The 51,635-nt window shown below is 36.2% G+C and overlaps 1 long non-coding RNA gene across 1 annotated transcript; it reads right to left on the reverse strand.

Moving 5' to 3' along the window:
- Positions 1 to 19,595: 19,595 nt before the first annotated feature.
- LOC108530053 (uncharacterized) lies at positions 19,596 to 26,644 on the reverse strand. Its single transcript, XR_001885746.1, has 3 exons — positions 26,579 to 26,644; positions 24,261 to 24,409; positions 19,596 to 19,713 (listed from the first exon to the last, which is right to left on the reverse strand). It is a non-coding gene; the product is annotated as an uncharacterized LOC108530053 (long non-coding RNA).
- Positions 26,645 to 51,635: the final 24,991 nt, after the last annotated feature.

Genomic DNA, 51,635 nt, shown 5'->3' on the forward strand with positions numbered 1-51,635 from the left:
TTTTTTTTTTTTTTTTGTAATGTCCTTGTTCCATTTTAGTGAGAGGATTATGGTGGGCTCAGAAAATGAATTACAGAATACCCTTTCCTTTTCCCTTTTCTGAAAGAGCTTGAATGATATTGGTATTATATACACTTAAGTATTTGATGGAATTTGTCAGTGAAGTGATTTAAGCCTGGATTTTTCAGTATAGGGAGGCTTTTATTTAGATTTTTCATTTTTTTAATTCAACTTTTATAAAGGTGTGTTTTTCAAATAATTTGCCTCTTTTAGACGCTATCTGTTATTAGCACACATTTCCTCATAATACTTCCTTATTATTCTTTTTACTTTATATAAAATCTTTCATTCCTGAAATTGGTAATTTATCTTTTCTCTCTTTATTTTAATAATCTATCAGTTAATTTTAATAATATTTAAAAAGACCTAATTTTGACATTTTTGATTTTTCTCTATCAATAATCTGTTATGTTAAATTAAATTCATTTTTTAATTTCCTTTTTCTACTTATTTAGAATTAATTTTCTTATTCTAGCTACTCGTGTTGGAAACTTATATAATAAATATTAAGGTTTTCTTGTTCCATAATATAAAAAAGTAAAGCTATTCATTTCCCTTTGAGAATTGCTTTAGCTACATTCCACAAATTTGGATATATTGTACTTTCGGTATTATCTATTGTCAAATTTTAAAAATTTCCATCATAATTTCTTCTTTGACCTACATGTAATTTAGAAGCATCTTTAAAGATTTTCGAATATTTGAAAATTTTTTGAGATAGTATTGTTATTGATTTCTAATTTAATTTCTCATTGTCAAGATATAACCTTTTTGTGATTTCAGTTATTTTAGTTTATTGATACATATGTTATGGTCCAGCATGTGGTGTATCTTAGCGGATGTTTCATATGCACCTGAAACAAATTAGTATTGTGCAGATGTTGAATTAATATTCTGGAAACACCTATTAAACTAGACTGATAGATGTCTACTATATCTTTACTGAGAGATAATTTTTCTTATTTATTAACTTATGAGAAAGGATTATCAAAATCTTAAACTAAAATTAAAATTTAATTTTGTTAATTTTGTCTTCATGTACTTTCAATTTCTTTTACTAGGTGCCTATGCATTAAGGATTGTTTCATCTTCTTGATGAATTGATCCTTTCATCATTATAAAATGACTCACTTTATTTATGATAATACTGTCTTGAATTCTGTTTTGTATGTTATATAGCTATAACTGTTTTAACAGATTTAGTGGTTTCATAGCATATTGCTTTTTCATCATTCACTTTCACCATGTTTGTTTCTTTGTATTTAAAATTTCCTCTTATAATCAGCTTATAGCTGGTTCTTTCTTAAAAAAAATTCAACTTTTATTTTAGATTCGGGGGTACATGTGCAGGTTTGTTACATGGATATCTTGTGTGGTGTTGAGGATTGGGGTACAAATGATATTTTCAACCAGGTAGTGAGCATAATACCCACTAAGCAGTTTTTCAGTCCTTGCCCCCCTTTCTCTGTGCCCCTCTAGTAGTCCCAGTGTCTGTTGTTTCCATTTTGGTGTCCATGTGTGCACAATCTTCAGGTTCCACTTATAAGTGAGAATATGTGATATGTAGCTCTCTGTTTCTGTGTTAATTCACATAGGCTAATGCCCTCCAGTTGCATACATCTTGCTGCAAGGGACATGTTTTTGTTCTTTTTATGTATGTTTAGTATTTCATGGTGTGTATGTACCACATTTTACTTATCCAGTGTACCATTGATTGGCTCCTCTGTGGATTCTATGCCTTTTCTCTCGCGAATCATGCTGTGATGAGCATATGAGTGCATGTGGCTTTTTAGTAGAAGATTTTATTTTCATTTGGCTACCCAGCAATGGGATCGCTGGGCTGAATGGTTTCTGTTTTAAGTTCTCCCAGAAATCTCCAAACTGCTTTCCCCAATGGCTGAACTAATTTACACTGACATCGACAATGTACAAGCATTCTCTTTCCTCTTCAGCCTCATAATCATCTGTTATTTTTTGACTTTTTAATAATAGTGATTCTGACTGGTGTTAGATGGCATCTCATTGTGGTTTGGATATGCAGTTCTTTGGTGATTGGTGATGTTGAAGATTTTTTTCATGTTTGTTGGCTGCTTGTCTGTCTTCTTTTGAGAAATGTTTACTCATGTGTTTTGTCCATTTTTTAATGCGGTTGTTTTTAGCTTGTTGAATTGATCAAATTCCTTATACATTTTGGATATTAGACCTTTGTTGGATCCAGAATAGTTTGTGAATATTTTCTCCCATTCTGTAGGTGGTCTGTTTACTCCGTTGGTAGTTACTTCTGCTGTCCAGAACCTCTTTATTTTAAGTAGGTCTCACTTGGCAGATTTGATTTTGTTGCAATTGCTTTTGAAGACTTAATCATAAGTTATTTTCCAAGGCCAATCTCCAGAGTGGCATTTCGTAGGTATTCTTCTAGAATTCTTATAGTTTAAGGTCTTATATTTAAATCTTTAATTCATCTAGAGTTAATTTTTGTGTATGGTTAAAGGTAAGGGTCCAGTTCCATTTATCTCCATATGGCTAGCCTGCTATCCTGGTACCATTTATTGCATAGGGAGTCCTTTCCCCATTGCTTATTTTTGTCAACTTTTTTATCAAAGATCAGGTGATTGTAGATGTGAGGTTTTATTTTTAGGATCTCTATTCTGTTCCATTGGTATACATGTCTCTTTTGTATAAAAATCGGTAACACTTCTATACACCAATAACATTCAAGCTGAGAGCCAAATCGAGAATGCAATTCCATTTGCAATGGCCACACACAAAAAAGAAAATACCTAGGAATACATCTAACAAAGGAGGTGAAAGATCTCTACAAGGAAATACAAAACGTTGCTGAAAGAAATCATAGATGACACAAAGAAATAGAAAAACATTCCATGCTCATGGATTGGAAGAATCAATATTGTTAAAATGGCCATACTGCTCAGAGCAATCTACACATTCAAAGCTATTCCTATCAAACTACTGACATTTTTTACAGAATTTGAAAAAAAAAAAAAAACCCTATTTTTAAATTCATATGGAATCAAAAAAAGACCCTGAATAGACAAAATAATCTTAAGCAAAAAGAACTAAGCCAGAGGCATCATATTTCTCCACTCCAAACTAAGCTATAAGGCTACAGTAACAAAAACGGCATAATACTAGTACAAAAACAGACATACGGATTTATAGTTGCTTCTTGACTTTATTATCTACTCTGATAATCTAGTCTGATAATCTCTGAATCTCTGCCTGTTTACAGAGTTAATAGGAGTGTTTATTCCATTTGCATTTAGTGTAATTATTGATATTGCTCATAATATTTGTCTTTGGTTTTCTGTTTTTTTATCTTTCTCTTTATTTTCTTCCAATTACTGTGCTCCTATTCTTCATTATCTTTTCCTTTTTTTTTCTTTTTTTTTTTTTTTTTTTTTTTAATTTGGATTGAGTATTAGCTATTTTGCAATGCTTCCTTGTTTTTCATTTTCCCAAATAGGTGCTTTAAGGATTAAGATATTCATCCTTTAGTTTTCAGCTTTATTTTAATAAATATCAGGATATTTTATATATAATGTAAGGACCCTATAACAGAATAATTGGACCTAAATTTTCTCTCAGCCTTTGTACTATTATTGCCATATATTTTACTTCTACATATAAGTCCTGCTATATGATTTTTATTTTTTTTCTTTAAACATTCAAGTGACTTTTAGAGATTTTTTAAAAAATGAAAGATAAAACATTCTCTATATTTACCCAAGTTTTGCATGACTGGTGTTCTCACTCCTTCTTGACGATTCAGATTCCAAGATTGTATTATTTCCTTTTCAGCATAAGAAATTTCTTTAGCTTTACTTATAGTGTGGATTGCTTGATGATACATTTTCTCCAATTTTGTTTATCTGAAATTATATTTTCTTTAACTCAACATTTTACTGGATAAAATATTTGGTTGAAAGTTGTGGGGCTTTTGTTGCTGGTTTTGTTCTGTTTTCTTTTTTCAGCAATTTAAAACTTTTATAGTTTTATTATATCTGTCTCTTTCTTAATCATTGCTTCTCTTTAGGTAAAGTTTCTTCTTTTTGACTCTTTTACTATTTTTAAATTTCTCTAGTTTTAAGCAGTTTCAAAGTGATGTGTTTAGGCCTAGTTTTCTCACTGTTTATTGCTTTTGGAATTCATTGAGATTCTTGGATATGTAAATTACTGTTTTTGATGAACTTTGGAAAGTCTTTGGCTAGTATCTCTGTTAATATATATATTTTTTATTCTGTTATCTCTCTCTTCTCTCTATGGGTCACCAATTACAAATATGTTATGGTTTGATAATGACACATACTTTATTGTGGCTTTGCTAATTTTTTTCTCTCCCCTGATTCACTTATATTAACCTTTCTTATAGAATGTGTATTTGGCTTAACATGAATCTCCTAATATGCTCTTTTAAAAAATTTATTATACTCATTGTTTTGTGGATTGTTAAACAAATTTATAATTATATTTCCATTTTTTTCTACCAATTCTTGATAACATGTAATTTTTATTTTATTCATTTTTTTGTGACTGTGACTCACTTTCCTATTTCTTCACATGTCTAGTAAATTTCTTTAAACATTGTGATATTGTGAATGACACGAAGAAGTTCTGAATTCTGCTATTTCCTTTGGAAGGATGTTGATTTTATGCTCTGGGGCATTTAAAATGTTAACATACTACCTTACATTTGTGGAGGCTTTTATTGATTTGTTTACTTATTTTAGAGCAGGTCTAGTTCCATTCTGGTCTCAGTCCTAGGGTAAACCATTTAGTCTTGGATGTAGATTGTACTTCTAATATGTGGTCTTTTTAGGCGTCAATGAAAAACCCAATGCATTTGCCAAGGAAGTCACTCTTCCTATGTGGGACTGCACTATAATTTCTGTCTCCCTGTAATGCGCAGCCGCTGAAATCTCTGCTCATCCATTGTAGCATTGTACCAGTTGCTTGCACTTTGGGCTTCTTGGAGTCTCGCCCATACATGCATAGTTCAGGTGTAAGTTAAAATTTGAAGAACTTTCTCCTCTTTTACTCGTTTTGGGGCTCATTTCTTGGATTTCCTACTGAATGTCTAGTCACTGTAGCATTCTCAAACCCAACTTATGACTCTTTAGCCAATAAGACTGCAGCTTTCTGTTTGAGCTCTGGTTGCTACATGTTATATAGACTAGTCAGTGTCCTCAGTAGGAAAAGCATGTCACTTTGGTTAGCACTCAATTCATTCCTTTGTCTTCAAGGGTCAAATATATTCTGGGTTTCCCTATTTTTATTTATTTTCCGTGTCCATAAGCAGTTTTTAAAAATGTATTTCACCTGGAGTTTGCAATTATTACCTGCAGGGAGGTTGGAAAATTCAAGCTACTTAATATTACAGGAAGCCATAAACAGTTATTTTATTTTTAGAAAATATTTTTAAAGAAATGACTATGTCCCAGGCTTTGGTCTAAGTACTAGAAGCACATCCGAAAACTGTAGATGAACATAGAGTGGTGGGAATGGTGAAAGTCAGATCTAGACATATTTTGAAGGTAGTCGTTAAAAGATTTATAACAGATAGATTGGATATGGGGGCCTAAGATAAGAGAGAGAGCTTTAGTTTTGTACACGTTCCATTTGGGATGTCTACTAGACTTCTAAATGGAGAGGAGTAGACATTTGTATAAACATATATAGCTTTCAGAGGAATGTTTTAACGTGAGATATTAACGTGGTAACTGTCAGTGTATAAGTGGAATGCAAAGTTCTTAAGTGGAATAAGCTCACCAAGAGAATTAATGTAGATAGAGAAGACCAAAGACTACAAATTGGGGAGCTAATGTTAAGAGATTGAAGAGAATGTGAAATAGGCAATGAGGGAAAATGAATATCCATAAAACAGGGTATCCTGGAGACCAAATAAAGAAAGGAAGATGAAGTGCCACACTGTATCAAACAGTGCTTATAGTTTAATAAAAGTCAAAGAGTGAGAAGTGGCAACTGGATTTAGCAATGTGGAGGTCATTAATGACCTCAATTGGAAACATTTTTTGTAACATAATAGAGAAAAAGAAATCTTTGTTGGGTACGGTTAAGAGAAAAGAGAAAAATTAGAGATAGTGAGTACATATAGATCTTTATAGGGTTGTTTTCTCTAATGAAGAGAATACTAATGACATAATAATCTGGGGATGTGTGATTAAGGGAATGTTAATTTATCAAAGTAACATCTATACAGCATTTCTCCTTCCATCTATATTTACGTCTGCATACACAAATATACCCACTCTCATGTTTAAGCATGTTTACATTTATAAATTGGAGAAAAAAATCTATGCTAAATGAGAAAATCTAGTAAGGAGAGGATGATTGATGATGAGGGAAAGAAAGGGGAGGAATGTTGTTTCTACATCAATTACCTTGAATAGGTAAGAAGAGATGAAGCCTGCTACTCAAATAACACTTTTGCCATACAAAGAAGTTTTGATTTTTCTTTCATAACAACAGAAGTAAAGGGAGGGAATATGGAACAGAAGCAGGTATGTAGGTAGACATAGTGACAGGCACTGTGGAAATTCTCATCTAATTGCTTAGAATTTTATCTGCAGTGCTGGATACAAAATCAAAAACTGCATGTGAAGATGAAAAGGTATGTTCTGAAGTTTCGAAAAGAGAATAAAAACATATCATTAGTCATTTAAGTGTATAGAAGAGTGCATGGGATAGAACAATATAGGAGGTTTACATGACATCATCATGAACTTATCTGAGACATGTTAACATGGGCTTAAAATGCATCATATTGGCATGAATGTTTGGTTTCAGCCATGTTTAGCTGCTTCAGAGGAGAAAAAATGTACACAGGGAATTATAGTTTATTAGATTTAGTGCTTAGCCATACAATAAAAGGATAAAAGAGAGTGAAAGTGAGAATAATGTTAATCCATGGCATTTAGCCTCCTAGAGAAGATTTTGAGAATGTACAGAAGGATGGAAATATGTAAAATATAGTTAAATATGTAATGTTTATGATGTAATGTAATGTTAAATATGATGTAAATATAGTTAAATATAGTTAAATATAGTTAAATCATTAAATTTTAAGTTGCACTATGGCTGAAGAATTGGTAGAATCTGAGTACTAGAGAGAGTGAACTGAAACTTAGCAGATGGTAGCAATAAAACGAGTGATTTTGAGATTATGGAAGGTTTACAGTTAATGGTACTAATGCAGTTAGAATATGGCCAATACCAGAGGAAAAGAGTTTGGGACCTGACATGTCAAGTTGCCAGAAGAATCACTTACTGTGTATTGAAATCATCTAGAATCAATAAAGGCATAGATTTAAAAGAAGATTCAAAGTCAAGGGTGGCAACTTAAGAAGGTGGATGACAAGGGGTTGATCTAAAAGACATTAAGGAGAAAGAAGGACACTTATCCCAACTCTAACCCAAGACATACACTGGGATGAAATTTGGGTACGGATTGTTTTTATGTGAAGTGGTCTCAAAAGCACAAGGAAGTGAGTGGGGAATGTCAGATAGGAAAAGAGAAAAGCCTCAGATTTTGCAACAATAAATGGAATACTGCTATTCACTCTTGCTGGGGATCCCTTAAAGAACTATGTAGAATTTGCCTGACAGTTACTGCACCAACAGGTGAGAAAATTCGGGCATTTATCAGCTGGTTAAATTATCCGCTGGTTAAATTATCATTTGGTTGAAGGTTAGACCTTTTCTTACGGGTAGAGCAAACCTTCAGACAGCGTGGCAGTGAGATGCAGTCACTCGAGATGGAAAGTGGTCAGAATCCCAGAAAATGTCCACCAAAGCAATGATTCAAGCCAGATTTGGGCTGATGGTTTCAATCTGGAAATATTCTGGATCAGAGAGCAAATTTTTTTTAAAAAATCTCACAGCTTACACCAAACTGACCTATTCATGCCACATATTGGATCCACTCTGTTGACTTGATGCTCCAAGATAAAGGTCCTCCACAATCTCTTAAAAAGACCTAAAATGTGAGGATAAATGGAATAAACTGCTGTTTCAGATACTTCATTCCCAAGACCAAAATTGATCTTCATCAATTTCCTTTTCTGTCACTCAATATGATTTTCTCTTTTATCTTTATATTGATTAATACAGTGATCCTAAAACTTATCCATAGAGGGTTATATCCCTGATTAGTTTACACTAGTCATGCTATTGTCCACTTACTGCTGGAATGCACCAATAGGCATGAAAGTACTGAAAGAAACCCTAGCAAATCACCCATGTTTCAAACATGTTGCTCCCTGCTCCCATTTCAGAGAACCAAACCACATCCTCATGATAACTGGAACAGTTACCCCCATCTGTATAGCGCCTTTACTAAATTGACAAGGAATGCATTCGTGGTGGCTCACTGGCTGTGCTGAGAAACCTGATTAATTGTGGGCTATCCTTTGTAGGACCTGACTCACATAGGAGACCTGTGGTTGGGGCTACTACATGGTGAATTTTATTGTAATATACTAATATCTGCCATTATTCATCTGGGTTTTGCAAGGACCATTTCACTAAATTAAATGAATATGGCATAGGCCCACTTTATATTCTTTAGGTTTTCTAGAGTAGCACTGATTGCTGAAATTTCAGCTGGGATCTTGAATCACTTCTGACTTCCTTTCTTGGCCAGGGGTGGCAGATCATTTCAGGGGCTTCTACTTAGCCTTTTGGAGCATAATAATTTTTATTCCCTAGTTCAGGTGCTAAGTATATCTATCCCAATTATAAACTCAAGGATGGGGAAATTACCACAAGATGAGTTTGTACACCCAATGGAGTCATTGTGATATAGACTGGGATGATGACTTCACTTATTACCTACCCTATACCTACCATGTACCATGATTTTAAAAGAGGACATTTTGAATCCCTTGGTATCACTATCAATTAATAACACAGATTCAATATATCTAGAAATATCTGGATATTTTCATTCACTCAAAAATATAGTTACTCTAGTGTAGCAGGTAGTGATGGGCTGTTAAATGTTTAACAATCACATTTTTGACCAAAAAATAAAATAAAACTTTGATTTATAGCATTTGCTAATTTCCATGGTATAAAAAGTTCCACTCCTGTGGAACATTTATAAAGTTCTAATTAAATCTACCAACATCATGTCGTTAGATATAAAGTTAGGAGGAGATATGCACAATTTGCTCTTGATGCTGGTACAACCAGTTCCAGCACAACACTGGTTATATGTTCCTTTGCAGAAGACATGGGGAATTATATTTATTGCATACATTTGCAGAGTGTCGTAGACTTCTTTATCAAGGTCATTCTATCTTCCTTTCTACTGTTAGCCTCAGACCAAAAACTTAATGTGATCATGATTTTTTCACTGGAGCAGCTGACATAGCTTTGTGATGACCAGCTCTTAACATTTTTTGTTGTTGTTATAAAATCAAGAAATATGTTTGTGAGCTTCTCATTTACATCAGTCCTAGAGACACCAGGATTTACTGGCCATTACCACAAATCTCTGGAGGTTCAAGGCCTTCTGAATGTCAACTTGACCTTACTTCCAATAATCTTTGTCTGGTGGTGCTACAACTTGGTCTTATATTTTCTAAAATTCTACCACCTATTGACACAATGGATTCTACTTCCATTACAGTGTCCCTAGTCAAAAATAGCCTACAGAGTATGCCAACCAAAAATGAAAAATAAAATAGAATTGAGCTTAACAATACTGTTATGATATCACCCCTATAGCATTTTATTTATTTGTTTCTTAAAGGGAGTGCCTTGGGCTCTCTTTGGGTACATAGTCACTCGATGGCTTTTCTATTCTCACCTAATATATTCTAGCTAATATGTTCACTGACATGAGCTTTCTTACTTCTTTCTCAATACTTTTCCTATGTAGTTCTGACATATCCATGTTATTTTCCATAAACTATCAGCATGCCTAAGCATCAATGATCTGTCCTTGCATCATGTTGACTGTTTCTGTCTTGTCAAAGATATTAATTCCTCATCATGGAAAAATACCCATATCAATAAACTCAACTCTCCCTTATCCAGCCTTCTATCCCACATTCAAGATTTACCTTCACATTTTCCCTACATCTTCTCAGTAGATATTAGCCAGGCCCTACTGTTCTTTTTGCACTGAATAATCTATTTCCTCCAATATCTCTTCATATGGGCTATCTTAAGGTATGATTCTAGTTACTAGTAGAGACATAGTGAGAGAAGATGATCAAGTTTTTTGAAGAAAAGTACTATCTTGGCAGAGATCTGTTTTAGGTCATGTCTACGCATGGTCTTAGGCCATGAGAATCTACTCTTCTTTGGCAATGGCAAAGTATTTTTCCATTCTGGAAAATTACTGTTTTCCAATCTGGAAAGTTCAGAAATTTAGAAATTTCACATTCTTAGGGGCATTTACCCAGCTATATGATTTCTAAGTATTTGAGTTTTACTCCTTATGGGGGCACTTAATTAGCATAAGAGACCTAATGGGACTAAATAGTCCGTCTCTTCTGTAGTTGCTTAGAGTAGCTGTATATCTAATATTGGACCTGATTTTCATCATGGTCTGCCATCTGCCTGCTGGAGATAAGCAATTTCATCTTAGTTTCCTCCCTTATTACTTTATTTTAGAAGCATTTTGACTTTTGAGAAAAGCATCAGCCCAACTTCTCTGTTGATAATGAATCGATCTCTTTGGAATTAAAAATACTGTCATGGAGGTCTTTCTGTATTTCATAGGACACCCTGATTTGATAGTGATTAAGCAGGCAGGAATTTGTTTTGTTTTGTTTTTTGTTTTTTTGGCCTTTAGGGCATTTACCAAAATTCCTCCAATTTCAGGACCTTATAATTGCTATCGTCCCCATATCTTTTATGTGCCAGTCCTCATCCTTCATTGGTTAAGGTTTACCACTGGATGCATTACTGTCCTGACATTTCTAAGATGTCCTGGCTGCAGGCTGAGAAAACTCCTGTGGCTCTGGATAAAGGCAGTCAGGAAACCAGAGAGATGCAGCATTTGAGGGAGGAAACAGCATCCTAAAAATTGTCCACCTCAATTGAAGATGAATTTAGTTGAGACAAAGAAAATGACATGGCATGGGTGCATCAACAACTATGTGCAATAAGGATTTAATGAGATAAACTATGTTAAATCTTGGAGGAGTGTCTAGCACCTAATAAATACTTATCACCATCATCAACCTCATCCACATGATTTTTTACTGTTACCTGTGCTTTCACACTTTTACTCCTTTATTTTGACACAGACTCTAGAGTAAAATTTATTTTGTCTTCATCTATGTGTCTGTGAAAATACTTAGCCTAATTTTGGTTTAATGCTCAGTAATCATCATTTGCAAAAGTGAGTGTGTTGAAGGGAGCAGAATGAGGCAAAGACAACCAGGTTCTAGGACAGTTGTAAGTTACAATAGTAACTTTGAGATTCTTAATAGTTTTCAAGAAATAAAGACTGAGAAGTTAAGAAAAAAGGGAGACAAAACTATTAAACAAACATAAATGGAGGAAAATAAGGAAAGTTTGTATATGAAAAGTTAAGTGATACAATTTATTTTTGAGTTATTTATTATCTGTGTCTCAGACAACATCCAGTAAGGATTTAATAATGTTGCTTATAATCAAAATCTCATGTGAAATAAAATTGTTACATTTATTATAGAAAACATTTATTATAGGAAAAATGTAGAAAATAATGCATCCAAAAGGAAGAGAATATGAATATGTGAGAAATCTTAGGTTAATATAATTACTATTGTACAGTTTTGGTACTGGTTATCCAGTGATGTGGTCTGGCTCTGTGTCCCCACCCAAATCTCATCTTCAATTGTAATCCAAATGGTAAGTGAAATTGTAAACCCCACACGCTGGGGGAGAATACTCATGAAAGTTGATCAGATCATGGGAGCAGTTCTCCCATGCTGTTCTGATGGTGAATTCTCGTGAACCACGAGATCAGGTGGTTTTATAAGGGGCCTTTCCCCACTTCCCTCAGCACTTCTTTCTCCTGCTGTCATGTGAAGAAGCACGTGTTTGATTCCCCTTCCGCCATGATTGTAAGTTTCCTGAGGCCTCCCCAGCCATGTGGAATTATGAGTCAATTAAGCCTGTTTCCTTTATAAATTACCCAGTCTTGGGGTATTTCTTCATAGAAAACAAATTAATATAGTAAGTTGGTATCAGGTAGTGGGGCACTGCTATAAAGATATCTGACAATGTGGCAGCGATGTTGGAACTGAGTAATAGGCAGAGGCTGTAACATTTTGGCAAGCTCAGATGAAGACAGGAAAATGTGGGAAAGTTTGGAACCTCTTAGAGACTTGTTGAATGATTTTGACAAAAATGCTGATAGTGATATGGACAATGAAGTCCATGCTGAGGTGGTCTCACATGAACATGAAGAACTTTTAGGGAACTGGAGTAAAGGTCACTCTTGCTATGCTTTAGTGAAGAGACTGGTGGCATTTTCCCTGCCTTAGAGATCTGTGGAACTCAGAACTTGAGAGAGATGATTTAGGGTATCTGGCAGAAGAAATTTCTAAGCAGTAAAGCATTCAACAGGTGACAAAACATAAAAGTTTGGGAAATTTGCAGCCTGGCAATGCGGTAGAAAAGAAAAACCCATTTTCTGGGGAGAAATTCAAGCCAGCTACAGAAATTTGCATAAGTAATGAGGAGCCAAATGTTAATCACCAAGACAATTGGGAAAATGTTCCAGGGCATGTCAGAGACTTTGGCAGCCTCTTCCATCACAGGTTCGAGGCCTAGGAGGAAAAGAGGGTTTGGTTGGCCAGGTGCAGGACCCCTCTGCTGTGTGCAGCCTAGAGACTTGGTTCCTTGCATCCCAGCAACTCTAACCCTGGATAAAAGGGGCCAAGTTATAGCTCAGGCCATGTCCTCATAGGGTGCAAACCCAAAGCCTTGGCAGCTTCCATGTGGTATTGGTCTCACAGGTGTGCAGAAGACAAGAATTGAGATTTGGGAACCTCTGCCTAGATTTCAGAGAATGTATGGAAACACCTGGAGGTCCAGGCAGAGGTGTGCTTAAGGGGTGGAACCCTCATAGAGAACCTCTGCTAGGGCAATGCATAAAGGAAATGTGGGGTTGGAGCCTTCCCCACAGAGTCCCCACTGGGGCACTGCTTTGTAGAGGTGTGAGAAGAGGGCCGCCATCCTCCAGACCCCAGAATGGGAGATCCACTGACAGCTTGCACCGTGTGCCTGAAAAAAGCTACAGACACTCAACACCAGCCTGTGAAAGCAGGCAGGCAGGAGGGGGCTGTACCCTGCAAGGCCACAAGGAAAGAGTTGCCCAAGGCTATGGGAGGCCACCTGTCTTGTATCAGCATGACCTGGATCTGAGACATGGAATCAAAGGAGATCATTTTGGAACTTTAAGAATTAATGACTGCCCTATTGGATTTCAGGCTTTCATGAGGTCTCTAGCCCCTTTGTTTTGGACTATTTTTTCCATCTGGATTTTGTGCATTTATCCAATGCCTGTAGCTCCATTTTATCTTGAAAGTAACTAACTTGCTTTCTATTTTACAGGCTCCTACACAGAAAGGACTTGCCTTGTCTCAGATGAGACTATGGACTTGGACTTTGGGGTTGATACTGAAATGAGTTAAGACTTTGGGGAATAGTCAGGAAGTCATAATTGTGTTGGAAAGGTGAGAAAGATGAGATTTGGGAGGGTCCAGGGGTGGAATGATACGGTCTGGCTCTGTGTCCCCACTCAAATCTCATCTTGAACTGTAATCTGAATTGTTATCTCCATGTGTTGAGGAAAGGACCTTGTGGGAGGGGATTAGATCATGCTGTTCTAATTAGCTCTATGCTGTTCTCTTGATAATGAGTGAGTTGTCACGAGATCTGATAGTTTTAAATGACCTTTCTCCACTTCGCTCTGCACTTCTTTCTCCTACCTCTGTGTGAAGAAGGATGTATTTGCTTTCCCTCCTGTAATGATTGTAAGTTTCCTGAGGCCTCCCCAGACATGCAGAACGGTGAGTTAATTAGACCTCTTTTCTTTATAAATTACCCAGTCTTGGGTATTTCTTCATAGCAGCGTGAAAACAAACTAATACATCCAGTGACCAGGAAAACTAGGTATTGACTAGATGCGATAGCAAGCTATTATCAAAAGAATCAAACTATTGGGGGATCTTGGTTTGAGACCTAGGTTTCCATTGGTAAAAATTGAGCTATTGGGTAAGTCACTGTGTCTCATCCAGCCTCATTTTTTCTTTTTTTTTTTTTTTTTTTTTTTGAGACTGAGTCTCGCTCTGTCGCCCAGGCTGGAGTGCAGTGGCCGGATCTCAGCTCACTGCAAGTTCCGCCTCCCGGGTTCACGCCATTCTCCTGCCTCAGCCTCCCGAGTAGCTGGGAGTACAGGCGCCCGCCAGGTCGCCCGGCTAGTTTTTTTTTTTTTTGTATTTTTAGTAGAGACGGGGTTTCACCATGTTAGCCAGGATGGTCTTGATCTCCTGACCTCGTGATCCGCCCATCTCGGCCTCCCAAAGTGCTGGGATTACAGACTTGAGCCACCGCGCCCGGCCTCAGCCTCATTTTTTCATCTGTCATGAGGTTATTGGAATGTCGATGAAAAGAGTTAAACTCTAAAATATTTTAAGAGATATTTATTCTGAGCAAAATATGAGTGACAATGGCCCATGACACAGCTTTTAGGAGGTCCTAAGAACATGTGCCCAATGTTGTTGGGGTGCAGCTTGGTTTTATAGATTTTAGGGAGGCATGAGGTATCAATTAAATACATTTAAGGAATACAATGGTTTGTTCCAGAAAGGCAGGACAACTTGAAGCAGGGGTGGGGGGAAGAGGAGGCTTCCAGGCTATAAAACATTTTCTGGTTGACAATTGGTTGAGCTTTTGTCTAAGGATCTGGGATCAATAGAAAGTAAATGTTCAGCTTAAGGTAAAAGATTGTGGAGAGGAAGGTTGTTTTGAAGTCTCATAGCCTCTGCCCTTAGAAACAATAGATGACAAATGTTTCCTATTCAGATCCTTTAAAGGGTGCTAGACTCTTAGTTAATTTATTCAGAATTGGAGGGGCCTGGAAGGAAAAGGTCTGGCTATGTTAATAGGGATTCTTTACATAAGTGAATTTTCTCCCACCAAGTACGGCTTGCAGAGGCATTTCAAAATGTGACAAAAAAACATGTTTTGGAGGTAAGATATTTTGATTTTCTTCCTTGTCTCATAATGTTATGCCAGAGTCAGGTTGAAAAATAAGTCACAATATATAGGGTTAAATAAAACCCATCTGATGAGAATTTATGGTTTGTAGGTCATGACTCCCCAGACCCTTCAGATAGGAATTTGGGCAAGATTGAAAAAAAAAAAAAAATCAGAGTTTAGTCCTAAGGAGTTAGCCATTTTCAATACTTTTTGGTAACTTATCACCCTTATTTCTCTAATAAACTATTAGCTAGATTATAATTTATCAAGGGTAAAGATAGAGCTTGCAAGTTGAAGAGGACATAGGGTCCTTACATCTCTTTTACACGTTGTGATAATCTCAACATCATAGCCAAAGATTCTCAGAATATCATTGGTTTTTACGATATATAATTCCTTCATTAATGATGATAAATAATATATATTTATATATATTTCTCACCATTGAGAAATATGTCCACGGCCAGGCACAGTGGCTCACGCCTTTATTCCAACACTTTGGGAAGCCAAGGTGGGTAGATCACTTAGGATCAAGAGTTTGAGGCCATTCTGGCCAACATGCTGAAACCCCATCTGTACCAAAAATACAAAAAAAAATATAGCCGGGCATGGTGGCAGGTGCCTGTAATCCCAGCTACTCAGGAGACTGAAGCAGAAGAATCGCTTGAACCCAGAAGACAGAGGTTGCAGTGAGCTGAGATGGTGCCATTGCACTCCAGTCCAGGTGACAGAACGGGACTCTGTCTTAAAAAAAAAAAAAAAAAAAAAAAAAAAAAAGAGAGAGAGAGAGAAAGAAATATGTCCACAATATGTTATTTATTTATTTATCTTATCAGGAAATCAAGATAATGTGGTGTAAAGCTCAAAACAAATGTCTTAGGTCTTATGCCAAGGGGTAAGTGTACAGCTGTGAAAGAGGCAGACACACTTCTCATATTGTTGTGGCTCACCATAAAGACAAAACATTGGCCAGGTAATTCAAAGTGTGATAAGAGCTAAAAATTATCATGGATGCTCTTTACCATACTTTGTCCAATATAGGCTACAAAAGAAAGATATGTACAATTTTAAGCAGAATAATTTTAAGTTCAGCACTAGTAGCCTTTTTTCCCCATAAGACAAAGCATAATATTTTGTCAGTATAAAACAATTGCCCAGCAGAATTTCTGGAAGTATTCAGGGTGAAAATCAATTCAGGTTAATGCCTACCATAATTAAGTCAAGGTGTTCAGGGGTCAAGTAAGAAGACATGTTTCTATCATTATAATCTTTCCAAAGCCAAGCACCGTCCTTACCAGTTTAGCTCTAATAAACAGCACAGTGCCTGACACATGGTACTTAATAGGTTATATCTGTTTCTGTTTTTGGTTTTCTTTAAATGAATAGTAGTTATTCTGAGAAACTGCAACTAGTGAAAATTAGTATTGATGCAATTAAAAATTATACGAGATAGGAAAAGGAAGTAAAGATAGCATGTTTACACAAATGAGCATATGAAGAGCTCTGAATCTCCAAATCTTTGATGTAAGAAAAGTAAAGAGCTACTAATATACAGTCATGTGATGTGATAGGATTACCAAAGATTTGAGTAACCAGAAATATATATATAGTCATGTACCACATAATGATATTTTGGTCAACAGACAGCGTGTATGACAGTGGCTTCATATGATTATAATGGAGGTGAAAATTCCTGTTACTTAGTGACCTTTTAGACATTTAATGTTGTAGCATAATATATTACTCAAGTGTTTGTGGATATGCCAGAGTAAACAAACCTACTGTACTGTCAGTCATATAAAAGTATAGCACATGTAATTATGTACACTACATAATACTTGATAATGATAATAAAAAACTATGTTACTGGTTTATGTACTTATTATACTATATTGTTATTGTTATTTTAGATTATACTCTTTCTACACACACACACACAGATATGTGCATATATATATACACACACACACATGTATATGTAGTTAACTGTAAACAGCCTCAGTCAGATTCTTTAGGAGGTATTCCAGAAGAAGGCATTGTTATCATAGAAGACATAGGAGATGACAATTCCATCCATGCTATTGCCCCTGAAGACCTTCCAGTGGGACAAGATGTAGAGGTGGGAGAGGGTGATATTGATGATCCTGACCCTATGTAGGCTTAAACTAATGTGTATGGCCATGTCTTGTTTATTTTTGTTGTTGTTGTTGTTTTAAGACAGAGTCTCACTCTGTGAACCAGGTTGGAGTGCAGTGGCATAATCTTGGCTCATTGCAACCTCCGCCTCTCAGGTTCAAGTGATTCTCCTGCCTCAGCCTCCAGAGTAGCTGGGATTACAGGCATGCACCAAAAGGCCCAGATAATTTTTATATTTTTAATTTAAGTAGTGACATGATTTCTCCATGTTGGTCAGGCTGGTCTCGACCTCCTGACCTCAGGTGATCCACCTGCTTTGGCCTCCCAAAGTGCTAAGATTACAGGCGTGAGCCACCATGCCCGATCCATGTCTTAGATTTTAGCAAAAAAGTTTAAAAGTTTTAAAAAAATAAAATTGAAAAAAGCTTATAGAAGGATATAAAGAAAGAAAAAATTATATAGCTGTACAGCATGCTTGTGTTTCAAACTAAATGTTATCATAGAAGAGTCAAAAGTAAAATATAAAAGTTTATGAAGTAAAATATTACAGTAGGCTAAGGTTAATTTATTATTGGAGAAATCTGTTTTATAAGTTTAGTGTATCCTAAGTGTGCCGTGTTTATAAAATCTATAGCAGTGTACAGTAATGTTCTAGGATTTCACATTCACTCATCACTCACTCACAGACTCAGCCAGAGCAAATTCCAGTCCTACAAGCTCCATTCATGATAAGTGCCCTACACAGGTATGCCAGTTTTTAACTTTTATTCTGTATTTCTACTGTACCTTTTCTATGTTTAGATAAACAAATGCTTACCATTGTGTTATAATCGCCTACAATATTCAGCACAATAACATGCTGTACAGGTTTGTGGCCTAGAAGCAATAGGCTATACCATTGAGCCTAGGAGTGTGGTAGGCTATATCCTGTATGAAGACTTCTGCTATACAGATTCTATAGGCTTGTGTTACACCTACTCTAGGCCTGTGTTAAAATCCCCTGACAAATTTTTCAGAAAGTATCCCTGACATTAAGTGATGCATGACTCTGTGTGTGAATTTATAAATATATGCACACACATATATGCATGTATACAGGTATGGTATATATAATATACAGTGTATACACACACACACATATAGTCAAGGAACTCAAGAGTGGCTATACTCACTGTGACATAAACCCCTAAAAATTTTTTTAATATACAGACACAAAATAATAAAAGAGAAAAAAAGGTGTGCACTCATATATAGCTAGATACCCAACTGCACACAGAAAAGCCAGGTATGTGGGCATTCATGACGAAGATGCTGAAGAAGTTTTGCCTCACTAATTTGCCCATTACTTCACAGACATTCATTGAGCACCTATTCCATGTTACACACTGGAAAGGAGTGGAGGTTAAAATAGCAAGTGCCACCATCACCCTATTCTCAGTGCTGCTCTGCTATTAGATGGAACCTTTATCAAGTGTCAGCAAGGGAACCTGGCATTTATCAGGGTGGGTGCTGAGCTCTGCTCTGCTGACAGGGTAGATTCAATACATGTCATCCCCACTGTGCTAAGATGTATTAATGGCTTGCTCTTTCTTCTTTCCATCACCCAGGCAACTTTTTCTTTTCTCTTCAGTCCCTTTACCCCATCCCCCAGTTGTTCCCTTTTCGCATTTTGGGTTCCCTTTTGCACAAGCCGCCTGTTTGTGACTTTGAAGGATTCACTAATTCTCTCTATTTATGCATACCCATCCATGAAATGTGGGAATTGACTAAATTATCTCTGATGTCTTACCCATCTCTTAGTGCTATGCTAGCATTGTAGAATTCTGGTTTGAATTCTTCCTAAATAGCAGAGCTTGAGACACAGGCCTTTGTGGAGGTAGTTTATTTGGGGTCATTTGCTCCTATGGTACATGACGGATGGTCTGAGGAATAAACCAGGGAAGGTTTATTTCCAAGCCACAGGCTCGGAGGATTAGTGAAGTGTAAATGGAGAAAGAAGAAAAGCAGCCAATCCAAGGTTATTGAGCTGATTACAATTACAGAAAAACTGGAGCTTAATCCTGTTTGTGATATTTCAAGAGCTGTATGGAATGTGCCTTAGAAATCTTTGAGATTGGGAAAAAGAGAATACTTACCTACTAGTTCCTGCCCATTGGTAAAGCATTGTTCCAGGAAATGTTAACACCCGATCTGTTCCCAGTGTGTGCAGACACCAGAATGGCTGATCAAGCACTTGCAGTAGATCCATGTGATTGTGGCAGATAAGCCCTGGGAGAAAAAGCAAGAGATATGCAGTGCAGCTGAGATCAGGTGCTATTCGGCTACACCTGAGTACAGCTGGTTTCTATAGCAAAGACCAGAGAAAAATTGGTGGAGTAAGAGAATATGAAAGGAAAATAAACATTCAACAAAGAAGCCATTGCATTCCTCAATGTTGTCTGAGTGCTGATATCAAGAACTTTTGTCAAATCAGCACTGAACACATAGGGACTATGTCAGGAAATTTCGATATCCAACATTTCTACAAATGCACAGAATTGTGGCGGGCATGGGCTCCATGGCCCAGCTTCTTCCCAGTTCCCACCTAGGTTCGTCATAACATTGATAATGATTATTAAAGAACATCTACATTGTGCCAGGCAATGTATTAGGCATTTTAAGTACAATGTCTCTTCTAATCCCTAAATCAGTAGGATCCTATCATCAGGTTAGTACCTATGATCCCATTTTCCCATTTTACAAATGAGGAAACCAAGGCTCGGGAAAGGGAAGTGATTTTCCTCATTTTACATTACCCATGAAGACCTAAATTCAAATCCACATATATATATATGGACCTAAATTCAAATATATATATATGGCTATTTTCAGGAGTTGAAACTATCTCAGTGGGCTCTTGGGTTTAGACTGGGTGTATACCTCAGTTCTAGGTTGATATCTCTCCCTTATCTGATGACTAACCTTGAACTCCAGCTTGATTGGCTACAACCTTGAGATCCTGCTTAGTTATTTGCCAGAGACTCCAGGTGCTTGGACCTCAACCACTAGTCCAGATATATTTTATGCCAAATAATAACCCAAGTTTGAACTGGAAGCTTCATACATTTTTACTTATGCTTTTTCTCACTGGAGGCCAGCCTACAACCAAGTCAATACCCCAAACTAACCCTGGTACATTCCAGTTTCTTGATTTGTACCTTTTCTTCAGTTGTTTCATTTTTCTCTTTATACTTTTTTCTTTTCATAATCCATAATCAATTAGCAGATTAGGGTAAAGCACAGCAGAGAATAACAGGAATGGCTAAACTGGGAGATAAATTTGGCATTATTTAGAATTAATCAGAGATTCAGGGAATTTAATATTTAAAGAGAAGATAGCCCATCTTAGTCTCCTAGCCTATCTTAGTCTATGCAGGTCTCTGTAACAAATATCTTAGACTGCCTAATTTATTAACAATAGATATTTATAGCTCACAATTCTGGAGGCTGAGAAGTTCAAGATCAAGGTGCCAGCAGATTTGGTGTCTGGTGAGGGCTTGTGCTTCATAGATGGTGCTTTCTATGTGTCCTTACATGACAGAAGAATAAAAGAGCCCTGTCAAGTGTCTTTTCTAAGAGCACTAATTCCATTCATGAAAGCAGAACCCTCATGATCTAATCACCTTCTAAAGGCTTCACCTCTTAATCCTACCATAATGGGGATGAGGTTTTTACATGACTTTTGGAAGGACACATTCAAACCACAGCACAGCCTTACTGTGGATTCATTCCCTCCCATAATGTACTTTTTTTTTCCTTCTAAGCTTCTTGACAATAGATCTTTCAGTGCATTGGACAATCATTGCTTATCTACACTCGTATAATATAATGATCTCCTCCCTAGCTGTTGTTGACTGCGTCAAGGATCAGACCCTGATTCTAGCTAAGCTGTTCTTGGTATAGAAACAATGAGGGAAAAGGAAGCGGGAAGAGGGAAGTAGGGGGTATCTGTTTTTCTCGTGACAGGTAGGTGAATGTAGGTGGAGGGTGCAAGCATTTTCTACCCACTATGTAAATGGATAAACAAAGAATGCTGGTCTAATGAGAATGAGGAAGGAAACATGTTTTAATTATTTTTTAAAAAAGTGATAAGTGGAGAAAGATTTCAATCAGCCCTAAATGCTATGCCCAATTATCTTCCTGCACCCTTGACCACCCACGTCCCTGTCCTTTGACTTATTAAAGTTACTGAATTATTTACCTGATCCATTCTCCCTTTTTTAAAAACTGGAATTATTATTATTAAAAGGCATGCCTGCACTATGTTTTCAATGACATAAAATTCTCTGCTTCCTGAATGTCTTTCATTTCCCAGTAGATTCAGTTGTTATAAAGAGCTTCCTTATGTTGAACGTAAAGCAGTTTCCCTGTACTCGTTAACTCCATTTCTGTTCTTGGGAACAAATAAAACCAGTAAAATCCCTTCTTTTTATACCCGCCCATCCAACATCTGAAAGAAAGCATCCCAACTCTTATCCCCATTCCATGAAGAACTTTTTGTTTGCTAGGCTAAATGTTCTCAGATTATCTTATTTTTGTGTGTGTGCCATGGTTTGGAATCCCATGGGTTATGCTGGTCTCTTCTGTCTGGGTTATAATACAAATTGTTAATCTCTCTCTCCATGTCTAGATTTGGCTGGCCCAATATGTAATGATGTGGGCCTGTTACACGCCTGTCTCTAGGGTCTTACTTACATTATAAATAATCACTGCCTTGTGATTCCAACGTCAAGAAGGTACAGTACTACATGGTGGTATTATGTTTGACATCAGACATGGCCCAACAGGGGAGAAGAATATGCTTCAACAGTTAGATGATTATGTTAATACAAACTGGGATTTTTTATTATGTTTGTCTCTTTCAAGACTGAATTTGATGTGATTGCTGCTGCTGATTCAGTACTAGGTAATGGAGGCTGAAATGTATTCCCCAGAAGATCCTCCGGGAGCAGCCACCTGGGATTGACCGAGAGAGTCACTGGGTGTCACTGTTGAGTCATACAAATGCACTGGCCGCTTGCTTATAGAAGTCTGGCTCCTTAAAGAAGCTAGGAGAAGGAGGTTTGGGGTGGCTGTCTGTCTCCTCCTGGTCTGTGTCTCTTCACTAGGGTCAAGACAGAGCATCTCTCTCCCAGATTTTTGCTAAGAAGTATTGAGTCAGATGTGCCCACATCAGTGTGGGCCTTAACTGTTGTTTAATGACCTGATCCATCCTTGATCTGCCTGATGGTGCTTTGTCTGCTTTTATGTATCTATGTAGTAAGTGATCACACCCCCACCCTAGTCAAAGGAGGTCTCCCCCTCACACCCAGGACTTGCTGAACCTTACAGTTCTCTTTGGAGCAGATAAGCCCTTCCAGATTCAGACTGTGCTTTCAGTCTCAGTCAAGGGTCAGTGGCACATTTCAGGGTTTTTCTAATGGGAGTACTGTTTTTGATAGAAATAAAACAGGTGGAATTGTAGGCATTAGCACTTTGAAGGGCAAGGAGAACAATTGATCAAAGGAGAGATGGGCCAAAGGTTGCTAGATCAAAGGTAGACAGATCAAAGGTTACTAAAGATGCCTGAGTGCTCTAATAACCTTCTGCCCAAAAACTGACCCTGTTACTAACCCAGCCTGACCCACACATAGGTCATGAACTTTTGTTACCTCAGTGACTAAATATCCTTTCATGAGATGGTCGCTCAGGTTCATTGGCAGGTGTTCTCAATCCCTTTAGGTGAACGTCATGAAAATGAAAATAGCAAAATAACACATCCCTAAAACATTTTCTGATGTCTGAGGAAAGCCCTAGGCATCAGTATATTTATAAACCCCATGTGTCACTAAGGAATTTCCAAAGCACATTCTTCCAGTAGTGATTGATTGATTCTATGCTTTCTGAAAATTGTACTTCACATTACTTTTTAAAAATTTTTTGCTTCCCCTGGAATTCAGTAGTGAGTTACATCCCGAGCAATCCCTCCAAAACACAAATGTGATTGACACTCTGCTGTCTCCTTTTAAACTCCCCAATGTCTAATCACCACATATAAGTCAAGTATAAAGACAGTGCCCTGTTATTCATGTGCTTCCTCATTGGCCCCTGCTTATTCCAGGACAGAACAGTTTCCACCCACACACTGGTTTAAGCCAGGGGCTCACCACTTGGCTGCACATTGAAACTACCTGTGGAGCTTTTGAAAGCACTGATGTCTGAGTCCCATCCCCAGGACTTCTGCTTTATTGGTAGGGAAAGAAACTCAGGCATCGTGAGCTTTCAAAGCTCCCCAGGTGATTCTAATGGAACACAAAGCTTCAAAATCACTATTCTTTGGTTTTCTCCCTTATAGAACACACACATTTTCTTATCCTCCTTTGACTGAGCCATACATAGCTGCTAATCCTTCTTGACTCAACCCACTTATCATCTCCTTGAAGAAATCAAGTCTGAGCATACTCCTCTAGCCAAGTTAAAGATTTTTCTTTGGGATTCCCTAGTTTCTTGTGCATACTTAGGCTATTGTATCAGAAATATCTATATGTCTATTTTTTACCTCTAGACTATAAGCTTATATTGGGTAAGTGAATTAATAGAACATATTTGTCATTGTGTGCCCAGTGCACAGCACAGAACTTAGCAGCTATTAAGTGCCCAGGAAATATTTTGTAGGCTGGAACTACTGATAATTGAGAATGCGAATGAATGAATAAATGAATAATCAGTGGCAATGAATATAATTTATTAAACTTTACGTGTATATAGCCAGACACAAAGTGTTACAGAGTCATTACCTTATTTTACATTCCCAAAAAGTCCCATTAGAAAGAGTGATCTCCATTTTAACTTAAGAAGCTCAGGTTTAGAGGTGGTAAGTACATGCTGCAGCCATAATTTGAAGGCTGGTCTGTCTGACTTCACTTTTAGTCACTTTACTGATTGCCTGTAAAATAGAAAGGGAAAATATCTAACCTGATTTTCTCATTGGAGTTTTACTGGGTTCTTTTGCCAGGCATCATTTTAGCTCTTTTATACTTTAAGTACTTCACGACAACTCTATAAATTAGTATTATTAGTCCCATTTAGTTGATAAGAAAACCAAGCCTCAGAAAGAAGCAAAGTAATTCAGGCAAGGCCACATGGCAAGGAAGTAACAAATGCTATATGAAATCTTGTGGCTCTGTACTTGTCTGTCTTTAATATCCAGAGTTGCTCACTGTGCTATAATTGCCTTATAATAGACGAGGAAGAGGAAAGAAAAGCAGAGGAGCAAGTAGGAGAGAGAGAACTGACTCCAAACACAGATCAGATACAAAAATGAATTTTTGGGCTGACTTTGATAAGGACAAAATAACTCAAAGACAGAGTTCTTTGTCTCTATTCTTTAGCAATTTTCCCCCAAGAGTCACTGGGACAAAAGAGTGAAACAACTTTTCTTATGAAAAGATTGGTTTCTTATTCTAAGCCTGCCAAAGATATCTGAAGTGTAACCAAATCTTTGTATTTGATGCCCTTGCGATTCCTTCATTTACACAATTAGAGCAGAATCTTAAAGCCCAAGAGCTTTGGTTCATGTGTGTGTGTGTGTGTGTGTGTGTGTGTGTGTGTGTGTGTGTGTGTGTGTTTTAAGTGATGAGCACCTGAGGCTCATAGAGGAAAAGCTTGGCAAAGGTCACCTTCCAGAATAGTGGCCAGAACCTAGTTCTTTTTATTCCCTGTCTAGTGTTTTTTAGCCATGGGTTAACTCAGTGATTAAATATGGTTAAACATGATGAATATTTTAAAAGCTACTTGGAGTTTCTTGGTTCTAAAGTACTCTGAATGCCAAATGCAACATATTTTTATTGCCTATTTCTACCACATACCAAGGCCGTTTGCGCTGTGGGATCTTGGTAATAGGGATAAGTAGGAACAGAGGTACAGATTCTTTTTCCTCACTAATGTTAACAGATGGATTACAATAGGAAGTGGATACTGGCTGCAAAGATGTGTGAACCACTGTCACCCTGTGAATCTTTAAGAAAGAGTAGAGGAGGCATCTGGAAATTCAGTGGTTGAGCCCCGAATAAAAAGACAGGTTAGGCCTCTCAAGACCTGATTAAAGTTGTGGGAAGAACATCAGATTGAGAAGCAAGTTACATCTGTGCTTTCAGGATCTAAAACTTTAGAGAAGCTGATGAACACTACTGTGTATGCTGAATAATATTTGCCAATGTGCAAGCATGTTATGTACTTGCATGCATACATTTTCTCATGGTGGTTTTTTTGATCTGTTCTCTCTCTTCTTTCTCTATCAATATTTTTTCTTATCCTCAAGGCCTAACAGTGTTATTTTATAATCTTTCACCAGTCCCTTAATAAGAAGTAATTTCTCTTCCCTCTCTTCATCCTGATTTGTGCATGTGTATTTGCTATGATTCTTAATTCAGCATACTTTTACTTGTGATTTGCTATCAGTATATCTACCTCTTTTACTAAATAGTTAAGTTTTTCTGGGCAAGATCTATGTTTTCACCATTCCTTTTTCTTCCAGTAAAATTACACAATTTGTTTTGCATAGAGAAAGTTCTTATTCACCATTATGTCTCGTTAAATTGTAACCATAGACACTACCTGTGTTCTTCCAGACATAAAGTCTAAACACTGTGAGTGTCCATTGTGAGTTATTTGAGAAAATGGCTACAGAAATACTTGGAAATTTACCATATTATCACAAAGGATATGGAGGCAGAGGCAGAAATCTTGGATTTGAGACTGTTCAAAATACTTAACTTTAGACAATCAATTCACTTTACTGGGCCTCAATTTTCTCATCTGTAAATTGGGGATGTCTGTAAATTGGGGATGTACATGTCTTTACTTCCCAGTATTATTGTAAAGATCGAATGAGATTACATTTAACGGCATTTTGCAAACTATATAGCACTATAGATAGGTCAAATTTGAGTATTATTCTTATTAATGTTGTAATTGCGGTTATGTGTTGCACAGTGACGTTTTAGTCAACAGCAGAGCACATATACAATGGTGGTCACATAAGATTATAATACCATATTTTAATGTATCCTTTCTACATTTAGGTGTGTTTAAATACACAAATACCATAACTTACAATTGCCTACAGTATTCGGTACAGTACCCTGCTGTACAGGTTTGTCATCTGGCAGCAATAAACTACACCGTATAGCCTAAGTGTGTAGCGGGCTATACCATGTAGGTTTGTGTAAGTACACCTATGATGTTTACATAATGACAAAGCCATCTAATAATGCATTTCTCAGAAACTGTCCTCGTTGTTAAGCAATGCATGACTACATTATTACATCATAACGCTCTGAAGTCTCATGTGGTTGAAGTAACTATAATTCTTAACTTGGTGGGTTTTCTTAGTAAAAATGGTAAATAAGAGATACTTGTATTAAAAATGGCCATGTTCTTTTGGTCTCCTTGGAAATTTCCTAATGAAACAAGGACTTAAATCTGAAATCTTTAGAATGCTACCAGAGTCAGAACCAATATACATGTATAATCCAGGTGACCTACTGGCCACTCAGAAATAATAACAGATAAGAATGGGACTGGAGGCCAAGGCAGGATGATCACTTGAGGCCAGGAGTTTGAGACCAGCCTGGACAATATAGTCAGACCCCATCTCTACAGAAAGTAAAAAGAAAAAGAAAAAATAAGTATTCAGGTATGGTGGCTTTAGCCTGTAGTCTCAGTGACTTTGGGAAGCTGAAGTGGGAAAATAGCTTGAGCCTAGGAGTTGGAGGCTAGAGTGAGGGATGATGTGCCACCATTCTCTAGATGGGTGACAAAGTGAAATTTTGTCTCTGGAGAAAAAAAAAAGAATTGGACTGGAAGGTATAAGAGGCAGGAGGATTTTTCTCTTGAGCTTATATTAATCCTTGACTTCTCACAGCAGCTTACCATCTTCTGGTGTATTTGCCAGCAGTCTCACCTTCACAGAAGCCTCAGCCATTTCAGTGACTCTTTACTAAATTTTAACCCTGCCGTTGTGTTGGTGATCTTGAGCAATTCATTTTTGCTATCTGAATCTGTTTTCTCATCTGCAAGATGGGGGTGCATACAAATAAAGACAATAGCCACCATTTACTGAACACCTACAGGGTGTCCAACTCTGGGATGGTTACTCTATATCTCCCTAACAGTCAAGGATACTGAGTCGTGGGGAACTTAAATAACTTCTTTTGCCATCCTGGCTCCTTTCCTCTATAAAGACATAATTGAAAACTATATTTTAAGACTGTACTGGCAAAAATACAGATAATACCTGGGCTGTGAATTGCTGAGAAAGGGTGGGACTTGGACTTGGACAAAGGTTTATTGGAATCTAAAGCCTGCACACTTTTATTTATTTAGTTAGTTTTTTTGACATGATGTCTTGCTCTGTCGCCCAGGCTGGAGTGCAGTGGCATGATCTTGGCTCACTGCAACCCCTGCCTTCTGGGTTCAAGCAATCCTCTTGCCTCAGCCTCTCAAGTAGCTGGGACTACAGGTGCATGCCACCATGCCCGGCTAATTTTTGCTTGTTTGTTTGTATTTTTAGTAGAGACGGAGTTTCACCATGTTAGCCAGAATGGTCTCAATCTTCTGACCTCATGATCTGCCCACTTTGGTCTGCCAAAGTGCTGGGATTACAGGTGTGAGCCACCATGCCCAGCCAAGTCTGCACTTTTTAACTATGAAGTAGTTAAATGACACAAATACCAGTTGCTGTAGCTATTGTTGATACATTCATACTGCTTGGGTGTTTAAAAATTTATTGACTAGGTCTTCTGAGAAAACAAAAATGAATCATTCTTGATCAGTTAATAAAAAATTGTTTGAAGCTCCCCAGGTACCTATGTGGGGCCAGGAAAGACAGGAATCATCCCACTGCATTCTTGAGAATGTTGAGACAATGCAAGCAAAGTAAGCACAAAGCATGGGCAAGTCACGGCACTGCCTTCTGCTCCGCACAAGGCCCATTTTATTCTTCATTAATCCATTCCAATACGTTTTCCACTGTTCCAATCTTTCTCTCTCATACCCAACCACTCTCCACTAAACATATAATTCCTCCTCTCCCTTACGTGTTGCCAGGAAGTAGGGTTGGCATGGAGGAAGGGTTGAATCATGCCTTTTGTATGTCCTAGGTACTTTGCATGGAGGAACTCTTCCCCGTAAAAAATATGTAAATACATTTGTTGGCCACCTTGATATAAACAAGGATACAATCTAGGCTGAATTCATTGTTATACTTTCAATATTATTATATATTTTCTTCTTTTATTTAAAACCAATCAAAATGAAAACATTTTTGTGTGCCCCTAGAAGTATTGTGAGCCTGTGCCTAATTCAATCCTGGGTGAAGAGCTTGGAAAACAAAATGTCACAGGGTATGCATCAGTTTTCAGAAGTTTTAAATGAGTAATTTTGAGTAAATGTAAAACAATCTCTGTCCCCCTCTGTTCTTTCTTTCACTACAAACTAGAGGAGAATAATGCCAACTTTGCTAGATTATGAAGACACTAAGTACTGTAGAACAGGCTTTGAAACATAGTAAAGGATGTGATTAATTACTGGATCCAGAGATGATGGGTTCTCCGGATCCTATGCCCATACTGGTGGCCAGAGGAGTGGGAATAAAATGACTATCTGTGCCCCTAGAATGACCTGGGATGAGCACTTCTCCAAAAGGTGAAGGGAAGAGTCTTTCCTACTCAGACAAAAACAACAACAAAAACAAACAAACAAACAAACAAAAAACCCAACTCCAATATTTGTCACAATTGTAAGGTTGAAGTGAAAAACAGAAAGACACATTTACTTTCTACCCTCTCCCAAGGCACCCAATTAGAAATTTTACTTCAGATACATATGAATTCATTTGGATGAAATTATTCAACCAGTCACTAGTTATTCTAATTATACTAGCCTTTTCCACATGAATATTAGGAGAGCTATTTGACAAATGCCTTGCTCAAGTGCAGATATATCTTCTCTACCAAATTTCTCTGGTCTAGTAAACTTAATATAGGAGAAAATGAGGCTAGCTTAACACAGAGGCAGCTCCAAAATTCTTATGTGGAAGATAGCAATTAATTTGGAGGGGCTGGGTACTAGACGCTTTTCCTAAAGCAGTTAGCAGAGCGAGCATTCTGTATTTATGCGTATAAGTAAGTGGAGGAGGTTGGTGGAGATTATAAGAAATTTAAGCAGCTATGGTCCCTTCTGGGCACCTCAGAACACTGCCCACCACCCAGGAGTTTTACTACATGAAACTATGCTGAGCCCTAGGAATCACTGGTTTCCCATTAACCACTGTCAAGCTGAGCCCCAGATAATGAGAGATAAGGTGAATATGTCATCTCAGCTCTCTCAGGGACCTCTCAATCTTTCTAACAACTTATTGTTCTAGAATCATGCTTAGGATGGGTGTCAAAACCACCAGTCTCTATTTTGTCAAACTCAACATATTTCCATGTTTCGCAAATAAGAAGGACATTCATTTGTCTCTCATATTGCATCCTCTGTCTTTATCTTCTGGTACACACTCCCTGATTCAGCAAAGATTACAGTGAATAGTTCAGGGATAACGGAGGCGTATACAAATAGTCTCCTCCTTCACAAAGTTACCCCCTGCCCCCCCCCCCCGCCCGCCATCATGCTATAAAAAGGAGGGAATAAATAGAATTGGATTTATAAAACCTGGACTTAATTCAGACTCCCATACTAACTAACTGGGTCATTTGAGCAAATATTAACTTTTCCAAGTTTGGTTGTCTGCAAGATGGCTTCATAATAACTGATTTGTCTACCGTACAGGATTTCTGTGACACCTAAATGAAATTTTGTTTATGAATGCACTTAAAGCCAGCAAATAGGTCTATTTCATAGAAGGTAGAGTGCTACAATTATTGCTATTATCACTATATAGCTTTTATTTTCATAGCATCAAACATCTGACTACTAACCAGATTTCTATTATCTTCTGTTCAAGAGCCTCACAGCCTAAACCACTCACTGACACTATTTGTACCTCCTGGAAAAGTATTTCAAGAACTTCACTAAATAATCTTTATTTACATTTGGCTGCTACTACTCTGGACAGAAGTTGACTGTTATTTATCTTTAAGATGCAATTTTCTTTCTTCTCTTTCTTTTAAATCTATGTTCTGTGAATGGGTCTTTTACATCAAAAAATTGTTTTGTTTTACACATCCCCCTATAAAATAGCTGACAGTATTAACTGCAATAATAGAATTTCATGATCAGAAAGAAAAGTGTTTCTGGGATGAACATCTAGTTGTGAGGCGGAGGTGGGAGGGGGATAAGAGAAGGAAGCATTTCAGATCAGTATAGTCCCATTGTCTGACTTTCCCTTTCATTGGCATATCAGAGAAGAAGGCAAGCTAAAGTCCCATAAAATTAAAAGGACACATGCAAGAAGGAGAAGTACCAAATTGAGCGCTTGTTGGAAATTGTTGAGGAGGAGGGCAAATCGCCTTTCAAATCTTCAAATGCTTTAATAAAGTTCCCTTTAAACATTTTCTCTGACTTTCTTTTCTTCCCTCCTTTTTCAAATGTAAATCACATTTTGAATTTTTTTTTTACATTATTCTAAAAAATCACCTACTACAAGTTTATTCAATGAAAGAACTCGAGGGAAATACAGATAAATGAAAACACATTTTTAGATGGACAAACTGTGTTAGTCATAAACAAAATCATGCAAATGAAAGCACTATATAAACTACAACCCTTTATACATGCAAAAGTTTATCAATTCATTTGTTGATGCTTCTATATTGTGATAAATAAAATAGCAAATATAAAGTGGTATCTGACACATAGTTAACCCCAAGTAAGTAAATATTAAATTTCTTCCCCTCATGAGGACAAGATAGCTTCACTTGGGTCTCATCCATAGAGCAAGCACATATTAGAGAAAGATGTGTCTATACATCGTTGTCAGCCTTTTTTACTTAATATATTTTATATCAAAGTCACAGTGATTGATTGTGTGTCCTGAGTGTTGACCACTTTTCGGAACGAACTTGCGAACTTCTTCATCTCATTTGTGTGGCAAGAGATATCAAAGTTCTTAAACTTTTTTATTTTCCCTTTGATGCAATAATTTTACTTCTTAGAATATATCATGAGGCAATAATCCTACATCCAGAAAAAAATTTTATGTACTGAAATGTTTACCACAACCTTATATGCACAATAAAAATGTGTAAACAAATTTCATTTATAACAATAGGGTAATGATTAACTCAAGCTGAAGGCCAGTAGCAGCTATGCTGGCTCAACTAACTGTGCAGAGCCAGTCCCTAGTACAATGCTGGCTGAAGATTCAATATGTATTTGTGAAACTGAATAATTTTACAATGTTAACAATCATGAAATTATGCTATGTGAAACTAGTCAGTCACAGAAAAACAAATTCTGCATCATTCCACTTAAATGAGGTATCTAAAATAGTCAAATTCATAAAGGCAAAGAGTAGAATGGTGGTTACCAGGGCCTGGAAGAGTGGACAATGGGAAATGGCTGAATGGGTGTGAAGTTTAAGTTATATAAGATGAGTAAGTTTAAGTTATTTAAGATGAGTAAGATCTGCTGTACTACATGACTCCTATAGTTAACAATACTATGGCTGGGCGCAGTGGCTCACGCCTGTAATCCCTGCACTCTAGGAGGCCAAAATGGGCAGATCACAAGGTCAAGAGATCAAGAGCATCCTGACCAACCCCATCTGTACTAAAAATACAAAAATTAGCTGGGCATAGTGGTAAGTGCCAGTGGTCCCAGCTACTTGGGAGACTGAGGCAGGAGAATTGCTTGAACCCGGGAAGCGGAGGTTGCAGTGAGCCGAGATCGTTCCACTGCACTCCAGTCTGAAGACAAGAGTGAGACTCCATTTCAAAAAGCAAAACAAAAGAAAACAAAACAAAAAAAGCAAACAAAAGCAGAAACAATACTATATGTGGAAAATGTTTGAGTGAATAGATCTCAAGTGTTTTTACCACACACTCAAAAAAACGGAGTGGAAAGAATCTTTTGGGAGTGATGTGTATGTTTATTATCTTGATTGTGGTGATGGTTTCATGTGTGTGTATATATATCTATGTTCAAGCCTGTCAAATTGTAGATATCAAACATGCAGTATTTTATGTATCAATTGCCCCTCAATAAAGCTATTAACAATAGAAATAAAAGATGTTTCTAAGAGTATTAGAAAAAATGAAAATTACTGACAATTTGTTTTAATTTAATTTAAATGTTAAACTCCCCAAGAGTATAACCTATTTTAAGACCACATTGTAATCTACTATATAAACATAATTCTGTTATATTATATGTAAGAGCAAAAGGAAAGAACCCAAAATGTTTATGACTGTATCTGCATATTTTTTCTGTATCTTCCCAGTTTCTTAAAAACAATTAGCACTTATTAGTTGTATGATGAACAAAAAATGCAGATTATCTTTAACTATTTCTGTTCCTCTTTTTAAATTAATATACAATATTTAGACATAAATATATGGAGTACATGTGATATTTTGCTACATACATAGAATGTATAATGATCAAGTCAGAGCATTTGGGATATCCATTACCTCCAACATTTATCATTTGCATATGCTGGAAACATTTCAAATTCTCTTCTAGCTATTTTGAAACATTAGCTCAGGGATGTCTCCTCTGAAGCTAAACTATAGTGGGCTAAGGTAGGAAGCCTGCTGGTAGTAGCTTTCCCATCTCTCCAGTCTTGCTTCCCACTGAATTATGAATTCTTCAAATGCAGGAAGAAAATATCTTCACATTTGCTCTGTGCAACAATGGCCTGTTATTATAGTTGGTTTATAATAGGTTCTTAATAAATATTTTGCATTGATTAATGTATAGTGAGTGATACTGAGAATATACTGATAAGTCATCGAGTTTTGATAAGAAAATAATAGTTACTTGATAGTAAAAACAAAAGAAAATGAAACCAGCAAATGTTTCATGTCCACTTCATGATTTAAAATTTTAACCAAAAGCTTAATTCATTTTTAAACATATTTGTTTGCTCTATTTTATGATACAAAAATTGTTGTAATAAGTGCAAAAAAAGTATAACAAGTTACCTAATATTTCTCTATCCAATTCTTCCTTACTAAAGTAACCAAAGGTAACCATGTACTATATATGTTTCCTCATATTTCTCTTTGATTATACTGACCTATTCAAGCATTTGAAAATATGTAAGATTTTTGTTTGTTCATTTAATTTATTTTGAAATAATTATAGATTCATAGAAGTTTATTCATGAGACTAGTACAGAGGGGCTCAGCGTACCCTTCACCTGGTTTCTCTCAATAACGTCTTATGTAATTATAGTATAATATCAAGCAGTCATGCAGTCCAGAAAACTTATTCAGTTTTCACCAGCTTTACAGGCACTCATGTGTGTGTGTAAATTTGGGTAGCTCCATGCAATTTTATCACAGACATATTCATGTGATTTCAACAATAATTAAACTATAGATCTGTCTCATTACCACAATGTTCCTTCATGCTACTGTTTTATAGTTACATCCATTCCCTCTGCCTTTCCTTCTCCCTTTCTTTAACTTCTGTCAACCATAAATCTGTTACCCATCTCTAAAATCTTGCCAGCCATAAGTGTGTTACCCATCTCTAAAATCTTGTCATTTGTCCAGATGTGGTGGCTCACGCCTGTAATCCCAGCACTTTGGGAGGTCGAGGTGGGTGGATCACTTGAGGTCAAGAGCTCAAGACCAGACTGGTCAACATGGTGAAATGCTGTCTCTACTAAAAATACAAAAATTAGCTGGACATGGTGGGGCATGCCTGTAATCCCAGCTACTAGGGAGGTTGAGGCAGGAGACTCACTTGAACCTGGTAGGCACAGGCTGCAGTGAGTCAAGATCATGCTACCACACTCCAACCTGGGAGACAATGTGAAACTCTGTCTCAAAAATAAATAAATAAATAAATAAAATCTTGTCATTTTAAGAATATTATATAAATTAAATCATACATACAATATATACGCTTGTTAATTCTTTACCATATATAATTATATTATTTACATTATGTTGCATCTTTGCATTTTTTTCTCCACTTAAAAATAAGCTATAGGCAACCCTACAAGGCAATGCATGTGATTATAATATGTAATCCACTAATTTTTAATATACATGTAATTACACATATATAATTTGTATTATCAGAATTATATTTTACAGCCTTTCTTTTTAAGCTTGGCTTTCTATGTTCTCTTCCTCTCTTATTTTCTCTCCAACCAATATAATACCAGTATTTCCTCCCACCCCATTCACAACTAAGTAATCATGGCAACACCTTGATATAATTTTATGCATTTTTGCCATATTCAACACATATATGTACATATATATCAGAAAGAATATGTATGATTATATATATATATGTATGTGTATATAAAGAAAGGATGTAAAGATGAGCAGTAGTGTAAATACTATGATTCTGTTTGTTAAAAAGGAATACTACTATCTTGGTTCATTAAAAAAATAGGGTTGTATTACATACACTTTTAACATCTTGCATTTTTCAACAATACCACTCAGGATGTTCTCCAAGTAAATTATTATAGTTATAACTGATGTTTTACTTGCTTGAAAGAATTCTGCAGTTTGTACATATTCTGTAGTGTAGTGCGATGTTCAACCCCTCTACTACTGAATGAAATTTACCTTTTATCCAGTTTTTGACACTTGCAACAATGTTATAATAAGCATCGTTATACAAGTGTGTGTGTCTGTGTGTGTATGTAATTACATATACTTTTTGTGTGCATAACATACACACACGTATATATCTATATATTTAGAGAGAGAGATATAATTAGTTTTCTATTGTCACTGTAACAATTTAGCACAAATTTAGTGGCTTATAAACTTCCTCTCTTACAACTCTGGAGATCAGAAATCCTAAAATGGGTTGGCAGTTCCTTGTGGAGGCTGTATAAGAGAAATTATTCCCTTGTCTTTTTCATCTTCTAGAAATTGTTCATTCCTTAGCTGGTAGTCCCTTCCTTACATCACTCCAAACTCTTGCTTTCATAATCACATATCCTATTTTTTAACTCTGGTCCTCTTTGCTGTCTTCTAAAGACCCTTGTGATTCCATTGTGGGCACACAGATAAATTAGGATAACCTCCTCATCTCAAGACCGTTAATTTAGTCATGTATACAGGGCCCTTTTTATTATGTAAGGTAAACTATTCACAGGTCTGGACATAGGTCATGAATATTCTTAGGGGCCTTATTCATCTTTTCACACAAATAGATGTTTATGTTTCACTTCCGAAAGATAGATTAACTGGACTGGAAATTCTGAGTTGAATATTATGGTGGATTCCTTTATTATTCAGCAAATATTAACTCTGTTCATCCCCATACCTAAGGTTTGAGTGCATTTTCCCATCTCAGTGAATTTGGACTTGATATAATCAAAGGAATCTGACTTTAAAGGGCAAATTCTGAGCACCATCTTGAGTTTTGCCCTCCCTTGTGAGAACAGCAGGGCCTTGATAGTGACTACTTTCTGAGCCTCGTTTCCAGAAAGAAAAACAACCAAAAATAGCAGAGTCATGGTGATCCTCAGACCTAGAAAATAAGTGTTTGCTGTGAGTCACAGTGATTTGAGTGATTCTTTGCTATCACAACAAAAGCTGACTAACACATAGAGTATGTATATAATTAGTTTTAGTAGATATTACAAATTGTTCTCCAAGTCCTATAACAATGCAAATTCACACAAACAATGTATGAGAGTATTTTTTCTTCTGAAACTCTACTACTCTACTAGAAAAAAAAAAAAAAAAAAGATCTCTTATTAAATGTTGCTAATGTGGTGGACCATAAAGGTATTTCTCAATATAGTTGTAAGTTTTATTTCCTGGACTACAAGAAATATAAATATTACTTCATATTTTCACTTACTATTTAGACTTGGTAATGACAACAGCTTACTTTTCTTTAGTTCTTTTTCTTTAAATTGGTAATAAATTTCAAAAATGATCTCAAACCATGTTTTCTGTCATAAGGTTGGTAAACATTTTATATTTCTCCCAGTCTAATGTTAGCTACTTACTGTGTGTGTGCATGTGTGTGTGTTGTGTGTATATATAATATTCTATAATTAACAACGTTCTCTCTATATATGTAATATTCTAATTTTTTTAAAACAAATATGTTTGTTTTTATTTCCTCTCTTTACTTTCTTCATTATGAAGGTTTTCCCTATGCTTAGAATGTCTTGTGATATTTTGTTTTATTTAGTTAATCATTTATTTTGTATTTAAGCTTCTAAACCGTCTGGAATTTATTTTGTCTATGATGTGAAACAAACTCCAACTTAATTTTCTTCCAGATGGGTAGCCAGTTGTGCCAGCATCATTTAGTTTAACCATCCTTTTCTCCAACATTAATATGCTGCCTTTGTTCCATTTTAAATTATCATAAAATTTTGACTTATTTTAGGATTTTGAATGTAAATTTTGTGTCATGAAATTTTCTAAGTCCTAAAGTTATAACACAGAACAAAAGAACTAAATTTCCTGTTCTCATTGAGTTTATAGTCTAGATGGAAGAATCAGAAAAAAACAACTGGCTAACTAAATATATAAATAAAGGTTTGATGGTAACAGAGTAAAGCAGGAGAGAAAGATTCAAGAGTATTCTTTTAGAAAGGGAGCCCAGTGATGTTCTTTTTCATAAAATGACTTTTGAACCGACACAATTTATGTGTATGTCTAATAGCAAAGCATTTGAAGTAGAGGGAACAGCACATGGAAGCATCCTTAAACCGGAGTATACCTGGCATGCTTTATCTAAAAAATGGCAAGGCTAATGTGACTGCATAATGTGTCAGAATACATAGTCAATTATCAACCTAGACAGACTAATTCATTTTCTGTTCTTATTGCAGTACTCTGAGTTAAACACAGGACTATTATAAAACGTTCTAATATCAGTAAGACAAGGCAACCTTGGCTATTTTTCTTTTGACACTTTTCTTGTCTAGTATTTAAGACTTTATGTAAACTTTAACATCATTTTCAAATGGTCTTCTTTGCCTAATAAATAAGCAATGGATATTATTTAGACAGAAAGATAAAATTTACGTGTGGTCATTCCAATTGAAATTGACTTAATTTTTATATTATACTTTAATCACATATTTTATATTAATTACTTTAATATTGGTCCATTATTATAACGTGTCTTCACATACAAAAGCATGCCATTCTTTTAACAAGTTTTGTTTTATTTTGTTTTGTTTCATTTGTATCTTTCACTAAAATTATATAGGGATTCTGTCCCTTTATGTTAAATTTATTTCTCACCATTTTATAAATTGGTGGCTATTTTAATTATTTTTTGATTGCCCTTCTCCATTGCTTATTGCAAGAATATAAAGAATATGCTTATTTTGTACATTTATTTTATATCCAGCCACTTTACCAAATTCTCTTATTATTTCTTAGTTATTTTTTAACTGAAGCTTGAGGTTCTCTATGTATATAACCTTGTTAAAGCAAAAGAATTTTAAATCTATTGTCCTCAAATATTTAATTAAAATTATTTAATTTTTCTGCTTTTGATATTTAGTAGAATACAAAATATCTTTGAATGCTAATGTAGGTAGCAGTCTTTTAATTTTCATTTTCCTGATACTTATCATATTACATAATCTTACTCAATTTTTATTTAACTACCATTCCTTAAGCATGGTTCATGAATTTATTAAATGTCTTTTTAGAATCTTTCACTATATTCAGCTAGTTTTCTTCCTTAGTATGATAATATAGAGAATTATGTTGATATATTTGAATGAACCTTGCATTTAAAGAATAAATCCAGCTTCAAAATGATTTTCCAAATATTTTCTATTATTTGTTTAATTGTTTTCTCCTATATTTATTTTCTTATTTTGAGACTTCTACTAATGGTGTACTAAAGATCTTGTATTTTATCAAAGTCACTTATAGCTGCATTCTTGATTTTATTACCTTATATATTTTACATTGAGATTTTTTTCTGTGTTCTCTATTACTCTCACATATTAGTTACTGGAAAAATAATGTTTTATAATATTAAATAATCTTATCCAAGGGTGTATATTGCAATAAGATTGTATATGATTATACATATTTTTTTTTCCTTGATAATGTTTTAGTTGTTTAGGCTGACTTCTTTTCCCCTCCAACTCTCTGGGTTTTTTTTCTGTGCTTCCTCTCTATCTAGTTGCAGACTGTTTTGTTTTCTGTGCTTCCTCTCTATCTAGTTGCAGACGCTACTGGTTGTCTTGTCATGTTCTTTTGACTGCTCCCTGGAGCTCCAGAGAAACCTTAAGTAGGGGAGTCTCATGAGAAGTGTGTAAATATATGGCCTGTAGAACAATGCATAGTTGCAGCTGATAGTCCATGCCCTGATAGAAAGCAGGGCCCAGACTCTTGTGTTCCCTGGTCTTCTCTTGTCTTCTTACTTCAAATATTTCTCTCCCAAGAATGCCAGAAGATACAACATACTAAGAATGACCCATATAAACCTACACCTCTGGAGGTTCAAAAGACATGGTGGGTCAACAATTCACAATGATTGTCCACTAGTCCCTAGGCTTTCTTTTAACTTGAAGGGGAATCCATTCCTCATATTTGTTTCCACCAAGATTGTGAGAAAAGCTGAGGATTGACAACACTCTCTAGATGCTGCATATCTGCTTGTCCTAGTTCTGCTCATCACAGTAGCATATTCAAGGCACCATTTTGCAGAATCTTTTTAAGGCTTAGTTTTGGAGGCAGTAAAGCATATTAGAAATCAGGACATTTTTGGAAACAGTGTACATGTTGTCTCCCCTTTGCCAAGTCTTGAGACATTACTGAAATGTATTACTTTTGTGTCACATGTTACTCAATATTATTACTATATTATTATTTTTCAAATTTAGAAGCACCATTTCCATAGTTATGCATGCCTTTATGAAAATTTTTCTCTCATGAGACAGAGAATGAGAAAGACCCATTTTCTTTTAAAAGAAAAAATATGATGAATTACTTGCTACAAGTAAGTATTTTATTAATAATAATCTGTCTTATTTGCATGCTTTAAAGTCACTTTCAAGATTCCTGACATAAATTATCTTATTTGATTCCCATCATGATTCAGTAATATAAGGGTATAATAATAATAACAGTTGTAAATCATGAAATGCTTATTACTTAGAATATACTATACCAACAATTATCACCAACTCTTTGGAGAATGTACTATTATTACCCACATCTTATAGATGAGAAAAATAAAATATAGAAGTATTAAGGAAGTTACCCAAAATTATGTCTCTAATTAGTGGTGGAACTAGAAATTAGTATCCTCAAATTCTAATTATGGAATATGCACCCTTAACTACCATGTAATCATGCAAGATAAATGTTACCATTCATATTTATAGATCAGGAAACTGGTGGAATAGGTTGGTTTGCTTGCTCACGATCACTTAGAAAGTAAATGGTGAAGCAGAGATTAGAAATCCTGTCTTCTGATTTGACATACACATTTCTCTCCAGATTACAATATGTAACTAGTATAACCTGTCCCATTGTAGGCACAAATCAGTGTGCAATCATTGAGATCCATTTGAAGATATTACAATACCATTTAATTTATCCATGGTTAGAATTAAGTTTCTTAAGAGATTCATATATGTATTTCTTAGGCATTTTGGAATAGGAAGAATTCTTTTACTGTTATTACTGGTGCTGCAGCTGCTGTAGGTTAATCTTATTATAGCTGTTATCTTGTGATTTCATTTTGAAAGTTTTTCTATATTTATATAGATTTTGACAAATAAGAAAAAATAAATTTGGTTGCAAAGCTTTGGTAAAATGCAAGCTAATTTCTGCTATTATAAAGAAAATGTCAACATAAAAGCAATTGAAATGATTTTTAAAATTTAAATTGAGTCAAGTTTCAGAAATGTGAGTTCATTCAAGTCAATGAATATTCACTGAGTTCTTATGACATGCTGGGCACGATGCTAGGCACAGGAGGAGGTAAAAAGATTATAAGAGTAGTCTCTGCCTTTAGGGGGCTCTGATTCAATGGAAGAGACAGGAATGTACACAAACAATCTTAATATTAGCCAGACTGTTATAAGTGTTATAACAAAGGGACTGAGAAAGTGCAATAGGGATATAAAGGAAAGATATTATCTCCAACTGGGCGAACTTGAGCAAACAAATAAACTCCACAGCTGGTGCAATAAAATGTGATTTCAAGAAAAAAATGCTTTAGTTTTAATTGCCTTCAATGATATCAGACAAGTTGCCAAAAAATGTTTTCTTCAACATCAAGTTATATCTCAAGAATATCACTTTAAGAAGTTGAACTACTCATTTTGATATTTTAGAATAAAATATCCAACATGAAAGTTACCTGAGTGGTTAGTTTTAAAAACCTATTTGTTTTTCAGTGGTGCAAACTAACTTTCTAGACAGAGAAATTGCTTTCCAAAGGTAACACAGGATAGATCACTGAGTAGTTCAAATTAAGACACAGGTCATGTGACTTTGGCTGAACCTCTTTTCTATTTCACGGGCATCCTCCTTTCTAGCTTTTATTTCTTCATTCGTGCATCTTTCCTCTTCACAAATATCAAGAAGATTTTGCTCCGTGTCATGCACTAGGTTCCTGCCCCACTGAACCAGAGATGGGCTCTGATCTCAATGTTTGAAATCATGACGAGTCATGTGAAATTGCAATCACCATTAATTCAGCATAGATCATAAGGTGCTGTCTTTTGCGTATTTATTTCAGCTCTAATGAGTGGTTATTATGTGGTGATTAAGCAAAGGTGCTGCAGACTTAGATGGCCTGAATTCAAATCACAGATACACTGCTAGCTAATTTTAGAAAAAAACTAGTTAAAACTCTATGCTTCTATGACTCATATTTAAAATGAGGAGAATAACAGTGCCAGCCTCATAGTTTGTTGTAAAGTTTAAGTAATCAAATAGGTGTTAAAAATTCAGAACACTGCCTGGAGCAAAGTAAGAAAACTCATTGTTTTTTCTGTGCTTTACTTTCCTCCACTGTAGCAGGAAATTGTTAGAAGATGGTGGAGAAGATGGTAATGAACAGGTATTTGAGTAGTCAAATGTCCCACATTTGAACTTTAATAACAAAATTTAATAGTTTTGTCAACTGACTGTCCATGAATTACTAGTACTGCTACCTTTGCTCTTAGACAAATGAAGAAACTAGAGCTCAGAGAAGTCACATAATTTCATAGAAGACACAGATAACAAGATTTTGAGGAGTTTTTTCAAGTTTTTAGTTGCTGGGATTCTGTCTGATTATGTATGCCACCAGATAATTCTAAAAATTACTCAGTCTAGATTCTAGCTTTCAGTATGGAGATATTTTTAAATATTGCCTCTGGAAAGACAAGTTGAATTTTTATATACAACGGAAAATAAATGTAAGTAATGGAAATGTATGGCTATCGATTCCTTATTTCATGGCTCCATTTTATGCCTCTCCTCATTCTCTAAGTTTAACCACGATGATTATTTTTCTTTTCCAAGCCTTGAATAGGTCATGCTGCATCTGACCTCTTCACCTGTATACATGTTTGTTTGTTCTCTGCTCATTTCAATTCTACCCACTGTTTCCAACTTACAAATACACAGAAACAAATACCTTGCCCCTACCTTTGCCCATCTGGTTTCTACAGGTTACTCTCAACCTCAAATTTAACATCAAATTATCTGGGCCACTTTCCCTGCCTCCCTCCATAACCTGTTCGAATGTCTTCTTCTATCTTCTGCGTTGCCTTATTTCCCTTTACTATTGCACTCATTGGGCTATATAAACCATACTGCAGTTGTCTAAGCGTCTTTATCTCTTACTAAATTATAAACTCCTTAAGAATTGGGACTGAGTACCTTGCATTTACTGTTTAAATTCCATGCCTCACTCAGTTGATCCTGAATTGCACCTCCCTCGATAAGTATTTGATGAATAAAAGAATGACATAGTGAGTGAATGAATGAAAAACTGTATTAGCCATTAGACTTCCATACTAAAAGCTACAACAAAATCTCCATCTCCAACAGCAACAAATAAAATTGATAGAAAGAGTTAAGTAACTATATATCTTCAAATGATTTTTAAAATACTTGGCATAGATAAATCATTCTTTAGAAAGCTTACTCTCGAATGTAAGCCCATTTGTAAATTACAACATTCAATTTCCCCACATTTGCTTACCTTGGACTAGAGAGACACTGAAATGCCATTTTTAGGACAGAGCTCGCATCCAGAAATTTGTACATAATTCATAGTTTAAGTTCTGCAAGTTTGCATAAGAAATAGTTTAAATACTGCAGCAACAGAGCTGGAGAGGAAATTAGGATTCTGAATGAAAAAGTTAATTATACCTCCAAGGATTTTTTTTTTTTTTTTTGCAATACATTAAAACAAGCTTAAAAGGGATAATTTAGGCTAAAAAGAGATGGAAATGAAGAAGATTATGGAAGTGGTGATAACTGACAAGTTGTCTTATTAAGTGGGGGTAATTAGGCTAAATTAATTTTAAAATTGTAGTAGTGCATTCTGGATCAACAATAGCGTAGATAATTTCCGGGGCTGATGATCTTGCAGCTGGGGTCCTTTCTGTTAGATGGACACTGTTCTTGACATTATAGGCCATTTTCTCTGCTTTAGCCATTCTATTTAGATAACCTGGGGGGTATAGTTTAAAACTAGAATTCCCACCCATTTAACTAGACTGCCAAAGCAGATCAAAGAACAAGCAATTCTCATCAAGGAAAAGTGGCATTTCATGAACAGACATCACAGGATTTCTTCATCTATTTGTGTATCTGTTCATCTGCCTAGCCAAGATATGAATACTATTACTACTACTACTAATAAATATTATTAGTATATAATTTTCAAAGAATTTAATATAGGTCTTGGTACTGTACTATGTCACATACATTATCTTGTTTATTAAAAAAAAAAACCCCTGTAAAATGCACACAGAAACATTAAACCCAAACTAAGGACTGAGAGCAATGAAGTGACCTGCCCAAGAATGATCAATTAATTAATAATTGGCAGGTTTTGGGTCTGCCCCCTAGCAGGATGACACCAATGCCACTGCATACCCATTTGCCTTATGCTGGTGTCAAGAACAGAAACCATCACTTGAAGATTTTGTAATCTGAGAAGCAAAGACGTGAAGAATGGGAGAGATTCACCTTTAAAAATGAATATTGGAGTATAGGGAAGAGAGAAAAAATTAAAAAAAAAAAAAGCAGAGAGCTTTTGACGTAGCTTGTGAAGTTGAGTTTATTATTTGACCATTATAGTTGTCATATTCCATTATGTAAAAGGAGGCAAATAACAAGACTTTTAAGTTAGTAAAAAGACATGCCAATCATGGTGATAACTCATTCCTATCTAAGGGAATGCCCCCTGAAGTCCCTTCTATGGATAACTGTCTCTGTTCACACCCCCTGCTGAAAGAACAGCGTAATAGCCTTGATTTCCAGAACGGAAGAGGCTGACATCTCCTACCCCTATGCTTGTCCACCACAACTGCTATAGATAGAGCAACCAACTTATCTACAAACTAGTGGAGTGTGAGATATCTTGGTAGGAAAAGTTCCACTCAGAGTCAGACCCTCATTCTTGGAAATGTGTACTGCGAACTCAGATTTAATCGGGCAGTTGATACCTTGATTTTTATCTATAAGCACACACTCTGTTTACCACCAACGGCTGGCAGCACTTACTTAAAAACAGACTGAATCTGCCTACTTCCTACCACTTCTTCTGCTACTGCCCCCATTGTAGCCATCAGCATCTCTTCTGTGAATTATTCCATTATCTTCTGCCCTTGCCTCAACTAGATTTATCTTTAGCATAGCAGCCAGAATGTAATTCCTTTGTTCAATACCTTCCCATTCCTCTCAAAGTAAGCCAGAGCATTTAAGATAGTTTGCAAGGCTCTCCACAACCTGGATCCCTGCCTTACCTATTTAACCTCACTTCCAACTACTGCTGCCCTCCCTGCTCATTCACTTCAGCCACTCTGGCCTCTGTTTTTCTCCTTGATATTCCCACCACTTGCTCCCATGCAAGGACCTTCACATTCATTTTTCGTTTCCTTTACAATGTTCTTCTCTGACATATCTGCATGACTCACTCTCTTGCCTCCTAAATGTCTTTGTCAAATTTCACCTTCTCAGGAAGACCTCTGACCACTCTGTTAAAAACTGTAAATACCCATCCCCACCCAAGTCACTTCTCATCCTCTGTCCCTGCTTGATTTGTCTCTATTGTGTGGATTATCATCTAATCTAGCAGGTTATTTACTGTCTATATCTCCTACCTAGAATGCAAAGTCTCTGTAGGCAGTACTTATTGTCTGTTCATGACATTAATGTATCACTAGCATGGCAGACATTGTTGTTACACAATAAATATGTATTGGATGTTGGTTGAATAAGCGAATAAATAAGTGAATGAAAGGTGCAATGAGAAGCCAAAAGACCAGTCATGAAAGGCTATTGCTGAGTGATAGAGTTCAGCAAATAGAATCTACCAGACAGAATCTATGGCTATGGAGAGTAGATCTAAAGTATAGAATAAAGAAGCAGGTGAAAAAAACTGCAACAGTCTTGGAGGGAGGAAGCACAGATTTGTGTTTTAAAATTCAAGGAATCACCTTACACTCCAATTTTTGTGTGACCCAGCCTGCTATATGGAAACACCACTAAGACTTCAGATCAATCATAGTTACTCTTAAACTCCATCCTCTGCCTCAAGAGTCTACCTTAGATGCAGTCTTTGTTTGTAATACTTAATCCCAAATAAACCTTTGTTTGTCAACAGTTCTGAATTGTTTTGGCAGGCATAATGTTTTACCTGGCACCTGCAGGTACACCAACTCATTAACTCATTGACTATTCCTAGAAATGTTTCATCATAAACATTGTTATGACCATTTTACAAGAATCAGAATCTCTAAGAAGGTAAGTCATTTATCAGAGTCCCACATGGTGTTGCAGCAGGCCTGAGATTACAGTGCAAACTTTCTGACTTCAAGATCATGGTGTTGGCTGTTTTTCTACACCGCAGTGCCTCTTCGGGGTTTTGTAGGTAACCTTTGTCTTCAAAGGTGCAACCACATATTGTCTATATGCATCCTTCTTATGATTCTGAAGCTCTTACAATTCTTGTGTCCTCACCTAGCATTACCTTTCAGAAACATTTAATTTGCTACCTTAATTTTTGATGGAACCACAGAGCTAGGGAAACATAAACACCTTTGTTCCTTCTTTTATCTTCTGAAGATGCTGTTTTGCTTTTCTGCCCCCAACCCGTATCTTCCAGTAAGTAACAAGCAGGATCACAGCTAGCGATATATCAGGACATTCAGGAGCCAATTACACAGGGATGAAACAGACACTTGTCAGGCAAGAGCACCCTTCCAGCCTTGATGAACAGCTTATCAGCAATTAAAGGGATGACTTATGGCTTAAATGAAAGAGTGCTACCTATCTCATGAGTACATATATATCTATACATATAAAATACATCTTTCCAAAATCTCTGAATCACACAAGTATTGTCTTGGACTTCATTCTTCATACATACATTAGCTAATATAAATAGCTTGCCCAACAGTACACAGATAATCAGGATTCTGTTTCCTAATCTGCTCAATTGTTCTTTTCTGGTCAGATGTTGCCTCTTGACTTTTGAAGATAAAACTTAGTTTTTGGCCTTATTTCCAAGACTCACCATGGTCTGAACATTCTCAGAGCCATCCTTCCTCTGTATCCCAGCCTAGAAGCCACTTCTTCCATGAAGGCTTTCACTGTTGTCATCCCTTTTATTTGATGCCTTCCTTTTATTAGTTCATGTTGCATTGTAATACCTCATTGCAACAATTATCATAGTCTGGAGGGTTGTAATTGTGATAGTGTTTCTCTGATTTTTCTGATTCCTACGGGAAAGAGTCAAAGCTTTTCAACAAGAACATTGACTAGGAGGGGCCAGAATCTACGACTTTCCCCCTCTGACTAGTATTCTTTCTATTTTAACATTTTCCTGGATTTCTGATGCTTTCTGAATACATGGAATAGTGGAAAAACCTAATAAGACTCCTGTTAATCATAATTTACCTTAGCTTACCTAATGACTTTGAGCCAAAAGTAATCAGTAGAATTAAGTAGAAACATAATCTCCCCTCATAAACCTTTAAGTATTCAAACAACCAAGCCCCAGAAGGTATTTCTACCAGATTTGTCAACTGGGAGAGATTAAATAAAGAAGCAACGACCACCACAACAAAACCCAGCAATTATAATTCAGGCTTGAGAGCAACTTTTCCAGTTGGGTTTAGTGACAGTCCTCATTGTGTTCTCCTTGGTGGGGCCACCTAATTCTCGCCTCTGTTTGCCCATGTCTTCACCAGCCACACTCAGGTATAAGGAATGGATGAGCTTTCAACCGGTGGCTTTGCCCTGCAGGAGCTAGGCAGAACAGCATCACTCCTAAACTAGCAAAGCTACAGAGTATGGACTTCCATGTTTCCCCCCGGTAAGCAAACTTAAACATGATGATATTTCTCAAATATGCTTACTTTCTTTCTTTTTCTTGAACCTACTGTATATTCAACACTTTGCATATGCCAATCACATCATGAAGCTTTATTTACATTATTTCATTTATACTTATGCCAGTGAGACAGGCATTGACCAGGAAATGTTAAGCCCAACCAATGAACTAGGCTGTCTGCCCCTGGAGTCCATGCTCTTGGTCCTCAGAATTGGATGGCAGCCATGAACTCCAGCTGGTTTGGCTGAATCCATGGTCTTTGTTTTTAACAAACCTAGTTTTGCTGTACCAAGCTCTTATCATAATGCATGGAGTCACAATGGTAGTCTCTATTCCACAGGGAACAGATTGCTCAGAATTTGGATTCTTCTGTCCTCTTCTGCTAAAACTTCTGATAACGTATCTCTTTAGAGACATATTCCTGCTCCAACAGATGCCTAAATTGCAGTGTTCATGTAGGCATTGTGATTTGGATTGTCACCCTTCATCTTCCCACCATGCTTACCTTATTCCATAGCACACATCATGGCCCAGACAATATCTTAGTTCCCTTTTCTGGTCTCTGCATTATTGTACTATTATACTCCATCATGGATATACCCAGAAAATGGGTTTGAAAATCTGGGGTGGGTCAGCTTTCAATTTTGTCTTTACTTTTTTAGCTGATGTTCTCTGAACCTTCTGTTCCTTCCATGAGTGTCTAGACCTGTTAGTGGGCTGGTGGATAGCATTGCTCTCTCTGAAAATGGCATAGAACCATCAAAGCCAAAGGGGAGGGGATTAGTTTACAATGCTAATCAGACAGAAGCATTTACCAAAATGGTTATAAACATGACCTCTGGGCTCATATTACCTGCATTCAAAACCAGGCACTATCATTTACCACCTGACTAAAGGAGGCAGGCTATTTTATTTCTGTGAGCCCTAGAACCTATACTTGCAAAGTCGAGATTGTAACGTCTCCTGGGGTTGCTAGTGGAATGCAATGAGTTAAATCCTGTAAAATGCTTCATATGTTGTTTGGCTCATGCAGGCCCTTCAGCATCACTGCTGTACATGTTATAGAAGCAGATGTAAAAAGCCAGGTCCCAGGACCAGGGATTAGAGGACTGAAGATCTGGGTGCTAGGAGCATGGAAGCATGTAAGTGAGACATGGGAGAACTTTCTTGGACCCCATGATTTCACAGTAGTATTCTCTGTGAGATTCCCACAAGATGTGTGAAAGAGTTGAGTTCATTTAAAGGACCAGAGGCAGTATGGTAGTCATCATAAATAATATCAATTTCCAAGTTACTTTCACCAAATAACAAAAGAAGCAGAAATATTTCTCCTGAGTAATTTAGAATATTGAGACAAGAAAAGATCAGGGAACAGAAGGGTGATTTGCTCAATCACTCACTTGTTTTTGCTTGGAAAAATTGATCTCCTAAAATTAATATTTGCTTGGAAACAATTTTTAGTTAATGTAATATTTGCTAAACACAAAAGGACATATGAAATGTATATATACATTCAGAAGCATAATAATAAAAGAAACACTTCAATCTACTGCCCAACTTAAGATCTAAACTGCAATGGCAGTTTCTGTTTGAAATACCTGAATATGTCCCATTCTGATCCTTTCTTCCTGCCTCCTCCTTAAAAATAAATTTTGTCCTGAAATTTTTGTTTAATTTTCTTGCACATATAAAATGTAGTTTATCACAATGTACATGCCACTGAGCATATTATTTAGCTTTGCTAATTTTCAGCTTTTAAAATGCTATTGCATTGTAAGTAGTCTTAACAGTTGATTTTATTTTGATTCAACATGTTATGTTTAAAATTCATCTATATCATTTATACCTACAATATATTCATTTTCACTACTATAGAACCTTCCATTGTGTGGAGTCATTTAAAAGAATATTCATGATCACAAGATTTTTAAGAGGACAGACTCAATTTATTCATCTCACCCAAATTTTTACAATGACTTATATGTTGTTCTTTATTTCTTCCAGATTCTTTCACCTCTAAACCAGCTTTCATAATAGGTGCCAGAGTTCTTCCTGAATATGAGAATTCTATTAACATTTCCCCACTTAAAAGTCTCAGTGGTTTCTTTCTGCCCCCAATATAAAATCCAAGCCACTGGACCTACCTTCCTGACTCATCACAGTCCCACTCTGATATTCCTTTCAGATTCATCTTTGATTATAAATTCTGTCCATGCCGTCTTCTTCTGACACACTCTTTGTTTGCCTAGACCATCAGAAATACCACCACTCCCTGAAAGCACCTGCATTCCTTCTGTGCATGCAGTTTCCTTTGCAAAAAAAGGTTTCTCTTATCTTTGTTGAAAAAACAAAGTAATAGATATCATTTAAGACCTGGTTTTATAATTACCTGGATCTCAGAAAAAAAAGGAACAAATTATTCCCTACACTTTGCACCCATAACATTTAATTAATTTTTTATTTATTATTTCTGTCTTTTTATATTAATAAAGAGATACATCATATCTCGAAGACAGAAAGCTTCTTTGAGTCAAGGACCACATCCCTTTTATGGTTGTTTCCTCCCACCACAGCATTCTCACTCCACACATGGCTGTACTCCAGTAGAAAGTTTAGGCCTGATACCTAGAACAGGACAGGTCTGACAACAGTTACCAAACTGAATAGGGACAAGAGACTGGAAACTCCATCTTGAGGTCCATGTTTAGAAATCACTAGGATCTTTCTGATGACTGCATAGCAAATTGGATTTAACTTTTCAATTTTGCATTATTCTTATGTTATTGGGATTATGATGAATAATAAGATAATAACAGCAATTAGCCTCTGAATGACTAATAGTCCATCAAATTGATTTTGAACAAACAATTTGAACATCTTCCCTCAGCCAAAGTAGAAGAGGGTGGGGGAGAGAGTGTTCCATGAATATTCCTGAGAATGAAAATGGGAAAATTATGTCCAATGACCACTGAGCATAGTATGGAAACTTCCTAGGGTTGGGAATGGGGGAAGGTGCAATTTAATAATTGAAGCTTGCTTTCTGATGAAAAGTTGAAGTGTCAACAGAGTATGTTTCAAAAATGTGCTATGTTAATTACTTAAAACTTAGTGGAGTTCTCAACATGAAACTAGCATTGCATATTATATTTTCAGTTCTTCCCAATCCACCAAAACTTACTGAATCTGTAGTGGGCCTGAAGTTCAACGTTTGATCGTGGCCACAGATTATTAGAGTCATCGAGCAGAAATGTCTTCAAGGGCCGACTTAGGTCTCCACATTGAGACTGCTTTCCCACTGCAGTGGCACCTGCAACCCCACTCTGACTACTACTTCATCACCATAGAAGTGGATCTCACCTAACTTCAGGCCACTGGGAATGGAGACTTTCGTTTTTGTCTAGAGTTTAAATAGAATAAGGTGGGAGGAGGAAAATGGTAGCAAATGAAAGAGTAAGATGCTATCATTTGAATGCAGAGATGTAATGCAGAGATTTTCTTCCTGTTAGTAAAATATCTGCATTCATCTATGAGGTTCACACTTTTGGTTAGTCTTTTACTTTATTCTGCAGATTTTGGATATTTCTTCACATGCTTTCACAGTTTCTTCCATTCCCTGCTGCTTCTGACTGGATTTATTATTATTTCTAGTCTTAAGTCAATGCACAGGATGCAGCCTTTTATTGAGAAGCAAGGAGAAAGGTAGTATCATTGAAATATTTAATTCATTGCACAAAACATAAGAATGAGTTCTGAAGAATACTAACAAATAGGTATAGCACTGAGGATCAGTTAGGGAGACAGGCACAAACATAAAAATCTATAACAAGTTCTATACAAAAGTTATATAAGAGCTTCAAAAGTAATTGATTTTATCAAATAGTATTTGAAGAAGACTCCTTAGAGGACAAAGCATCTGATCTTGGTTACAGGAATTGTTCAGACCCAGATGTTCACTGAGCTTTCCTGAGCCTTGAGATCTTCGTAAGATTGCTTCAGGTCCCAAATTTTGTCACCTTCAGAATTCTAAACTCTCATGAGATATCTTCAAGTTTCTGAGGAGGTTTATGGTTTAAATTCATAGTTTAGACATGTATGAGTCATCTCTGTATCCCATGCATTATTCACCATACCCAGAGACTGCTCTGAGCTGAGTCAAATTGACATTTGTCTTTGCATTTTTTCACTTATATATACACACACATGTATTCACATACACTACACATATTTCATGTATATTCTTTTTTTTTTCATTCATTCAGTGTACATTTATTCAGTACCTATTAACTCTTCCTCATTTAGAGACCTTGAGTCCACAGTAGTCATCCCTGGGTATACATGGTGATTGGTTTGGTTGAAAAAAATCCACATATAAGTAGGCCCACACAGTTCAAGCCCAAGTTGTTCAAGGGTCAACTTTAAATAGAACGTACAGGATTAAGAAAATGCTATTGTTTTTAGTTTAA

This window comes from Rhinopithecus bieti, unplaced genomic scaffold (assembly GCF_001698545.2).
Source record: "Rhinopithecus bieti isolate Rb0 unplaced genomic scaffold, ASM169854v2 scaffold_7605, whole genome shotgun sequence".
NCBI classification, from domain to species: domain Eukaryota; kingdom Metazoa; phylum Chordata; class Mammalia; order Primates; family Cercopithecidae; genus Rhinopithecus; species Rhinopithecus bieti.